The 71,934-nt window shown below is 49.2% G+C and overlaps 4 protein-coding genes across 4 annotated transcripts in view; all 4 read left to right on the forward strand.

Annotated features, from left to right (window-relative positions):
* Window positions 1-14,065: 14,065 nt before the first annotated feature.
* Window positions 14,066-18,282, forward strand: LOC144671654 (trypsin-like). Its single transcript, XM_078533660.1, has 3 exons — window positions 14,066-14,305; window positions 16,835-16,971; window positions 18,068-18,282. The coding sequence occupies exons 1-3, from the start codon at window positions 14,155-14,157 to the stop codon at window positions 18,215-18,217; spliced, it is 438 nt and encodes a 145-aa protein (XP_078389786.1). The 5' UTR covers window positions 14,066-14,154; the 3' UTR covers window positions 18,218-18,282.
* Window positions 18,283-33,323: 15,041 nt separating this feature from the next.
* LOC144671562 (trypsin-like) lies at window positions 33,324-39,216 on the forward strand. Its single transcript, XM_078533515.1, has 4 exons — window positions 33,324-33,514; window positions 35,306-35,565; window positions 37,880-38,016; window positions 39,002-39,216. The coding sequence occupies exons 1-4, from the start codon at window positions 33,324-33,326 to the stop codon at window positions 39,149-39,151; spliced, it is 738 nt and encodes a 245-aa protein (XP_078389641.1). The 3' UTR covers window positions 39,152-39,216.
* A 1,933-nt stretch (window positions 39,217-41,149) lies between these two features.
* LOC144671563 (anionic trypsin-2-like) lies at window positions 41,150-50,807 on the forward strand. Its single transcript, XM_078533516.1, has 5 exons — window positions 41,150-41,189; window positions 45,314-45,470; window positions 47,266-47,525; window positions 49,625-49,761; window positions 50,593-50,807. Exons 1-5 carry the CDS (start codon window positions 41,150-41,152, stop codon window positions 50,740-50,742), a joined length of 744 nt encoding a protein of 247 aa, XP_078389642.1. The 3' UTR covers window positions 50,743-50,807.
* An 18,451-nt stretch (window positions 50,808-69,258) lies between these two features.
* LOC144671655 (trypsin-like) overlaps window positions 69,259-71,934 on the forward strand; it is a 3,704-nt gene continuing 1,028 nt past the window's right edge. Inside the window, exons 1-2 of the mRNA XM_078533661.1 lie at window positions 69,259-69,498; window positions 71,616-71,752. Coding sequence (XP_078389787.1) covers window positions 69,348-69,498; window positions 71,616-71,752 — 288 coding nt within the window. The 5' untranslated portion in view covers window positions 69,259-69,347. The remainder of the gene's footprint in view (window positions 69,499-71,615; window positions 71,753-71,934) is intronic.

Here is a 71,934-nt window from a genome sequence, read left to right on the forward strand (position 1 = left end):
TGATTGTCCAGTAATAATGATTGATTGTCCAGTAATGGAGATTGATTGTCCAGTAATGGTGATTGATTGTCCAGTAATGGTGATTGGTTGTCCAGTAATGGAGATTGATTGTCCAGTAATGGTGATTGATTGTCCAGTAATGGAGATTGATTGTCCAGTAATGGTGATTGATTGTCCAGTAATAATGATTGATTGTCCAGTAATGGTGATTGATTGTCCAGTAATGGTGATTGATTGTCCAGTAATGATGATTGATTGTCCAGTAATGGTAATTGATTGTCCAGTAATGATGATTGATTGTCCAGTAGTGGTGATTGATTGTCCAGAAATGATGATTGATTGTCCAGTAATGGAGATTGATTGTCCAGTAATGGTGATTGATTGTCCAGTAATGGTGATTGATTGTCCAGTAATGGAGATTGATTGTCCAGTAATGGTGATTGATTGTCCAGTAATAATGATTGATTGTCCAGTAATGGTGATTGATTGTCCATTAATGGTGATTGATTGTCCAGTAATGATGATTGATTGTCCAGTAATGGTGATTGATTGTCCAGTAATGGTGATTGATTCAGGGTTTGTGCCTGGACAACGTATTAATACAGACCTGAGGTCACCAGCTACAAGCGTCTCTCCTTCCAGAATTCGCTTCTCAAATGAGGTCTTGAAGCTGATAAATGAGTAGCCACGTCCGATTGCTGGGACTGTCACTTTAAGCCACATATACAAAGGACAGGGGCTTCACTGGGATCATTCCCTGCGCTGGGATAAGCTGTAAGATGCAGGCTTTCCTCTTCACCCTGCTCCTGGGAGCGGCAGGTATGATCACAGATATACTGAAATGCGTGTGTGGGGATGCACATGTTTGACCTCCAGGTTTGCTCACTGTCAAACCATTCCTATTTCCACCGCCGCAACATTGCCCAGCTTCACCCCGACCCCGTTTCCTCTCATCTCATCTACTGCTGAAACCCTCATCCAATCCAGCATTGCCCCCAGATGCGACTATTCCGACAAATCCCTGACTGTTCTCCCACGTTCCACCCTCCGTAAACTTGAGGTCATCCGAACCTCTGCTGCCCGTGTCTTAACTCGCACTGAGTCCCACTCACCTATCATCTCTGGTGCTCACTGACCAGCATTGGCTCCTGGTTAGCAACATATTGATTTTAAAATTCCTCCAGCCCCTACAACCCTCCCTATCCCTGTAACCTCCTCCAGCCCCTAGTTGTGCCCCCTAGTTCTAGTCTCTCGCACAAGGGGAAACATCCTCTCAGCATCCACCCTGTCAAGTCCCCTCAGAATCTTATCTGTCGCAATAAGATCACCTCTCATTCTTCTAAACTCCAATGGATACAGGCCCAGCCTCTCCAACCTTTCCTCATAGGATAACCCCCTCATCCCAGGAATCAGTCAAGTCACCCTTCTCTGAATTGCATCTAACACACTTATATCCTTTCTTAAATAAGGAGACCAAACCTGTACACAATACTCCAGATGTGCTATCACCAACACACTGCACAATTGTAGAAAAACAACCCTACTTTTATATCCCATTCCCCTTGCAATAAAGGCCAACATTTCATTTGCCTTCCCAATCACCTGCTGTACCTGCAGACTAACATTCTGTCATTCATACACCAGGACACACAGATCCCTCTGCACTGCAGAGTTCCTTAATCTCTCTCCATTTACACAATATGCTACTTTTCTATTCTTCCTGCCAAAGTGGACAAGTTCACATTTTCCCACATTATACTCCATCTGACAATTTTTTGCCCACTCACTTAACCTGTCTATAACGCTTTTCAGTCTCCTTATGTCCTCTTCACAACTTACTTTCCTACCTATCTTTGTGCCATCGGCAAATTTAGCAACCATACCTTTGGGCTTTTCATCCAAGCTGTTGATATAGAATATATATACACATCAGTAGTAGGTAAATTGTTGGAAGGTGTTCTGAGAGATTGGATATATAATTATTTGGACAGCCTAGGGCTGATGCAGGATAGTCAGCATGGCTTTGTGCGTGTTAGGTAGTGTTTAATGAACCTTGTAGAGTTATTCGAGGAGGTTACCAAGAAAGTAGATGAAGGAAAGGCTGTGGGTGTTTTCTACATGGACGTTAGTAAGATCTTTGACAAGGTCCCACATGGGAGGTTAGTTCAGAAGGTTCAGACACTTGGTATCCATGGGGAGGTTGTAAACTGGATTTGAAATTGGCTGTGTGGGAGAAGACAGAGAGTGGTAGTGGATGATTGCTTCTCAGGTTGGAGGTCTGTGACTAGTGGTGTGCCTCAGGGATCTGTGCTGGGACCATTGTTGTTTGTTGTCTATATTAATGACTTGGCTGATAATGTGGTGAATTGGATCAACCAGTTTGCTGATGACACTAAGATTGGAGGTGTTGTGGACAGCGAGGAAGGCTTTCAAAGCTTGCAGAGAGATCTGGACCAACTGGAAAAATGGGCCAGAAAATGGCAGATGGAATTTAATGCGGAAAAGTGTGAGGTGTTACATTTTGGAAGGTCAAACCAAGGTAGGACATACACAGTAAATGGTAGGGTAATGAGGAGTGCGGAGGAACAAAGGGATCTGGGAGTTCAGATACATAATTCCCTGAAAGTGGCGTCACAGGTAGACAAGGTTGTAAAGAAAGCTTTTGGCATACTGGCCTTCATAAATCAAAATATTGAGTATAGGAGTTGGGATGTTATGGTGAGGTTGTATAGCACATTGGTGAGGCCAACTTTGGAGCATTGTGTGCAGTTCTGGTCACCTAACTACAGGAAGGATATCAGTAACATTGAGAGAGTGCAGAGAAGATTTACTAGGATGTTGCCGGGTCTTAAGGAGTTGAGTTACAGGGAAAGATTAAATAAGTTAGGCCTTTATTCCTTGGAGCGTAGAAGAATGAGGGGAGATTTCATAGAAGTTTACAAAATTGTGAGGGGTATAGACAGAGTAAATGTGAGTTGGTTCTTTCCACTTAGATTAGGAGAGATAAACACGAGAGGACATGGCTTTAGGGTGAAAGGGGAAAGGTTTGGGGGGAACATTAGGGGGAACTTCTTCACTCAGTGAGTGGTGAGAGTGTGGAACGAGCTACCATCTGCCGCGTTAACTGCGGGCTCACTCTTAAGTTTTAAGAATAAATTAGATAGATACGTGGATGGGAGAGGTCTGTAGGGTTATGGACTAGGTGCAGGTCAATGGGACTAGCGGAATAATATTTCAGCAAAGACTAGAAGGGACGAATGGCCTGTTTTCTGCGCTGCAGTGTTCTATGGTTCTATTGTAAGTAGTTGAGGTCCCAGCACTGATGTCAATGTCACTCCGCTAGTTACATCCTGATAACCCAAAAATGAAAAAAATTGATCCCTACCTTTTACTTCCTGTTAGCCATCCAATCGTCTATCCATACCTCCCCCTACACCATCAACTCTTACCTTGTGTAGCAACCTTTGAACTGGAACCTTATCAAATGCCTTTTGGAAATCCAAGTACACCACATCTACAGGTTCCTCCTTTGTCCACATTGCTTATTTCATCCTCAAAGATTTCCAATAAATTTGTCAAACACAATTTCCCTTGCACAAAACCATGTTGACTCTGCCTCACATTTTTCCAAGTGCCCTGCAATAACCCCCTTAATAAGAGATTCTAACATTTCCTTCTGACAGAAGTTAAGCTAACTGGCCTGCAGTTTCCGGCTCTCTGTCTCCTTCCTTTCCTGAATAGAGGAGTCACATTTACTATTTTCCAATCTCATGGGACATTTCCTGAATCTAGGGAAATTTGGAAAATTACAACCAATGCGTCACCTATCTCAGCAGCTACTTCTTTTGGGACCCGAGGATGAAGTCTATCAGAACCTGGGAACTTGTCAGCTTTTAGTTTTAATAATTTTCTCAGTTCCCTTTCTCTGGTGAATAAAACTGTGTAAGTTCCTCCCTCCCTTTCACCACTCGATTTACAAGCATTCCTGGGATGTTATTTGTGTTTTCTACACTGAACAGAGACACAAAATATCTGCTTAAAGCTTCTACCATTTCCGTATTCCCCATTATTTTCTCATTGTTGCTATTATTATTATTATCATGAATAATAAACTCCCTGACCTTATTTGCCCCATTCCAACGTGCTCGTGGCTCAGATAGTAACCCAGAGATTAGTGCCTTTTTGGGTCTGCTTTTTAGTTTAACCCACAGCTGCTCATACTCCCTCAGAAGTCCTACCGATGCCATTGGTACCCACGCGGACCACGACCACTGGGTCCTTCCTCTCCGACTCCAGGTTCCTCTCCAGACCCGAGGAGCTGTCCTTAAGCCAGGAACCGAGCAGGCAACACAACCGTTCACAGAGAACTGTCTTTATTCTCTTCACCAAACAGTCCCCCCACGAACATTACATTCCTATTTACACCCCACCTCCCTCCACTTGAATGGCGTCCTGCAGCATGATGCCTTGGTCAGCGCGCTTGTCCACACTGCAGCCCCCACTTTCATCCAGACCAGCTGCAAGGGCCTCGAGCCTGTTGGACAAGTGCAAAGGGCTGAGGGCCCCCCCACTTCTACCTCCTCGGCCCCCAAACCTGCCTCACCAGCAGTCACTCCCTCCAGTCCCTGAGCACTGACCCAATCAGAGGACTCCAGCCTAAGGGCTGTGACCGCCTCTGGGGACAACACAATCCAGGTGACCACACCTCTCCACCTCCTGCACCCTAGATGCATCGCAGAGTCCAAAGCCCGGACTCCAGCTCATTAGTCTCTGAGCTGGAGTTCCTCGAGCTGCGGACACTCACGGTAGATGTGTCACACAGGGACCCTCCATCACTTGTGGGCTGCACCTTTTTGCCGCATCACATCCCCGCGAAGCACCTCGGTGGGGGAGAAGTCTTACTTTGTCCAAGGCGCTATCGGAATTCAAGTTTTTGTCACAACTTAACTACACTTCAGCTTTGGGACATTTAACATCTGGCGTTTGGGGTGGACGTGTCCAGTAATGGTGATTGATTTTCCAGTAATGGAGGTTAATTCTCCTGTAATGGTGATTGATTCAGGGTTTGTGCCTGGACAACGTATCAATACAGACCTGAGGTCAACAGCTACAAGCGTCTCTCCTTCCAGAATTCGCTTCTCAAATGAGTTCTTGCAGCTGATTAATGATTAGCCACGTCCGATTGCTGGGACTGTCACTTTAAGCGACATATATAATGGACAGGGGCTTCACTGGGATCATTCCCTGTGCTGGGATAAGCTGTAAGATGCAGGCTTTCCTCTTCACCCTGCTCCTGGGAGCGGCAGGTATGATCACAGTTATACTGAAATGTGTGTGTGGGGGTCCACAAGCGTGGCTGCTTGTCTGGCAATGTCTCCTCTACCTGGCTCCCCATCCCCATTCCTTTCCCAGGCAACAGGTTGAGACTGAACCTGTCAGCTTGTAATCTCGGGGTCACATTTGACCCCCAGATTTGCTAACTGTCAAACCATTCCTATTTCCCCCTCCGCAACATTGCCCAGCTTCACCCCGACCCCGTCTCCTCTCATCTCATCTACTGCTGAAACCCTCATCCAATCCAGCATTGCCCCCAGATGCGACTATTCCGACAAATCCCTGACTGTTCTCCCACGTTCCACCCTCCGAAAACTTAATGTTATCCGAACCTCTGCTGCCCGTGTCTTAACTCGCACTGAGTCCCACTCACCTATCATCTCTGGTGCTCGCTGACCAGCATTGGCTCCTGGTTAGAAACATATTGATTTTAAAATTCCTCCAGCCCCTACAACCCTCCCTATCTCTGTAACCTCCTCCAGCCCCTACAACCATCCCCATTTCTGTGAACACCTCCAGCCCCTACAACCCTCCCTATCTCTGTAACCTCCTCCAGACCCTACACCCCTCCCTATCACTGTAACCTCCTCCAACCCTACGACCATCCCTATCTCTGTAAACTCCTCCAGCCCCTACAACACTCCCTATCTCTGTAACCTCCTCCAGCCCCTACAAACTTCCCTATCTCTATATCCTCCTCCAACCCCTACAACCCTCCCTATCTCTCTAACCTCCTCGAGCCCCTACAACCCTTCCTATCTCTCTAACCTCCTCCAGCACCTACAACCCTCCCTATCTCTGTAACCTCCAGCCCCAACTACACTCTCTATCTCTGGAACTTCCTCCAGCCTCTACAACCCTCCCTATCTCTGTAACCTCCTCCAGCCCGTACAACACTCCCTATCTCTATAACCTCCTCCAGCCCCTACCGCCCTCCCTATCTCTGAAACCTCCTCCAGCCCCTACAACCCTCCCTATCCCTGTAACCTCCTGAAGCACCAACAACCCTCCCTATCACTGTAACCTCCTCCAGCGCCTATAGCCGTCCCTATCTCTGTAACCACCTACAGGACGTACAACCCTCCCTATCTCAGGGAACTATTCTAACCCCTACAAACCGCACTATCTCTTTAACCTCCTCCAATCCCTTAAGACCTCCCTATCTCTGTAACCGCCGCCAACACCTACAAACCTCTGTATCTCTGTAACATCCTCCAGCCCCTACAAACCTCCCTATCTCTGTAACATCCTCCAGCCCCTACAACTCTCCGCATCTCTGTAACCTCCTCCAGCAGTTACAACCCTCCCCATCTCTGTGAACACCTCAAGCCCCTACAACCCTCCCCATTTCTGTGAACACCTCCAGCCCCTACAACCCTCCCTATCGCTGTAACCTCCTCCAGCCCCTACAACCTGCCTTATCTCTGTAACCTCCTCCAGCACCTTCAAACCTCCCTACCTCTGTAACCTCCTCCAGCACCTACATCCCTCCCTATCTCTGTAACCTCCTCCAGCCACTACAATTCTCCTTATCTTTGTAACATCCTCCAGACCCTACAACCCTCCCTATCTCTGTAACCTCCTCCAGCCCCTACAACACTCCCTATCTCTGTATCCTACTCCAACCAATACAACTCAACCTATCTCTATAACCTCCTCCAGCACCTACAACAAACCCCATCTCTGTAACCGCCTGCAGCCCCTACAACACTCCCCATCTCTGTAACTTCCTCCAAACCCCACAACTCACTCTATCTCTGTAACCTCCTCAAGCCCATACAACCCTCCGTATCTCTGCAACATCCTCCAGCACCCACAAATCTCCCTAGCTCTGTAAACTCCTCCAGCCCCTACAACCCTCCCCATCTCTGTAACCTCCTCAAGCAGTTACAACCCTCCCCATCTCTGTGAACACCTCCAGCTCCTACAACACTCATCATCTCTGTGAACAACTCCAGCCCGTAAAACCCTCCCTATCGCTGTAACCTCCTCCAGTCCCTACAACACTCCCTATCTCTTTAACCTTCTCCAGCCCCGACAACACTGCCAAACTCTCTAACCTTCTCCAGCCCCTACTACACTCCCTATCTCTGTAAACTCCTCGACACCCTGCAACACTCATTTTCTATGTTACCTCCTCTGGCCCCTACAACACTCCCTATCTCTGCAACCTACTCCAGCACCTACAAACCTCCCTATCACTTCAACCTCCTCCAGCCCCTACAACACTCCCCATCTCTGTGACCTCCCCCAGCCCCTACGACCTTCCCGATCTCTGTAGACTCCTAGAGGCCTTACAACAATCCCTATCTCTGTAACCTCTTCCAGCCCCGACAACCGTCCGCATCTCTGTAACCTCCTCCAGACCCTACACCCCTCCCTATCTCTGTAACCACCTCCAGACCCTACAACCCTCCATATCTCGATAACCCCCTACAGCCCCTACAACACTGCCTTTCACTGCAACCTACTCCAGCCCAAACAACCCACCGTATCTCTGTAACCTCCTCCATCACCTACAACACTCACTAACACCCAAATTCCACCCGCCCCTAGAACCAAACCTATCTCTAGAACCTCCTCCAGCCCCTACAACACTCCCCATCTGTAAACTCCTCTAGCCCCTACAACCCTCCCTATCTCTGTAACCTCCAGCCGCCACTAAAACACTCCATATCTCTGTAAACTCCTACAGCCGCTACAACCCTCCCTATCTCTGTAACCTCATCCAGCACCTACAAACCTCCCTATCTCTTCAACCTCCTCCAGCCCCTACAACACTCCCCATCTCTGTAACCTCCTCGAAACCCCACAACCCTCCCTATCTCTGTAACCTACCCCAGCCCGTACAACCGTCCGTATCATTGTAACATCCTCCAACACATACAACCCACCTTATCTCTGTAACCTCTTTCCAGCACCTGCAACCCTCCCTATCTCTGTAACATGCTCGAGCCCCTACAACCATCCCCATCTCTGTAACCTCCTCCAGCAGCTCAAGCCTCCCCATCTCTGTGAACACCTCCAGCCACTACAACCCTCCCAATCTCTGTGACCTCCTCTAGTCCTTACAACCCTCCCTATCGCTGTAACCTCCTCCAGACCCTACATCCCTCCATATCTCAGTAACCTCCTCTAGCCCCAACAACCATCCCCATCTCTGTAACCTCCTCCAGCTCCTACAACCCTCCTTATTTCTGTAACCTCCTGCAGCCCCTACAACACTCCCCATCTCTGTAACTACCTCCAAACCCCACAACTCAGTCTATCTCTGTAACTTCCTCCAGCCCATACAACCCTCCGTATCTCTGTAACATCCTCCACTACCTCCAAATCTCCCTATCTCTGTAAACTCCTCCAGCCCCTACAAGCCTCCCCATCTCTGTAACCTCCTCCAGTAGTTACAACCCTCCCCATTTCTGTGAACACCTCTAGCCCCTACAACCCTCCCCATCTCTGTGAACTCCTCCAACCCCAAAAACCCTGCTTATCACTGTAACCTCCTCCAGCACCTACAACACTCCCTATCTCTGTAACCTTCTCCAGCCCCTACAACACTGCCAAACTCTGTAACTTTCTCCAGCCCCTACATCACTCCCTATCTCTGTAAACTCCTCCAACCCCTACAACACTCCCTATCTCTTCAACTTTCTCCAGCACCTACAACCCTCCGCATGTCTGTGACCTCCTCCAGCCCCAAAAACGCTCCCCATCTCTGTAACCTCCTGCAGTCCCTACAACACTCCATATCTCTGTAACCTACTCCAGCCCCTACAACACTCACTAACTTTGTAACCTCATCCGGACCCTACAACCCTCCTCATCTCTGTGACCTCCTACAGCCCCTACAACCCACCCCGTTTCCCCAGTACTGGTGCCAGACCCCATGAATAGAAACCCAATTCTCCCAACACAAATCTTACAGCCACACAGTCATACAAACATACTGACATAAGTACAATCAGAGGACTCTAGCCTAAGGGCTGTGACCGCCTCTGGGGACAACACAATCCAGGTGACCACACCTCTCCACCTCCTGCACCCTAGATGCATCGCAGAGTCCAAAGCCCGGACTCCAGCTCATTAGTCTCTGAGCTGGAGTTCCTCGAGCTGCGGACACTCACGGTAGATGTGTCACACAGGGACCCTCCATCCCTTGTGGGCTGCACCTTTTTGCCTCAACACATCCCCGCGAACCACCTCGGTGGTGGGGGGAGGTTTTAATTTGTCCAAGGCGCTATCGGAATGCAAGTTTTTATCGTAATTTGCGTGCAGGGTGGACGTGTCGAGTAATGGTGATTGATTGTCCAGTAATGGTGATTGATTGACAAGTAATGGAGATTGATTGTCCAGTAATGGTGATTGATTGTCCAATAATGGTGATTGATTGTCCAGTAATAGTGATTGATTGTCCCGTAATGGTGATTGATTCAGGGTTTGTGCCTGGACAACGTATCAATACAGACCTGAGGTCAACAGATGCAAGCGTCTCTCCGTCCAGAATTTGCTTCTCAAACGAGGTCTTGAAGCTGATTCATGATTAGCCACGTCCGATTGCTGGGACTGTCACTTTAAGCCACATATATAAAGGACAGCAGCTTCACTGGGATCATTCCCTGCGCTGGGATAAGCTGTAAGATGCAGGCTTTCCTCTTCACCCTGCTCCTGGGAGCGGCAGGTATGATCACAGTTATACTGAAATGTGTGTGTGGGGGTCCACAAGCGTGGCTGCTTGTCTGGCAATGTCTCCTCTCCCTGGCTACCCATCCCCATTCCTTTCCCTGGCAACAGGCTGAGACTGAACCTGTCAGCTTGTAACCTCGGGGTCACATTTGGCCCCCAGATTTGCTCACTGTCAAACCATTCCTATTTCCACCTCCGCAACATTGCCCAGCTTCACCCCGACCCCGTCTCGTCTCATCTCATCTACTGCTGAAACCCTCATCCAATCCAGCATTGCCCCCAGATGCGGCTATTCCGACAAATCCCTGACTGTTCTCCCACGTTACACCCTCCGGAAACTTGAGGTCATCCGAACCTCTGCTGCCCGCGTCTTAACTCGCACTGAGTCCCACTCACCTATCATCTCTGGTGCTCGCTGACCAGCATTGGCTCCTGGTGAGCAACATATTGATTTTAAAATTCCTCCAGCCCCTACAACCCTCCCTATCTCTGTAACCTCCTCCAGCGCGTACAACCCTCCCTATCTCTGTAACCTCCTCCAGCCGCTACAACAGTCCCTATCTCTGTAACCTCCTCCAGCCTCTACAACCCTCCCTATCTCTGTAACCTCCTCCAGCCCTCTCAACCCTCCCTATCTCTGTAACCTCCTCCAGCACCTACAACCCTCTCTATCTCTGTAACCTCCTCCAGCCCCTACAACCCTCCCTATCCTTGTAACCTCCTCCAGCGCCTACAACCCTCCCTATCCCTGTAACCTCCTCCAGGCCCTAAAAACCTCCCTATCTCACCTCCCTATCTCTGTAACCTCCTCCAGTCCCTACAACCCTCTGAGATCTCTGCTCTCCTCCAATTCCGGCCACTTGACCATCCCCCGATTCCCATTGCTCCACCATTGGCGGCCGTGCCATCAGCTGCCTGGGGCCCTAAACTCTGAAAATCCCTCCCTAAACCTCTCCACCTCTCTATGTCTCTCTTTCTCACTCTCTCCCTCCTCCTTTAAAACGCTCTTAAAATCCAATCATTATGACTAAACCTTTGGCTGCCTGTCCCTGATGTCTCTTTATGTGACTCAGCGAGATACTTTGTTTGATAATCAACCCTGTGAAGCTGTTTCATTATGTTAAAGGCACTATAGAAACGTAAATGTTGTTTTTGCTAAGTGTCTGAGTGTGTGCATACGTGAGCGTGTGTATGTGTGTGAGTGTATGTATTTGTGTGTGTGTGTCTTTATGTGTACATGTACAGGTGTGGGTGTGTGTATTTGTGTGTGTGTATGAGATTGTGTGTATGTGTTTGTGAGAGAATGGATGTGTGTTTGTGTGTGCGTGTACATTTGTGAGTGTGTGTGTGTTTGTGTGCGTGTGTCTGAATGTAAGTATGTACGTGCGTGTGTGAGTGAGTCTCCATGTGTCTATGTGTATGAGTGTGTGTATTTGTGTGTGTGTATATGTGTGTGTGTCCGTGTATGTGCCTGCACGTGTGAGACTGAGTGTGTGTGTTTGTGTGTGAGTGTGATTGTGTCTTTATTTGTGTGTGACTGTGACTCTGTGTGTGTAAGTGTGTGTATTTGTATGTTTGTTACTGTGAGTAAATGTGTGTATTTGTGTGTGTGTGACAGTGTGTAAGTGTATGTATTGTGAGTGGGTGTGTCTCAGAGTGTGTATGTGTGTGTGACTGTGTGTGCGTGTGTGTGTGTTAATTTATGTGTGAGTGTGACTGTGCGTGTTTGTCTGTGTGTAAGTGTGTGTATTTGCACGTGTGTGTGACTGCGTGCATGTGTGTGTGTGTGTAGTTTGTGTTTGTGTCTTTGTGTGTATGTGTGTATTTATGTGTGTGTGTGACTGTGTGTGTGTGTGACTGTGTGTAAGTGTGAGTATTTGTGCGTATGTGATTGCGTGCCTGTGCGTAAGTGTGTGTGTGTGTGTGTGTCACTGTCTGTGTGTGGGTGTGTGTGCGTGACTGTGTGTGTGCGTGACTGTGTGTGTGTGTGACTGTGTGTGTGTGTGACTGTGTGTGTGTGTGTGACTGTGGGTGTGTGGGTGACTGTGGGTGTGTGTGTGACTGTGGGTGTGTGCGTATTTGTGTGCCTGTGCGTATTTGTGTGACTGTGCGTATTTGTGTGTATGTGCATATTTGTGTGACTGTGTGTATTTGTGTGACTGTGTACATGTGTGTGTGTGTAGATATGTGTAAGTATGTGTGTGATTTTGTAAGTGTGTGTATTTGTGTGTGTGTGATTGTGTGTAAGCGTGTGTGTGTGTGTGACTGCGTAAGTGTGTGTGTGTTTGTGTGTGATTGTGTGTAAGTGTGTGTGTGTGTGACTGTGGGTGCGTGGGTGCAATCAGATGATGAACCTCACTCTCTGTATTTTTCTTTACTCAGCTGCTGCTCCTGCGAATGTGAAGATCATTAACGGCCAGAATTGTTATCCTCACTCTATGCCCTGGCAGGTTTTTCTGACCTATAATGGGAATCGCTGGTGTGGGGGCTCCCTGATAAACCACCAGTGGATAGTGTCAGCTGCTCATTGTTACCAACCGTAAGTCCAGAGATTATCTCAGCAACAAGCAAACATAAAAACATACACAAACATACAAACATACACAAACATACAAATGTCCACAAACATACATACAAACATACACAAACAAACATACATAAACATACAGACACTCACAAACCTACATACATACACATACATACATTCACAAACATACACAAGCATCCATACATGCAAACATACCCAAACATACAAATGTCCACAAATATACACACAAACATACTCAAACATGCATACAAGCATGCACAAACATACATACAAAAACACACGAATACACACAAACATACATACAAGCATACACAAACATATGAACACTCACAAACACACACAAACAAACACAAACATACAAACATAGACAAACATACATACAAACATATACAATCATACACAGATCAACACTGAATGATACAGAGACAAAAACATGAACATACAGATGTCCAAGCATACAATCTTACAGCGCACACATATAAACAATGATGGAGTAATAAGGGTTCTCTTGCAGACATTTCTCATACTTTCTGTATCACAATATGTGCACTCACCCTCCAAAAACGCTATATAGAAACTTCATCATCCCCCAAAAACCTCCAGAAAAAGGCTAAACTCCAGATGACTAATGCCCGGGTAGTGAGGGGGCAGTTTGACACTGGCCTCCTCTACATTCTTTTCTTATTCTTGTTGGGAAGAAGGACCCAAAATTAATGATTAAAACAGGGGTCAAAGTGAAAGGAAGGAGCAAGCCAAAGAGGAGCAGCAGATACAAAACACGGGGTTCAGCCTCAGCTGGAGGATTGTGTCCAGCTCTGGGCACCACACTTTAGGAAGGATGTGAAGGCATTAGAGAGAGAGCAGTAAGGATTCATGAGAATGGATCCAGGGATGAGGAACTTCAGTTAATGTGGAGAGAGTGGAGGAGCTGGGACTGTTCTCCTTGGGGAATATGTATGCTTGTATGTATGTTTGTGTATGTTTGTATGTTGGTGTATGTTTGTATGTATGTCTCTCCTTGGAGAAGAGAAGGTGGAGAGGAGATTTGATAGAGGGGTTCAAAATCACGAGGGGTCTGGACTGGGTAGAGAGGGAGAAACCGTTCCCATTGTGGGGAAGGATCGAGAACCAGAGGGGCACAGATTTAAGGGGATTAGTAAAAGAAGCAATGGAGACATGAGGAGAAACTTTTTCACCCTGCGAGTGGCTAGGATCTGGAATGCACTGCCCGAGAGTTTGAGGGAGGCAGTTTCAATCGAGGCTTTCGAAAGGGAATCAGGTTGTTATCCGAAGGTGAAACATTTGCAGGGTTACGGGGAAAGGACAGGGGGGATGGGTTTAGGTGAGTTGCTCTTTCAGAGAGCAGACAGGGACACGACGGGCTGAATGGCCTCCAGCTGCGCGATAACCATTCGGCGGCTTCCGGGAAACAGGAAGTGGGGAAATGACAGTGTTGAGCACTTCTCCTCTGATTGCCCAGGGCCAGCATCCTCGTGGCGCATCTGGGCGAACACAACCTCTCTCACCCCGAGGGGACGGAGCAGCGAATCCAAGTGGCCTCGGCCATCGTGCACCCCAGGTTCGACCACATGAACTTCAACAACGACATCATGCTGCTCAAACTCGCCTGGCCCGCCAAATTCGACCGGTACGTCAGGCCCATCCCTCTGCCCAGCCAGTGTGCCACAGCCGGGACCGGATGCATCACCTCTGGCTGGGGGAATCTCGTGATTAACGGAGGTAAGGAGGGCCGGGGTGGTGAGGGGTTGGTGGAGGGGAGAGCGGGAAGGCGAGTTGGGGTTAGGGGGCTGTTGGTTAGAACCTGAATGAATACTGCGCTGGTTTGAGGGGATGGTGGGTGGGAGGGCAGTGGGGGGTGTTGGAATGTGCGATCAAGCAATAATACTTCACTTTCCAGGCATAACTGAAATGTAGACATCACTGCTCCCTGGAGACCTGTCCCAGCTTTGGAGACAATTGCAGAGATTTACTAGAAATGTGCCGGCTCTTTGAAGGATCTATCTAATGAGTCCCCTCTCTCCCCCTGCTCTTTCCCACATAGCCCTATAATTTCCCTCCCTTCAAGTATTTCTCCAATTCCCCCTTTGGAAAGTTCCTATTGAATCTGCTTCCACCGCCCTTTCAGGCAGCGCCTTCCAGATCACAACAACTCGCTGTGTCAAAAAAAATAATTCTCCTCATCTCCCCCTCTGGTTCTTTTCCCGATTCTCTTCAATCTGTGTCCCTCTGGTTACCGACCCTCCTGCCGCTGGAAACACTTTCTCCTGATTGACTCTATCCAAAGCCCACATGATTTTGAACATCTCAATTCAATCTCCCCCTTAACCTTCTCTGCTCTAAGGAGAACAATCCCAGCTACTCCAGTCTCTCCACATTTGTCCCAAAACCTGTGCTCACAGCCCCACACCCAGAACCAATTAAGCTTGATTTTAGCAACAATACCTTTGTTTTTAAATCCCTCCATGGCTTTTCCCTCCCTATCTTTGTAACCTCCTCCAGCCCCTACAACCATCCTGATCTCTGTAACCTCCTCCATGCCTACAACCCTATCTCTGTAATCGCCTCCAGCCCCTACAACACCATCTCTGTAACCTCCTCAAGCCCCTACAACCATCCTGATCTCTGTAACCTCCTCCAGCACCTACCACACTCCCTATCACCGTAACCTCCTCCAACCCCAACAACCCTCCCTATCTCTGTAATCTCCTCCAGCCCCTACCACCCTCCCTATCTCTGTAACCCCCTCCAGCCACTACATCCCCATTTCAATAACCTCCTCAAGCCCCTACAACCCTACCTATTTCTGTAACCTCCTCCAGCCCCTACCACACTCCCTATATCCGTAGCCTCCTCCAGCCGCTACAACACTCCCAACAACACCTTTGTTTTTGAATCCCTCCATGGCTTTTCCCTCCCTATCTTTGTAACCTCCTCCAGCCCTTACAACCATCCTGATCTTTTGTAACCTCCTCCAGGCCCTACCACACTCCCTATCTCTGTAACCTCCTCCAGCCCCATCAACCCTCCCTATCTCTGTAACCTCCTCCAGCCCCTACCACCCTCCCTATCTCTGTAACCTCCTCCAGCCACTACATCCGCATTTCTGTAACCTCCTCCAGCCCGTACAATCCTCCCTATTTCTGTAACCTCCTCCAGCCCCTACAACCCTCCCTATCTCTGCAGCCTCCTCCTGCCGCTACAACCCACCCTATCTCTGTAACCTCCTCCAGCCCCTACAACCCTCCCTATCTCTGCAACCTCCTCCAGCCCCTACAACTTTCTCTTTCTCTGTAACCTCCTCCAGCCCCTACAACCCTCCCTATCTGTGTAACCTCCTCCAACCCCTACAACCCTCCCTATCCCTGTAACCTCCTCCAGCCCCTACAACCCTCCATTTCTCTGTAACCTCCTCCAACCCCTACAACCCTCCCTTTCTCTGTAACCTCCTCCAACCCCAACAATCCGCCGAGATCTCTGCTCTCCTCCAATTCCGCCTTCTTGAGCATCCCCCGATTCCCATCGCTCCACCATTGGCGGCCGTGCCTTCAGCTGCCTGGGGGCCCTAATCTCTGGAATTCCCTGCCTAAACCTCTCCGCCTCTCTCTCGTTCTCCCCCTTTAAAATACTCCTTAAAACGGACCCCTTCAACTGAGCTTTGGGTCATCTGTCCCTAATATCTCCTTCTGTAGCCCGATGCCAAATTTAGCTTGTTCATGCTCTTATGAAGCAGCTTGGGATGTTTTATAAAGTTAACAGTTCTATATAAATTCAAGTATGCTGTTGTTATTAAGGTGGTGTTAATAGCAGTCTACACATGGGCACAATGAGTTATTCTGCTGCTGATTAAGTTGGCCTGTCCCTTTAACAGGGCAACCTCTCATTGATCGAAATGCTGAGCTCATTCAGAGTTCAATTGCCGATTGGCAAATGCCTGTCAATTTAATCCCTTCTAACTCAAGGGATGTCCCACTGCCAATTGCACATTGTCAGTTCTCTAGACGGCCACCAGTGTTTCATATTGAGCTCTCCTTCTCCTGGCCACGAGGTTCTTCGCCACCCTGACTACAGTAACCCAACATCTCTTTGTGTCTTGGCGAGCAGACCTGGATTCAATGCCCAGTGTATGCTTTAACCAGAGCTCTGTACACAACACTCAGTAAGCAAGACTATTGATTAAGTCGCTTGCACGTGGAGGGAGGAGAGTCACGTTTGGATCGGACTGTGCTGACTCATTTCTTTCCCCATCAGTACAATATCCCGAAGTCCTACAGTGCCTGAATCAGCCCATCCTGCCTGATGCTGATTGCCGCAAAGCTTATCCACCCTACTTCACCGACAACATGTTCTGCTCAGGATACTGGGAGGGAGGTCAGAGCACATGCCAGGTAAGAGTGGCCCGACAGGGTGAGACCGAATGCATCAAACCATGAGCGATAGGAAGTGTCTCAAGCTGAGAGACAGGGGTTACCTCTCCCTGAGGGATGGGGAATGTCTGAATTTGAGGGTGCGTAGAAGCAGAAGGATGCTATTTGGCCCTTTTATCCTTCTGACAGTGCAGCACTCCCTCAGTACTGACCCTCTGACAGTAAAGCACTCCCTCAGTACTGACCCTCCGACAGTGCAGCACTCCCTCAGTACTGACCCTCTGACAGTAAAGCACTCCCTCAGTACTGAACCTCCGACAGTGCAGCGCTCACTCGGTAATGACCCTCTGACAGTGCAGCACTCCCTCAGTGCTGACCCTCTGACAGTGCAGCACTCCCTCAGTACTGACTCTCCGACAGTGCAGCGCTCCCTCAGTACTGACCCTCTGACTGTGCATTGCTCCCTCAGTATTGACCAGCTAACAGTGCAGCACTAACACAATAATGACTCTCCAACCTTGCAGCACTCCCTCAGTACTGACCCTCCAACAGTGCAGCGCTCCCTCAGTACTGACCCTCCGACAGTGCAGCACTCCCTCAGTACTGACCCTCCAACAGTGCAGCACTCCCTCAGCACTGACCCTCCGACAGTGCAGCGCTCCCTCAGCACTGACCCTCCGACAGTGCAGCACTCCCTCAGTACTGACCCTCCGACAGTGCAGCACTCCCTCAGCACTGACCCTCCGACAGTGCAGCGCTCCCTCAGCACTGACCCTCCGACAGTGCAGCACTCCCTCAGCACTGACCCTCCGACAGTGCAGCGCTCCCTCAGTACTGACCCTCTGACAGTGCAGCACTCCCTCAGTACTGACCCTCCGACAGTGCAGCACTCCCTCAGTACTGACCCTTCGACAGTGCAGCGCTCCCTAAGCACTGAGCCTTGTCCTTTGGGGCTCTGGACTGGTACTCAGACCCGTAACCTCCTGATTGTGCGGACAGAGTACCACCCAGCGAGCTCGGGTCCCACACCGGGATCCCGGGGGAGCTACGGATGACCATCCGATTATCACTTTGTCTATCTCACTCCGAATTACACTCCATGTCTTTTTTGCTGCAGGGAGACTCAGGGGGACCTGTGGTCTGTAATGGGGAGCTACAAGGCATTACATCCTGGGGATACGACTGTGCTATGGAGGATCATCCCAGCGTCTTTGTGAAAGTTTGTAACTACAACAACTGGATCCAAAGGGTCATGGCTGAAAACTGAGCGGAGAATCCTAACCCTGAAACTACCTGCAATGAGGGAAAGGAAAATGTTGCAAGTTCCCAATAAAGATTGATTGTCAAGTTGTGTTGCATTTGGATTCTTTTTTTGCTACATCTCTTTTGGAACGTGCAGAATCCCACATACATCCCCTCGCTGTCTCCAGACTGTAACTATTCCAACATTCCTCTCGGCAATCTGCTTTCCTCAGAGGGATGTCAGAAATAGGAGCAGGAGGAGGCCATTCAGCCCCTCGAGCCTCCCTCCCCCATTCTATACGATCATGGCTGATACTCGACCTCGACTCCGCTTTCCCTCCTTATCGCTTAGCGCCCAAAAATCTATCCATCTCCGTCTTGAATGGATTCAGCGATGGAGCATCCACAGCTCTCTGGGGGAGAGAATTCCAAAGATTTCTCCTTCCGTAAACTTAAACACATCCAAAAATCTGCTGTCCCCGTGTCTTAACACACACAAAGTCTCGTGTACCCAGCAGCCCCTGTTGCTCGCTGATCTACATTGGCTCCTGGTCGGGCAACACATCGATTTTATAATCCCCATCCTGCTTTTCAAATCCTTCCATGGCCTCCTCACCTCCTCCCTATCTCTGAACCTTCCTCCAGCCCCTACAACCCTCCCTATCTCTGAAACCTCCTCCAGCACCTACAACCCTCCCTAACTCTGTAATAACCTCCAACCCATAAAACCCTCGTTATATCTGTAACCTCCTCAAGCCCCTACAACTCTCCCAATCTCTGTAACATCCTCCAGACCCCTACAAACAACCCTATCTATATAACAACCCCCAGACTCCAAAAGCCCTCCCTATCTCTGTAACCTACTCCAGCACCTACAACTCTTCCTAACTCTGTAACCTCCTCAAGCACCTACCACCCTCCCTATCTCTGTAACCACCTCGAGCACCTACAGCCCTCCCCATCTCTGTAACCTACTCCAGCCCCTAAAACAATCCCTATCTCTGTAACCTCCTCCAACACCTACAACACTCCCGATCTCTCCAACTTCCTCCCGCCCCTACAATCGTCCCTATCTTGGTAACCTCGTACAGCACCTACAACCCTCCCAATCTCTGTAACCTCCTCCAGCCCCTACAACACTCCCTATCTCCGTAAACACCTCCAGACCCTAAAACCCTCCCTATCTCTGTAACCTCCTCCAGCACCTACAACCATCCCTATCACTCCAACCTCCTCGAGGCCCAACAAAATTCCCCATCTTTGTAAGCTCCTCCATCCCCTACATCCCGCCCCATCTCTGTAACCTCCTCCAGCCCCTACAACCCTCCCTATTTCTGTAACCTCCTCCAGCACCTACAACCCTCCCTATGTCACCAACTTACTCCTGCACCTACAACCCTACCTATCTCTATAACCTCCTCCAACCCTACAACCCTCCCCATCTCTGTGACTTCCTCCAGCCCCTACAATCCTCACTATCTCTGTAACTTCCTGCAGCCCCTACAACACTTCCTATCTCTGTAACCTCCTCCAGCCCCTACAACCCTCCCTATCTCTGTAACCTCCTTGAGCCCCAACAAAACTCCCCACCTCTGTGAACTCCTCCAGACCCTACAACCCTCCCCAGCCCTGTAACCTCCTCCATCCCCTACAACCCTCCCTATCTCTGTAATCTCCTCCAGCCCCTACAATACTCCCCGTTTCCCCAGTACTGGTGCCAGACCCCATGAATAGAAACCCAATTCTCCCACGCAAATCTTACAGCCACACAGACATACAAACACACTGACATAAGTACAATCAGAATAAACTTCTCCAGCCCTTACAACATTCCCTGTCTCTGTAAACTCCTCCAACCTCTACAACACTCCCTATCTCTGTAAACTCCTCCAGCCCCTACAACACTCTCCATCTGTAACCTCCTCAACCCCTACAAAACTCCCTATCTCTGTAACCTCCACCCGACACTAAAACACTCCATATCTCTGTAAACTCCTGCAGCCGCTACAACCCTCCCTATCTCTGTAACCTCATCCAGCACCTACAAACCTCACTATCTCTTCAACCTCCTCCAGCCCCTACAACACTCCCCATCTCTGTAACCTCCTCGAACACCCACAACCATCCCTATCTCTGTTACTTCCTCCAGCACCTGCAACCCTCCCTATCTCTGTAACATCCTCCAGCCCCTACAACCATCCCCATCTCTGTAACCTCCTCCAGCAGCTCAAGCATCCCCATCTCTGTGAACACCTCCAGTCCCTACAACCCTCCCAATCTCTGTGACCTCCTCTAGTCCCTACAACCCTCGCTATCGCTGTAACCTCCTCCAGCCCCTACAACCTGCCTTATCTCTGTCACCTTCTCCAGCCCCTTCAAACCTTCCGATCTCTGTAACCTCCTCCAGCCCCTACATCCCTCCTTATCTCTGTAACCTCCTCTAGCCCCAACATCCTTCCCCATCTCTGTAACCTCCTCCAGCCACTACAATTCTCCTTATCTTTGTAACATCCTCCAGACACCACAACCCTCCCTATCTCTGTAACCTCCTCCAGCACCTACAACAAATCCCATCTCTGTAACCTCCTCCAGCCACGACAATTCTCCCTATCTCTGTAACCACCTCCAGCACCTACAACCCTCCCCATCTCTGTAAACTCCTCCAGCCCCTACAACCCTTCCTATCGCTGTAACCTCCTCCAGTCCCTACAATCCTCCCTATCTCTGTAACATCCTCCAGCCCCTACAATCCTCCCTATCTCTGTAACATCCTCCAGCCCCTACAATCCTCCCCATCTCTGTGAACTCCTCCAGCCCGTACAAGCCTCCCGATCGCTGTAACCTTCTCTAGCCCCTACAACACTCCCTATCTCTGTAAACTCTTCCAGCCCTTACAACACTCACTATCTCTGCAACCTCCTCTGGCCCCTACAACACTCTCTATCTCTGTAACCTCCTCCAGCTCCTACAACCCTCCCCATCTCTGTGAACACCTCCAGCCCCTAAAACTCTCCCCATATCAGTGACCTCCTCCAGCCCCTACAACACTCCCTATCTCTGTAGCCTCCTACAGGCCTTACAACAATCCCTATCTCTGCAACCTCTTCCAGCCCCGACAACCGTCCGCATCTCTGTAACCTCATCCAGACCCTGCACCCCTCCCTATCTCTGTAACCTCCTCCAGCCCTATGAACCTCCCTATCTCTGTAAACTCCTCCAGCCCCTACAACACTCCCCATCTCTGTAACCTCCTACAGCATTAACAATTCTCCTTATCTTTGTAACCGCCTCCAGACCCTACAACCCTCCATATCTCAATAACCCCCTACAGCCTCGACAACACTGCATTTCTCTGCAACCTACTCCAGCCCAAACAACCCGCCGTAACTCTGTAACCTCCTCCAGCACCTACAACACTCACTAACATCCAAATTCCACCCGCCCCTAAAACCCAACCTATCTCTATAACCTCCTCCAGCCCCTACAACACTCTCCATCTGTAAACTCCTCTAGCCCCTATAACACTCCCTATCTCTGTAACCTCCACCCGCCACTAAAACACTCCATATCTCAGTAAACTCCTGCAGCCGCTACAACCCAACCTATCTCTGTAACCTCATCCAGCACCTACAAACCTCCCTATCTCTTCAAACTCCTCCAGCCCCTACAAAACTCCCCATCTCTGTAACCTCCTCGAACCCCCACAACCCACCCTATCTCTGTAACCTCCTCCAGCAGCTCAAGCTTCCCCATCTCTGTGAACAACTCCAGCCCCTACCACATTCCCAATCTCTGTGACCTCCTCTAGTCCATACAACCCTGCCTATCGCTGTAACCTTCTCCAGCCCCTACAACCTGACTTATCTCTGTAACCTCCTCCAGCCCCTTCAAACCTCCCTATCTCTGTAACCTCCTCCAGCCCCTACATCCCTCCCCATCTCTGTAACCTCCTCCAGCCCCTTCAAACCTCGCTATCTCTGTAACCTCCTCTAGCCACAACATCCCTCCCCATCTCTGTAACCTCCTCCAGCCACTACAATTCTCCTTATCTTTGTAACATCCTCCAGACCCCACAACCCTCCCTATCTCTGTAACCTCCTCCAGCCCCTACAACACTCCCTATCTCTGTATCCTACTCCAACCCCAACAACTCAACCTATCTCTATAACCTCCTCCAGCAACTACAACAAGCCCCATCTCTGTAACCTCCGCCAGCCCCTACAACACTCCCTATCTCTGAACCTTCCTCCAGACCCTACAAAACTCCCTATCTCTGAAACCTCCTACAGCCCCTACAACCCTCCCTAACTCTGTAATAACCTCCAACCCATGCAACCCTCGTGATATCTGTAACCTCCTCAAGCCCCTATAACTCTCCCAATCTCTGTAACATCCTCCAGACCCCTACAAACAACCCTATCTATATAACCACACCCAGACTCCAACAGCCCTCCCTATCTCTGTAGCCTACTCCAGCACCTACAACTGACCCTAACTCTGTAACCTCCACAAACACCTACCACCCTCCCTATCTCTGTAACCTCCTCGAGCACCTACAACCTTCCCCATCTCTGTAACCTTCTCCAGCCCCTACAACCCTCCCTAGCTCTGTAACCTCCTCCAGCCCCGACAAACGTCCCCACCTTTGTGAACTCCTCCAGTCCCTACAACCCTCCGCAGCCCTGTAACCTCCTCCAGCCCCTACAACCCTCCCTATCCCTGTATCCTCCTCCAGCCCCTACAACCCTCCCTATCTCTGTAACCTCCTCAAGCCCCAACAACCCTCCCTATCTCTGTAACCTCCACCAGCCCCTACAACCCTCCCTATCCCTGTAACTTCCTCCAGCCCCTACAACTCTCCCTATCTCTGTAACCTCCTCCAGCCCGTACAACCCTCCCTATCTCTGTAACCTCCACCAGCTCCTGCAACCCTCCCTATCCCTGTAACATCCTCCAGCCCCTACAACCCTCCCTATCTCTGTAACCTCCTCCAGCCCCTACAAACCTCCCTATCTCTGTAACCTCCTCCAGCCCCTACAACACTCCCTATCTCTGTAACTTCCACCAGCCCCACACCACTCCCTATCTCTGTAACCTCCTCCAGCCACTACAACCCTGCCTATCTCTGTAACTTCCGCCAGCACCTACAACCCTCCCTATCTCTGTAAATTCCTCCAGCGCCTATAGCCCTCCCTATCTCTGTAACGTCCACCAGCCCCTAGAACCCTCCCTATCACTCTAATCTCCTCCAGCCCCGACAACAACACTCCCTAACGCTGGAACCTTATCCAACCCCTACAACAATCGCTGTCTCTGTAACCTCCTCCAGCCCCTACAACCCTCCCTATCTCGATAACCTCCTGCAGCCCCTACAAGCCTCCCTATCTCTGTTAGCTCCTCCAGCCCCTACAACCCTCCCTATCTCCTTAACCTCCTCCAGCCCCTACAACACTCCCTATCTCTGTAACCTCGTCCAGCTCGTACAACACTCCCTATCTCTGTAACCTCTTCCAGCCCCTACAACACTCCCTATCTATGTTACCTCCTCCAGCCCATACAACCCTCCCAATCTCTGTAACCTCCTCCAGGCCCTACAACCCTCCCTATCTCTGTAACTCCTCCAGCGCCTATAGCCCTCCCTATCTCTGTAACCTCCTCCAGCACGTACAACCCTCCCTATCTCAGTGACCTATTCCAACCCCTTCAAACCGCCCTAGCTCTGTAACCTCCTCCAGCCACTACAACCCTCCCTATCTCTATAACCTCCTCCAGCCCCTACAACACTCCCTATCTCTGTAACCTCCTCAAGCCCCTACAACAACACTCCCTAATGCTGTAACCTTCTCCAGGCTCTACAACACTCCCTATCTCTGAAATATCCTCCAGTCCCTACAACACTCCCTATCTCCATAACCTCCTCCAACCCCTTCAGCTCTCCCTATCTCTGTAACCTCCTCCAGCCACGACAGCCCTCCTTATCTCTGTAACCTCCTCCAGCCACTACAGCCCTCCCTATCTCTGTAACCTCCTCCAGCACCTATAAACCTCCCTATCTCTGTAACCTCCTCCAGCCCCTACAACCCTCCCTATCTCTGTAACCTCCTCCAGCACGTACAACCCTTCCTATCTCAGTGACCTTTTCCAACCCCTACAAACCGCCCTATTTCTGTAACCTCCTCCAGACCCAACAACGTTCCCTAACTCTGTAACCTCCTCCAGTCCCTTAAGCCCTCCCTATCTCTGTAACCTTCCACAACGCCTAAAACCCTCACTATCTCCGTAACCTCCTCCAGCCCCAAAAAACCTCCTTATCTCTGTAACATCCTCTAAACCCTACACCCCTCCCTATCTCTGTAACCTCCTCCAGCCCCTATACCATTCCCGATCTCTGTAAATTCCTCCAGCGCCTACAAGCCTCCCTATCTCTGTAACCTCCTCCAGCCCGTACAACCCTCCCTATCTCTGTAACCTCCTCCAGCCCCCAGAAACCTCCCTATCACTGTAATCTCCTCCAGCCCCTACAACCCTCCCTATCTCTGTAACCTCCACCAGAACCTACAAACCTCCCTATCTCTGTTACTCCTCCAGTGCCTATAGCCCTCCCTATCTCTGTAACCTCCTCCAGCACGTCCAACCCTCCCTATCTCTGTAACCTCCTCCAACCCCTAGAACCCTCATTATCACTGTAATCTCCTCCAGCCCCTACAACACTCCCTAACGCTGTAACCTTGTCCAGCCCCTACAACACTCCCTATCTCTGTAATATCCTCCAGCCCTTACAACACTCCCTATCTCTGTAATCTCCTCCAGCGCCTATAGCCCTCCCTATCTCTTTAACATCCTCCAGCCCCTCAACCCTCCCTATCTCCAAAACCCCCTCCAGCCCCTACAACCCTCGCTATCTCCGTAACCCCCTCCAGCCCCTACAACCCTCCCTATCTCTGTAACCTCCTCCAGCCCTACGTCCCTGCCTATCTCTGTAAACTCCTCCAGCCCCTACAACACTCCCCATCTCTGTAACCTCCTCCAGCACCTACAACACTCACTAACACCCAAATTCCTCCCTCCCCTACAACACAACTTATCTCTATAACCTCCTCCAACCCCTACAACACTCTCCATCTGTAACCTCCTCCAGCACCTACAAACCTCCATATCTCCTCAACCTCGTTCAGCCCCTACAACACTCCCCATCTCTGTAACCTCCTCGATCCCCCACAACCCTCCCTATCTCTGTAACCTTCCCCAGCCCATACAACCATCCGTATCATTGTAAGATTCTGCAACACATACAACACTCCCTATCTCTGTAACCTCCTCCGGCACCTGCAACCCTCCCTATATCTGTAACATCCTCCAGCCCCTACAACCATCCCCATCTCTGTAACCTCCTCCAGCAGCTCAAGCCTCCCCATCTCTGAGACCTCCTCTAGCGCCTACAACCCTCCCTATTGCTGTAAACTCGACCAGCCCCTTCAGCCTTCCCTATCTCTGTAACGTCATCCAGCCCCTACAACCCTCCCTATCTCTGTAACCTCCTACAGCCCCTACAACACTCCATATCTCTGTAACCTACTCCAGCCCCTACAACTCCACCTATCTCTATAACCTCCTCCAGCCCCTACAACCCTCCGTAACTCTGTAACATCCTCCAGCACCTATAAATCTCCCTATCTCTGTAACCTCCTCCAGCCCCTACAGCCCTCCCTATCTCTGTAACATCCTCCAGCCCCTACAACCCTCCCCATCTCTGTAAGCTCCTCCAGCAGTTACAACCCTCCCCATCTCTGAGAACACATCTAGCCCCTATAACCCTCCCTATCTCTGTAACATCCTCCAGCCCCTCAACCCTCCCTATCTCCAAAATCCCCTCCAGCCCCTACAACCCTCGCTATCTCCGTAACCTCCTCCAGCCCCTACAACCCTCCCTATATTTGTAACCTCCTGCAGCCCCTACAGCCCTCCCTATCTCTGTAACCTCCTCCAGCCCTACGTCCCTGCCTATCTCTGTAAACTCCTCCAGCCCCTACAACACTCCCCATCTCTGTAACCTCCTCCAGCACCTACAACACTCACTAACACCCAAATTCCTCCCTCCCCTACAACCCAACTTATCTCTATAACCTCCTCCAACCCCTACAACACTCTCCATCTGTAACCTCCTCTAGCCCCTACAAACCTCCACATCTCTGTAACCTCCTCCCGCCACTAAAACACTCCATATCTCTGTAAACTCCTGCAGCCCTCCCTATGTCTGTAACCTCCTCCAGCACCTACAAACCTCCCTATCTCCTCAACCTCGTTCAGCCCCTACAACACTCCCCATCTCTGTAACCTCCTCGATCCCCCACAACCCTCCCTATCTCTGTAACCTTCCCCAGCCAATACAACCATCCGTATCATTGTAAGATTCTGCAACACATACAACACTCCCTATCTCTGTAACCTCCTCCGGCACCTGCAACCCTCCCTATATCTGTAACATCCTCCAGCCCCTACAACCATCCCCATCTCTGTAACCTCCTCCAGCAGCTCAAGCCTCCCCATCTCTGAGACCTCCTCTAGCGCCTACAACCCTCCCTATTGCTATAAACTCGACCAGCCCCTTCAACCTTCCCTATCTCTGTAACGTCATCCAGCCCCTACAACCCTCCCTATCTCTGTAACCTCCTACAGCCCCTACAACACTCCCTATCTCTGTAACCTACTCCAGCCCCTACAACCCTCCCTATCTCTGTAACATCCTCCAGCACCTACAAATCTCCCTATCTCTGTAACCTCCTCCAGCCCCTACAGCCCTCCCTATCTCTGTAACATCCTCCAGCCTCTACAACCCTCCCCATCTCTGTAAGCTCCTCCAGCAGTTACAACCCTCCCCATCTCTGTGAACACATCTAGCCCCTATAACCCTCTACTTCTCTGTGACCTCCTCCAGCCCCTACTGCCCTCCCTATCTCTGTAACCTCCACCAGTCCCTACAACACTCCCTATCTCTGTAACCTTCTCCAGCCCGTACAACACTGCCAAAATCTGTAACCTTCTCCAGCACCTACAAACCTCCCTATCACTTCAACCTCCTCCAGCCCCTACAACGCTCCCCATCTCTGTGAACACCTCCAGCCCCTACAACCCTCCCCATTTCTGTGACCTCCTCTATCACCTGCAACCCTCCCTATCTCTGTAGCGTTCTCCAGGCCTTACAACAATCCCTATCTGTTTAAACTCTTCCAGCGCCGACAAACCTCCACATCTCTGTAACATCCTCCAGCCCCTCCAACCCTCCCTATCTCTGTAACATCCTCCAGCCCCTACAACACTCCCTAACTCTGTAACCTCCTCCAGCCCCAACAAAGCACACTAACTTTGTAACCTCCTGCAGCCCCTACAACCCTCCCCAAATCTGTGACCTCCTCCAGCCCCTACAACCCTCCCCGTTTCCCCAGTACTGGAGCCAGAGCCCATGAATAGACACTCACGGTATATGTGTCACACAGGGACCCTCCATCTCTTGTGGGCTGCATCTTTTGCCTCATCACATCCCCAAGAAGGACCTCGGTGTTGGGGGACATTTTACTTTGTCCAAGGCGCTATCAGAATTCAGGTTTTTGTCGTAATTGGTGTGCAGGGTTCACGTGTCCAGTAATGGAGATTGATTGTCCAGTAATGGTGATTGATTGTCCAGTAATGGTGATTGATTGTCCAGTAATGGTGATTGATTGTCCAGTAATGGTGATTGATTGTCCAGTAATGGTGATTGATTGTCCAGTAATGGTGATTGATTGTCCAGTAATGGTGACTGATTGTCCAGTAATGGTGATTGATTGTCCAGTAATGGAGATTGATTGTCCAGTAATGGAGATTGATTGTCCAGTAATGGTGATTGATTGTACAGCAATGGTGATTGATTGTCCAGTAATGGTGATTGATTGTCCAGTAATGGTGATTGATTGTCCAGTAATGGTGATTGATTCAGGGTTTGTGCCTGGACAACGTATCAATACAGACCTGAGGTCAACAGCTACAAGCGTCTCTCCTTCCAGAATTCGCTTCTCAAAAGAGGTCTTGCAGCTCATTAATGATTAGCCACGTCCAATTGCTGGGACTGTCACTTTAAGCCACATATATAAAGGACAGGGGCTTCACTGGGATCATTCCCTGCGCTGGGATAAGCTGTAAGATGCAGGCTTTCCTCTTCACCCTGCTCCTGGGAGCAGCAGGTATGATCACAGTTATACTGAAATGTGTGTGTGGGGGTCCACATGTTTGACCCCCAGATTTGCTCACTGTCAAACCATTCCTATTTCCCCCTCCGCAACATTGTCCAGCTTCACCCCGACCCCGTCTCGTCTCATCTCATCTACTGCTGAAACCCTCATCAAATCCAGCATTGCCCCCAGATGCGACTATTCTGACAAATCCCTGACTGTTCTCCCACTTTCCACCCTCCATAAACTTGAGGTCATTCGTACCTCTGCTGCCTGTGTCTTAACTCGCACTGAGTCACACTCACCTATCACCTCTGGTGCTCACAGTCCAGCATTGGCTCCTGGTTAGCAACATATTGATTTTAAAATTCCACCAGCCCCTACAAACCTCCCTATCTCTGTAACCTCCTCCAGCCCCTGCAACCCTCCCTATCTCTGTAACCTCCTCCAGACCCTACAACACTCCCTATCTCTGTAACCTCCTCCAGCCCCTACAACCCTCCCTATCTCTGTAACCTCCTCCAGACCCTACAACCCTCCCTATCTCTGTAACCTCCTCCAGCCCCTACAACCCTCCCTATCTCTGTAACCTCCTCCAGCCCCTACAACCCTCCCTATCTCTGTAACCTCCTCCAGCCCCTACAACCCTCCCTATCTCTGTAACCTCCTCCAGCCCCTACAACCCTCCCTATCTCTGTAACCTCCTCCAGCCCCTACAACCCTCCCTATCTCTGTAACCTCCTCCAGTCCCTACAACACTCCCTATATCTATAAACTTCTCCAGCCCCTACAACACTGCCAAACTCTGTAACCTTCTCCAGCCCCTACAACACTCACTATCGCTGTAACCTCCTCTGCCCCTACAGCACTCCCTATCTCTGCAACCTCCTCCACCACCTACAAACTTCCCTATCTCTTCAACCTCCTCCAGCCCCTAAAACCCTCCCCATCTCTGTTAACACCTCCAGCCCCTAAAACGCTCCCCATCTCTGTAACCTCCTCCAGACCCTACACCCCTCCCTATCTCTGTAACCTCCTCCAGCCCTACGAACCTCCCTATCTCTGTAAACTCCTCCAGCCCCTACAACACTCCCCATCTCTGTAACCTCTTCCAGCATTTACAATTCTCCTTATCTTTGTAACCGCCTCCAGACATTACAACCCTCCATATCTCGATGACCCCCTACAGTCCCTACAGCACTGCCTTTCACTGCAACCTACTCCAGCCCAAACAACCCACCGTATCTCTGTAACCTCCTCCAGCACCTACAACACTCACAAACAGCCAAATTCCCCCCGCCCCTGCAACCCAACCTATCTCAATAACCTCCTCCAGCCCCTACAACCCTCCCCATCTGTAACCTCCTCTAGCCCCTGCAACCCTCCCTATCTCTGTAACCTCATCCAGCGCCTACAAACCTCCCTATCTCTGTAACCTCATCCAGCGCCTACAAACCTCCCTATCTCTTCAACCTCCTGCAGCCCCTACAACACTCCCCATCTCCGCAAATTCCTCCAAACCCCACAACTCACTCTATGTCTGTAACCTCCTGCAGCCCATACAAACCTCCGTATCTCTGTAACCTCCTCCAGCACCTACAACACTCCCTATCTCTGTAACCTCCTCCAGCCCCTACAACCCTCCCTATGTCTATAACATCCTCCATCCCCCACAACACTCCCCATCTCTGTAACCTCCTCCAGCAGTTACAAACCTCCCCATCTCTGTGAACACCTCTAGCCCCTACAACCCTCCACATCTCTGTGAACTCCTCCAGCCCCTACAACCCTGCCTAGCACTGTAACCTCCTCCAGCCCCTACAACACTCCCTATCTCTGTAACCTTCTCCAGCCCCTACAACCCTCCCTATCACTGTAACCTCCTCCAGCCCCTACAACACTCCCTGTCTCTGTAACCTTCTCCAGCCCCTACAACACTGCCTATCTCTGTAACCTTCTCCAGCCCCTACAACACTGCCAAATTCTGCAACCTTCTCCAGCCCCTACAACACTCCCTATCTCTGTAAACTCCTCCAGCCCCTACAACACTCACTATCTCTGTAACCTCCTCTGGCCCCTTCAACACTCCCTATCTCTGTAACCTCCTCCAGCCCCTACAACCCTCCCCATCTCTGTGAACACCTCCAGCCCCTAAAACGCTCCCCATCTTTGTGACCTCCTGAAGCCCCTACAACCCCCCCTATCTCTGTAGCCTGCTCCAGGCCTTACAACAATCCCTACCTCTGTAACCTCCTCCAGCCCCTACAACACTCCATATCTCTGTAACCTCTTCCAGCCCCTACAACACTCACTAACTTTGTAACCTCGTCCAGCCCTTACAACCACCCCCATCTCTGTGACCTCCTACAGCCCCTACAACCCTCCCCGTTTCGCCAGTACTGGTGCCAGACCCCATGAATAGAAACCCAATTCTCCCACACAAATCTTACAGCCACACAGTCATACAAACATACTGACATAAGTACAATCAGAGGACTCCAGCCTAAGGGCTGTGAGCGCCTCTGGGGACAACACAATCCAGGTGCCCACACCTCTCCACCTCCTGCACCCTAGATGCATCGCAGAGTCCAAAGCCCGGACTCCAGCTCATTAGTCTCTGAGCTGGAGTTCCTCGAGCTGCGGACACTCACGGTAGATGTGTCACACAGGGACCCTCCATCCCTTGTGGGCAGCAACTTTTTGCCTCATCACATCCCCGCGAAGCACCTCAGTGGTGGGGGGACGTTTTACTTTGTCCAAGACGCTATCGGAATGCAAGTTTCTGTCGTAATTGGCGTGTAGGGTGGACGTGTCCAGTAATGGTGATTGATTGTCCAGTAATGGTGATTGATTGTCCAGTAATGGTGATTGATTGTCCAGTAATGGTGATTGATTCAGGGTTTGTGCCTGGACAACGTATCAATACAGACCTGAGGTCAACAGCTAAGGCGTCTCTCCTCTAGAATTCGCTTCTCAAATGATGTCTTGAAGCTGATTCATGATTAGCCACGTCCGATTGCTGGGACTGTCACTTTAAGCCACATATATAAAGGACAGGAGCTTCACTGGGATCATTCCCTGCGCTGGGATAAGCTGTAAGATGCAAGCTTTCCTCTTCACCCTGCTCCTGGGAGCAGCAGGTATGATCACAGATATACTGAAATGTGTGTGTGGGGGTCCACAAGCGTGGCTGTTTGTCTGGCAATGTCTGCTCTCCCTGGCTACCCATCCCCATTCCTTTCCCTGGCAACAGGCTGAGACTGAACCTGTCAGCTTGTAACCTCGGGGTCACATTTGAGCCCCAGATTTGCTCACTGTCAAACCATTCCTATTTCCCCCTCCGCAACATTGCCCAGCTTCACCCCGACCCCGTCTCCTCTCATCTCATCTACTGCTGAAACCCTCATCCAATCCAGCATTGCCCCCAGATGCGACTATTCTGACAAATCCCTGACTGTTCTCCCACGTTCCACCCTCCGTAAACTTGAGGTCATCCGAACCTCTGCTGCCCGTGCCTTAACTCGCACTGAGTCCCACTCAACTATCATCTCTGGTGCTCGCTGACCAGCATTGGCTCCTGGTTAGCAACATATTGATTTTAAAATTCCACCAGCCCCTACAACCCTCCCTATCTCTGTAACCTCCTCCAGCCCCTACAACCCTCCCTATCTCTGTAACCACCTCCAGCGCATACAATCCTCCCTATCTCTGTAACCACCTCCAGCCCCTACAACCCTCCCTATCTCTGTAACCTCCTCCAGCCCCTACAACCCTCCCTATCTCTGTAACCACCTCCAGCGCATACAATCCTCCCTATCTCTGTAACCACCTCCAGCGCCTACAACCCTCACTATCCCTGTAACCTCCTCCAGCCCCTACAACGCTCCCTATCTCTGTAACCTCCTCCAGCCCCTACAACCCTCCCTATCTCTGTAACCTCCTCCAGCACCTAGAACACTCCCTATCTCTGTAACGTCCTCCAGCCCCTACAATTGTCCCTACCTCTGTAACCTCCTCCTGCCTCTACAACTCTCCCTACCTCTGTAACCTCCTCCAGCGCCTACAACCCTCCCTATCCCTCTCACCTTCTCCAGCCCCTACAAACCTCCCTATTTCTGTAACCTCCTCCAGTCCCTACAACCCTCTGAGATCTCTGCTCTCCTCCAATTCCGGCCTCTTGACCATCCCCCGATTCCCATCGCTGCACCATTGGCAGCCGTGCCATCAGCTGCCTGGGGCCCTGAGCCCTGAAAATCCCTCCCTAAACCTCTCCACCTCTCTCTGTCTCTCTTTCTCACTCTCTCCTTCCCCCTTTAAAACGCTCCTAAAATCCAATCGTTTTGACTAAACCTTTGGCTGCCTGTCCCTGATGTCTCTTTATGTGACTCAGCGAGATACTTTGTTTGATAATCAACCCTGTGAAGCTGTTTCATTATGTTAAAGGCACTATAGAAACGTAAGATTTTGTTGTTGCTAAGTGTCTGAGTGTGTGCAAATGCAAGCGTGTGTATGTGTTTGAGTGAAAGTTTTTGTGTGTGTGTGTCTGAGTGTGTATGTGTACATGTACAGGTGTGGGAGTGTGTATTTGTGTGTGTGTGTGATTGTGTGGCTGAGTGTAAGTGTGTTTTTGTGTGTGGGTGTGTGTGACTGTGGGTGTGTGTGACTGTGTGTATTTGTGTGCGTGTGTATTTCTGTGCGCGTGTATTTGTGTGCATATGTATTTGGGTGCGTGTGTGTGTAAGTAAGTGTGTGTGTTTGTGTGTGTGTGAATGTGTGTAAGCGTGTATGTGTGTGTGACTGCGGAAGTGTGTGTGTGATTTTGTGTAAGCGTGTATGAGTGTGTGACTGCGTAAGTGTGTGTGTGGTTGTGTGTGATTGTGTGTAAGTGTGTGTGTGTGACTGTGGGTGCGTGTGTCAAATCAGACGATGACCCTCACTCTCTGTATTTTTCTTTACTCAGCTGCTGCTCCTGCGAATGTGAAGATCATTAACGGCCAGAATTGTTATCCTCACTCTATGCCCTGGCAGGTTTTTCTGACCTATAATGGGAATCGCTGGTGTGGGGGCTCCCTGATAAACCACCACTGGATAGTGTCAGCTGCTCATTGTTACCAACCGTAAGTCCAGAGATGATCACAGCAACAAGCAAACATAAAAACATACACAAACATACAAACATACACAAACATACAAACATACACAAACATACACAAACATACATACAAACATACACAAACATACAAATGTCCACAAACATACATACAAACATACACAAACATACATAAACATACAAACACTCACAAACATACATACAAACATACACAAACATGCATAAACATACCAACACTCACAAACATACATACATTCATACACAGACATACATAAACATACAATGACCCACAAACATACACAAGCATGCTTACATGCAAACATACACAAACATACACACACTCAAACATACATACAAGCGTACACAAACATACAAACATACATACAAACATACACAAACATACATACAAACATACACAAATATACACAAACATACATACAAAAACACACGAATACACACAAACATACATACAAGCATACACAAACATACGAACACTCACAAACACACAAACACACACAAACATACAAACATAGACAAACATACATACAAACATATACAATCATACACAGATCAACACTGAATGATACAGAGACAAAAACATGAACATACAGATGTCCAAGCATACAATCTTACAGCGCACACATATAAACAATGATGGAGTAATAAGGGTTCTCTTGCAGACATTTCTCATACTTTCTGTATCACAATATGTGCACTCACCCTCCAAAAACGCTATATAGAAACTTCATCATCCCCCAAAAACCTCCAGAAAAAGGCTAAACTCCAGATGACTAATGCCCGGGTAGTGAGGGGGCAGTTTGACACTGGCCTCCTCTACATTCTTTTCTTATTCTTGTTGGCAAGAAGGACCCAAAATTAATGATTAAAACAGGGGTCAAACTGAAAGGAAGGAGCAAGCCAAAGAGGAGCAGCAGATACAAAACACGGGCTTCAGCCTCAGCTGGAGGATTGTGTCCAGCTCTGGGCACCACACTTTAGGAAGGATGTGAAGGCATTAGAGAGAGAGCAGTAAGGATTCATGAGAATGGATCCAGGGATGAGGAACAACAGTTAATGTGGAGAGAGTGGAGGAGCTGGGACTGTTCTCCTTGGGGAATATGTATGTTTGTGTATGTTTGTATGTTTGTGTATGTTTGTATGTTTGTGTATGTTTGTGTATGTTTGTGTATGTTTGTATGTTTGTGTATGTTTGTATGTTTGTGTATGTTTGTATGTTTGTGTATGTTTGTATGTTTGTGTATGTTTGTATGTTGGTGTATGTTTGTATGTTGGTGTATGTTTGTATGTTTGTGTATGTTTGTATGTATGTCTCTCCTTGAAGAAGAGAAGGTCGAGAGGAGGTTTGATAGAGGGGTTCAAAATCACGAGGGGTCTGGACTGGGTAGAGAGGGAGAAACCGTTCCCATTGGGGGGAAGGATCGAGAACCAGAGGGGCACAGATTTAAGGGGATTAGTAAAAGAAGCAACGGAGACATGAGGAGAAACTTTTTCACCCTGCGAGTGGCTAGGATCTGGAATGCACTGCCCGAGAGTTTGAGGGAGGCAGGTTCAATCGAGGCTTTCGAAAGGGAATCAGGTTGTTATCCGAAGGGGAAACATTTGCAGGGTTACGGGTAAAGGACAGGGGGAATGGGTTTAGGTGAGTTGCTCTTTCAGAGAGCAGACAGGGACACGACAGGCTGAATGGCCTCAAGCTGCGCGATAACCATTCGGCGGCTTCCGGGAAACAGGAAGTGGGGAAATGACAGTGTTGAGCACTTCTCCTCTGATTGCCCAGGGCCAGCATCCTCGTGGCGCATCTGGGCGAACACAACCTCTCTCACCCCGAGGGGACGGAGCAGCGAATCCAAGTGGCCTCGGCCATCGTGCACCCCAGGTTCGACCACATGAACTTCAACAACGACATCATGCTGCTCAAACTCGCCTGGCCCGCCAAATTCGACCGGTACGTCAGACCCATCCCTCTGCCCAGCCAGTGTGCCACAGCCGGGACTGGATGCATCACCTCTGGCTGGGGGAATCTCGTGATTAACGGAGGTAAGGAGGGCCGGGGTGGTGAGGGGTTGGTGGAGGGGGGAGCAGGAAGGCGAGTTGGGGTTGGGGGCTGTTGGTTAGAACCTGAATGAATACTGCGCTGGTTTGAGGGGATGGTGGGTGGGAGGGCAGTGGGGGGTGTTGGAATGTGCGATCAAGCAATAATACTTCACTTTCCAGGCATAACTGAAATGTAGACATCACTGCTCCCTGGAGACCTGTCCCAGCTTTGGAGACAATTGCAGAGATTTACTAGAAATGTGCCGGCTCTTTGAAGGATCTATCTAATGAGTCCCCACTCTCCCCCTGCTCTTTCCCACATAGCCCTATAATTTCCCTCCCTTCAAGTATTTCTCCAATTCCCCCTTTTGGAAGTTCCTATTGAATCTGCTTCCACCGCCCTTTCAGGCAGCGCCTTCCAGATCACAACAACTCGCTGTGTCCAAAAAAATAATTCTCCTCATCTCCCCCTCTGGTTCTTTTCCCGATTCTCTTCAATCTGTGTCCCTCTGGTTACCGACCCTCCTGCCGCTGGAAACACTTTCTCCTTATTGACTCTATCCAAACCCCTCATGGTTTTGAACATCTCGATTCAATCTCCCCCTTAACCTTCTCTGCTCTAAGGAGAACAATCCCAGCTTCTCCAGTCTCTCCACATTAGTCCCAAAACCTGTGCTCACAGCCCCACACCCAGACCCAATTAAGCTTGATTTTAGCAATAACACCTTTGTTTTAAAATCCCTCCATGCCTTTTCCCTCCCTATCTTTGTAACCTCCTCCAGCCCCTACAACCATCCTGATCTCTGTAACCTCCTCAAACCCTACAACCCTATCTCTGTAACCTCCTCCAGCCCCTACAACCACATCTCTGTAACCTCCTCAAGCCCCTACAACCCCATCCCTGTAACCTCCTCAAGCCCCTACAACCATCCTGATTTCTGTAAACTCCTCAAGCCCTACAACCCTATCGCTGTAACCTCCTCCAGCCCCAACAAGCCCATCTCTATAACCACCTCCAGCCCCTACAACCCTGCCGATCTCTGTAACCTCCTCCAACCCCTACCACAATCCCTATCTCTGTAACCTACTCCAGCCCCTCCAAATAATCCTATCTCTGTAACCTCCTCCAGCTCCTACAACCCTCCCTATCTCTGTAAACTCCTCGAGCCCCAACAACCCTGCTTTTCTCTGTAACCTCCTCCAGCCCCAACAACCCTCCTGATCTCTGTAACCTCCTCAAGCCCTACAACCACATCTCTGTAACCTCCTCAAGCCACTACAAACATCATGATCTCTGTAACCTCCTCGAGCCCTACAACCCTATCTCTGTTACCTCCTCCAGTCCCTACAACCCCATCTCTATAACCTCCTCCAGCCCCTACAACCCTCCATATCTCTGTAACGTCCTCCAACCCCTACCACACTCCCTATCTCTGTAACCTACTCCAGCCCCTACAACCCTGCCAATCTCTGTAAACTCCTCCCACCCCTACAACCCTCCCTTTCTCTGTAACCTACTCGAAACCCTACAATCCTCCGAGATCTCTGCGCTCCTCCAATTCCAGCCTCATGAGCATCCCCCGATTCCCATCGCTCCACCCTTGGCGGCCGTGCCTTCAGCTGCCTGGGGCCCTACGCTCTGGAATTCCCTCCCTAAACCTCTCCACCTCTCTCTCTTTCTCCCCCTTTAAAATACTCCTTAAAACGTCCCCTTTAACTGAGCTTTGGGTCATCTGTCCCTAATATCTCCTTATGTAGCCCGATGCCAAATTTAGCTTGTTCATGCTCTTATGAAGCAGCTTGGGATGTTTTATAAAGTTAACAGTTCTATATAAATTCAAGTATGCTGTTGTTATTAAGGTGGTGTTAATAGCAGTCTACGCGTGGGCACAATGAGTTATTCTGCTGCTGATTAAGTTGGCCTGTCCCTTTAACAGGGCAACCTCTCATTGATCGAAATGCTGAGCTCATTCACAGTTCAATTGCCGATTGGCAAATGCCTGTCAATTTAATCCCTTCTACCTCAAGGGATGTTCCTCTGCCAATTGAACATTGTCAGTTCTCTAGACGGCCACCAGTGTTTCATATTGAGCTCTCCTTCTCCTGGCCACGAGGTTCTTCACCACCCTGACTACAGGAACCCAACATCTCTTTGTGTCTTGGCGAGCAGACCTGGATTCAATGCCCAGTGTATGCTTTAACCAGAGCTCTGTACACAACACTCAGTAAGCAAGACTATTGATTAAGTCGCTTGCACGTGGGAGGAGGAGACTCACGTTTGGATCGGACTGTGCTGACTCATTTCTTTCCCCATCAGTACAATATCCCGAAGTCCTACAGTGCCTGAATCAGCCCATCCTGCCTGATGCTGATTGCCGCAAAGCTTATCCACCCTACTTCACGGACAACATGTTCTGCTCAGGATACCTGGAGGGAGGACAGAGCACATGCCAGGTAAGAGTGGCCCGACAGGGTGAGACCGAATGAATCAAACCATGAGCGATAGGAAGTGTCTCAAGCTGAGAGACAGAGGTTACCTCTCCCTGAGGGATGGGGAATGACTGAATTTGATGGTGCGTAGGAGCAGGCAATTTGGCCCCTTTATCCCTCTGACAGTGCAGCGCTCCCTCAGTATGACCATCTGACAGTGCAGCACTCCCTCGGTACTGACCATCCGACAGTGCAGCGCTCCCTCAGTATGACCCTACGACAGTGCACCGCTCCCTCAGTACATACCCTCTGACAGTGCAGCACTCCCTAAGTATTACCCTCCGACAGAGCAGCGTTCCCTCAGTATGATCCTACGACAGTGCAGCACTCCCTAAGTATGACCCTCTGACAGTGCAGCACTCCGTCGGTATGATCCTACGACAGTGCATCTCTACCACATTACTGATCCTTTGGCACTGCAGCGCACCCTCAGTACAGACGCTCCGACAGTGCAGTGCTCCCTCAGTACTGACCCTCCGACAGTGCAGCACTCCCTTAGTAAGGAACCTCTGACAATGCAGCACTCCCTCAGTACTGACCCTCTGACAGTGCAGCACTCCCTCAGCACTGACCCTCCGACAGTGCTGCGCTCCCTCAGCACTGACCCTCCGACAGTGCAGCGCTCCCTCAGCACTGACCCTCCGACAGTGCAGCACTCCCTCAGTACTGACCCTCCGACAGTGCAGCACTCCCTCAGTACTGACCCTCCGACAGTGCAGCGCTCCCTCAGCACTGACCCTCCGACAGTGCAACGCTCCCTCAGCACTGAGCCTTGTCCTTTGGGTCTCTGGACTGGTACTCAGACCCGTAACCTCCTGATTGTGCGGACAGAGTACCACCCAGCGAGCTCGGGTCCCACACCGGGATCCCGGGGGAGCTACGGATGACCATCCGATTATCACTTTGTCTATCTCACTCCGAATTACACTCCATGTCTTTTTTGCTGCAGGGAGACTCAGGGGGACCTGTGGTCTGTAATGGGGAGCTACAAGGCATTACTTCCTGGGGATACGACTGTGCTATGGAGGATCATCCCAGCGTCTTTGTGAAAGTTTGTAACTACAACAACTGGATCCAAAGGGTCATGGCTGAAAACTGAGCGGAGAATCCTAACCCTGAAACTACCTGCAATGAGGGAAAGGAAAATGTTGCAAGTTCCCAATAAAGATTGATTGTCAAGTTGTGTTGCATTTGGATTCTTTTTTTGCTACATCTCTTTTGGAACGTGCAGAATCCCACATCCATCCCCTCACTGTCTCCAGACTGTAACTATTCCAACATTCCTCTCGGCAATCTGCTTTCCTCACAGGGATGTCAGAAATAGGAGCAGGAGGAGGCCATTCAGCCCCTCGAGTCTCCTTCCCCCATTCTATACGATCATGGCTGATACTCGACCTCGACTCCGCTTTCCCTCCTTATCGCTTAGCGCCCAAACATCTATCCATCTCCGTCTTGAATGGATTCAGCGATGGAGCATCCACAGCTCTCAGGGGGAGAGAATTCCAAAGATTTCTCCTTCCGTAAACTTAAACACATCCAAAAATCTGCTGTCCCCGTGTCTTAACACACACAAAGTCTCGTGTACCCAGCAGCCCCTGTTGCTCGCTGATCTACATTGGCTCCTGGTCGGGCAACACATCGATTTTATAATCCCCATCCTGGTTTTCAAATCCTTCCATGGCCTCCTCACCTCCTCCGTATCTCTGAAACCTCCTCCAACCCCTACAACCCTCCCTATCTCTGAAACCACCTCCAGCCTCTACAACACTCCCTACCTCTGAAACGTTCTCCTGCCCCTACAGCCCTTCCTAACTCTGTAATAACCGACAACCCATACAACCCTCCCAATGTCTGTAACATCCTCCAGACCCCTACAAACAACCCTATATCTATAACCTCCCCCAGACTCCAAAAACCCTCCCCATCTCTGTAACCTCCTCCAGCCCCGACAGCTCTCCCCATCTCTGTAACCTCGTACAGCACCTACAAAACTCCCTATCGCTGTAACCTCCTCCAGCGCACACAACCCTCACTATGTCTGTAACCGCCTCCAGCACCTACAACCATCCCCATCTCTGTAACATCCTCCAGCCCCTACAACACTCCCTATCTCTGTACGCTCCTCCAGCCCCCATAACACTCCCTGTCTCTGTTACCTCCTCCAGCCCCTACAACACTCCCTATCTCTGTAACCTCCTCCAGCCCCTACAACCCTCCCTATCTCTGTAACCTCCTCCAGCAGCTACAACACTCCCTATCTCTATGACATCCTCCAGCCCCTACAACCCTCCCCGTTTCCCCAGTACTGGTGCCAGACAACATGAATAGAAACCCAATTCTCCCACACAAATCTGACAGCCACACAGTCATACAAACATACTGACATAAGTACAATCAGAGGACTCCAGCCTAAGGGCTGTGACCACCTCTGGGGACAACGCAATCCAGGTGACCACACCTCTCCACCTCCTGCACCCTAGATGCATCGCAGAGTCCAAAGCCCGGACTCCAGCTCATTAGTCTCTGAGCTGGAGTTCCTCGAGCTGCGGACACTCACGGTAGATGTGTCACACAGGGACCCTCCATCCCTTGTGGGCTGCACCTTTTTGCCTCATCACATCCCCGCCAAGCACCTCGGTGGCGTGGGGGGGGGACGTTTTACTTTGTCCAAGGCGCTATCAGAATGCAAGTTACTGTCGTAATTGGCGTGTGGGGTGGCCGTGTCCAGTAATGGAGATTGATTGTCCAGTAATGGTGATTGATTGTCCAGTAATGGTGATTGATTGTCCAGTAATGGTGATTGATTGTCCAGTAATGGAAATTGATTGTCCAGTAATGGTGATTGATTGTCCAGTAATGGAGATTGATTGTCCAGTAATGGAGATTGATTCAGGGTTTGTGCCTGGACAACGTATCAATACAGACCTGAGGTCAACAGCTACAAGCGTCTCTCCTTCCAGAATTCGCTTCTCAAATGAGGTCTTGAAGCTGATTAATGATTAGCCACGTCCGATTGCTGGGACTGTCACTTTAAGCCACATATATAAAGAACAGGAGCTTCACTGGGATCATTCCCTGCGCTGGGATAAGCTGTAAGATGCAGGCTTTCCTCTTCACCCTGCTCCTGGGAGCAGCAGGTATGATCACAGTTATACTGAAATGTGTGTGTGGGGGTCCACAAGCGTGGCTGTTTGTCTGGCAATGTCTCCTCTCCCTGGCTACCCATCCCCATTCCTTTCCCTGGCAACAGGCTGAGACTGACAGGCAGGGCTGTCCTCTCTCGCCTGTCCTTTTCGTGTGCTGCATAGAACCCTTTGCCGAGTCCATCAGGAAGGATCCGGGCATAAGAGGAGTGACGATCCCAGGCAGCGGAGGCACTCAGGTAAAAGCCTCCCTGTACATGGACGACGTCGCCGTCTTCTGCTCGGATCCTCTGTCGGTGCGCAGACTGATGCACGTCTGCGACCAGTTCGAACTGGCCTCGGGAGCCAAGGTAAATCGTGGGAAGAGCGAGGCCATGTTCTTTGGGAACTGGGCTGACCGATCCTTTGTCCCCTTCACTGTCAGGGCTGACGGCCTGAAGGTGCTGGGGATATGGTTCGGAGGGACTGGCGTTAGAAACTGGAAGGAGCGAGTGGCTATGGTGAAAAGGAAACTGGGCATGTGGGAGCGACGCTCCCTCTCCATTGCGGGTAAGAACCTGGTCATCAGGTGTGAGGTACTCTCGCTGTTGCTGTACGTGGCGCAGGTCTGGCCCATTCCACACTCCTGCGCGATGGCGATCACTCGAGCCATCTTCCGCTTTATCTGGAGGTCGAAAATGGATCGTGTCTGCAGGGACGCGATGTACAAGCCTCTAGATAAAGGGGGAAAAAACGTGCCCAACATCGCCCTCATACTGATGGCCACCTTTGTGTGTGGCTGCATCAAGCGGTGCGTAGACCCTCAGTACGCAAACACCAAGTGTCACTACGTGCTGAGGTTCTACCTGTCCCCGGTGTTGCGAAGGATGGGTCTGGCCACGCTGCCGCGGAACGCTCCAAGTAGTTGGACCGTGCCGTACCACCTGTCCCTGGTGGAAAAATTTATGCAGAAAAACACCTTTGACCACAAGTCCATCAGGCAGTGGTCAGCACGTAACGTCCTAGAGGCCCTGAGGGATAAGGAGAGGGTGGACCCTGTGGGATGGTTCCCCGAGCAGACTGTCAAAGTCATTTGGCAGAATGCCTCATCGCCAGAACTTTCCAACAAGCACCAAGACGTAGCTTGGCTGGTGGTGAGAAAGGCCCTCCCCGTCAGATCCTTCCTACACGCCAGGAGTCTCACCCCCTCTGCACGATGCCCTCGAGGTGGCTGTGGTGGGGAAGAGACCGTTGTTCACCTCCTTGTGGATTGTGCCTTTGCAAAGAAAGTCTGGAGAGAGATGCAGTGGTTGCTGTCGAGGTTCATCCTGAGCAGTTCTGTGACACAGGACTCTGTGCTCTACGGGCTGTTCCCAGGGACACACACCGAGACAAACATCGACTGCAGCTGGAGGATCATCAACTCGGTGAAAGACGCGCTTTGGTCTGCCCGAAACTTGTTGGTCTTCCAGCACAAAGAGTTGTCCCCGACCGATTGTTGCGGACTGGCACAATCCAAAGTCCAGGACTACGTGCTGAGGGACACACTAAAGCTTGGGGCAGCTGCCGCAAAGGCGCAATGGGGAAGGGTCGCTGTCTAAGACCTTTCTACCACAGCGCACCGAGAGACTGGGAACTGTTTAGAGCCCCTCGGGCTGTACAGATCAAAATGAAAGGCTGTAAATGATTGTAATATTGTTTGTACTGATGCACCTGGTGATACATTTTGTAAAAGTTTAACCTGGATTGTACCCTTGTAATGTTGTTTTTGAAATGGTTTTGAATGTGATTGAAGATTTTTTATGAATAAAGTATATTTTTACAAAAAAAAAACAGGCTGAGACTGAACCTGTCAGCTTGTAACCTCGGGGTCACATTTGACCCCCAGATTTGCTCACTGTCAAACCATTCCTATTTCCACCTCCGCAACATTGCCCAGCTTCACCCCGACCCCGTCTCCTCTCATCTCATCTACTGCTGAAACCCTCATCCAATCCAGCATTGCCCCCAGATGCGGCTATACCGACAAATCCCTGACTGTTCTCCCACGTTCCACCCTCCGTAAACTTGAGGTCATCCGAACCTCTGCTGCCCGTTTCTTAACTCGTACTGAGTCCCACTCACCTATCATCTCTGGTGCTCGCTGACCAGCATTGGCTCCTGGTTAGCATCATATTGACTTTTAAATTCCTCCAGCCCCTACAACCCTCCCTATCTCTGTAACCTCCTCCAGCCCCTACAACCCTCCCTATCTCTGTAACCTCCACCAGCCCCCTCAACCCTCCCTTTCTCTGTAACCTCCTCCAGCCCCTACAACACTCCCTATCTCTGTAACCTCCTCCAGCACCTACAACCCTCCCTATCTCTGTAACCTCCTCCAGCCGCTACAACCCTCCCTTTCATTGTAACCTCCTTCAGCGCCTACAACCCTCCCTATCCCTGTAACCTCCTCCAGCCCCTACAACACTCCCTATCTCTGTAACCTCCTCCAGCACCTACAACCCTCCCTATCTCTGTAACCTCCTCCAGCCGCTACAACCCTCCCTTTCATTGTAACCTCCTTCAGCGCCTACAACCCTCCCTATCCCTGTAACCTCCTCCAGGCCCTAAAAACCTCCCTATCTCACCTCCCTATCTCTGTAACCTCCTCCAGTCCCTACGACCCTCTGAGATCTCTGCTCTCCTCCAATTCCGGCCTCTTGACCATCCCCCGAATCCCATCGCTCCACCATTGGCGGCCGTGCCTTCAGCTTTCTGGGGCCCTAAGCTCTGAAAATCCCTCCCTAAACCTCTCCACCTCTCTCTCTCTCTCTTTCTCACTCTCTCCCTCCTCCTTTAAAACGCTCTTAAAATCCAATCATTATGACTAAACATTTGGCTGCCTGTCCCTGATGTCTCTTTATGTGACTCAGCGAGATACTTTGTTTGATAATCAACCCTGTGAAGCTGTTTCATTATGTTAAAGGCACTATAGAAACGTAAGATGTTGTTGTTGCTAAGTGTCTGTGTGTGTGCATATGCGAGCGTGTGTATGTGTGTGAGTGTATGTATTTATGTGTGTGTGTCTGTGTATGTGTACATGTACAGGTGTGGATGTGTGTATTTGTGTGTGTGTATGAGATTGTGTGTATGTGTTTGTGAGAGAATGGATGTGTGTTTGTGTGTGCGTGTACATTTGTGAGTGTGTGTGTGTTTGTGTGCGTGTGTCTGAATGTAAGTATGTATGTGTGTGTATGAGTGAGTGTCCATGTGTCTATGTGTATGAGTGTGTGTATATGTGTGTGTGTCCGTGTATGTGCCTGCACGTGTGAGACTGGGTGTGTGCGTTTGTGTGTGAGTGTGATTGTGTCATTATTTGTGTGTGACTGTCACTCTGTGTGTGTAAGTGTGTGTATTTGTGTGTTTGTGACTGTGTGTAACTGTGTGTATTTGTGTGTGTGTGACAGTGTGTAAGTGTATGTATTGTGAGTGGGTGTGTCTCAGAGTGTGTATGTGAGTGTGACTGTGTGTGTGCGTGTGTGTGTGTTAACTTATGTGTGAGTGTGACTGTGTGTGTTTGTCTGTGTGTAAGTGTGTGTATTTGCACGTGTGTGTGACTGCGTGCATGTGTGTATGTAGTTGTGTGTGTTTGTGTCTTTGTGTGAATGTGTCTGTGTGACTGTGTGTGTGCGACTGTGTGTGAGTGTGAGTATTTGTGTGTACGTGATTGCGTGCCTGTGCGTGTGTGTGTGACTGTGTGTATGTGTGTGACTGTGTGTATGTGTGTGACTGTCTGTGTGACTGTGTGTGTGTGTGACTGTGTGTGTGTGTGACTGTGGGTGTGTGCGTATTTGTGTGTCTGTGCGTATTTGTGTGTCTGTGCGTATTTGTGTGACTGTGCGTATTTGTGTGAGTGTGTGTATTTGTGTGACTGCGTGCATGTGTGTGACTGTGTGTATGTGTGTGTGTGTAAGTATGTGTGTGATTTTGTAAGTGTGTGTATTTGTGTTTGTGTGATTGTGTGTAAGCGTGTATGTGTGTGTGACTGCGTAAGTGTGTGTGTGTTTGTGTGTGATTGTGTGTAAGTGTGTGTGTGTGACTGTGGGTGCGTGTGTGCAATCAGATGATGACCCTCACTCTCTGTATTTTTCTTTACTCAGCTGCTGCTCCTGCGAATGTGAAGATCATTAACGGCCAGAATTGTTATCCTCACTCTATGCCCAGGCAGGTTTTTCTTACCTATAATGGGAATCGCTGGTGTGGGGGCTCCCTGATAAACGACCGGTGGATAGTGTCAGCTGCTCATTGTTACCAACCGTAAGTCCAGAGATGATCACAGCAACAAGCAAACATAAAAACATACACAAACATACAAACATACACAAACATGCAAATGTCCACAAACATAAATACAAACATACACAAACAAACATACATAAACATACAGACACTCACAAACATACACACAAACATACATAAACATACAAACACTCACAAACATACATACATACATACACAGACATACAATCACAAACATACACAAGCATCCATACATGCAAACAAAGACAAACATACAAACATACATACATAAACACACAGACACTCACAAACATACATACAAACATACATAAACATACAAACACTCACAAACTTACATACATACACAGACATACACCCACAAACATACACAAGCATGCATACATGCATAGACAAACATACAAACATACTCAAACATACATACAAGCGTACACAAACATACAAACATACATACAAGCATGCACAAACATGCAAACATGCACAAACGTACGAACACTCACAAACATGCACAAATATAGAAAAATAGACAAACATACATAAAAACATACACAAATGTACACAAACATACAAACACACACAAATATAGACAAACATACATACAAGCATACACAAACATACGAACACTCACAAACACACACAAACACACACAAACATACAAACATAGACAAACATACATACAAACATATACATTCATACACAGATCAACACTGAATGATACAGAGACAAAAACATGAACATACAGATGTCCAAGCATACAATCTTACAGCGCACACATATAAACAATGATGGAGAAATAAGGGTTCTCTTGCAGACATTTCTCATACTTTCTGTATCACAATATGTGCACTCACCCTCCAAAAACGCTATATAGAAACTTCATCATCCCCCAAAAACCTCCAGAAAAAGGCTAAACTCCAGATGACTAATGCCCGGGTAGTGTGGGGGCAGTTTGACACTGGCCTCCTCTACATTCTTTTCTTATTCTTGTTGGCAAGAAGGACCCAAAATTAATGATTAAAACAGGGGTCAAAGTGAAAGGAAGGAGCAAGCCAAAGAGGAGCAGCAGATACAAAACACGGGCTTCAGCCTCAGCTGGAGGATTGTGTCCAGCTCTGGGCACCACACTTTAGGAAGGATGTGAAGGCATTAGAGAGAGAGCAGTAAGGATTCATGAGAATGGATCCAGGGATGAGGAACATCAGTTAATGTGGAGAGAGTGGAGGAGCTGGGACTGTTCTCCTTGGGGAATATGTATGTTTGTATGTATGTTTGTGTATGTTTGTATGTTTGTGTATGTTTGTATGTTTGTGTATGTTTGTATGTATGTCTCTCCTTGGAGAAGAGAAGGTCGAGAGGAGGTTTGACAGAGGGGTTCAAAATCACGAGGGTTCTGGACTGGGTAGAGAGGGAGAAACCGTTCCCATTGGGGGGAAGGATCGAGAACCAGAGGGGCACAGATTTAAGGGGATTAGTAAAAGAAGCAACGGAGACATGAGGAGAAACTTTTTCACCCTGCGAGTGGCTAGGATCTGGAATGCACTGCCCGAGAGTTTGAGGGAGGCAGGTTCAATCGAGGCTTTCGAAAGGGAATCAGGTTGTTATCCGAAGGGGAAACATTTGCAGGGTTACGGGGAAAGGACAGGGGGGATGGGTTTAGGTGAGTTGCTCTTTCAGAGAGCAGACAGGGACACGACGGGCTGAATGGCCTCCAGCTGCGCGATAACCATTCGGCGGCTTCCGGGAAACAGGAAGTGGGGAAATGACAGTGTTGAGCACTTCTCCTCTGATTGCCCAGGGCCAGCATCCTCGTGGCGCATCTGGGCGAACACAACCTCTCTCACCCCGAGGGGACGGAGCAGCGAATCCAAGTGGCCTCGGCCATCGTGCACCCCAGGTTCGACCACATGAACTTCAACAACGACATCATGCTGCTCAAACTCGCCTGGCCCGCCAAATTCGACCGGTACGTCAGGCCCATCCCTCTGCCCAGCCAGTGTGCAACAGCCGGGACTGGATGCATCACCTCTGGCTGGGGGACACTCGTGATTAACGGAGGTAAGGAGGGCCGGGGTGGTGAGGGGTTGGTGGAGGGGGGAGTGGGAAGGCGAGTTGGGGTTAGGGGGCTGTTGGTTAGAACCTGAATGAATACTGCGCTGGTTTGAGGGGATGGTGGGTGGGAGGGCAGTGGGGGGTGTTGGAATGTGCGATCAAGCAATAATACTTCACTTTCCAGGCATAACTGAAATGTAGTCATCACTGCTCCCTGGAGACCTGTCCCAGCTTTGGAGACAATTGCAGAGATTTACTAGAAATGTGCCGGCTCTTTGAAGGATCTATCTAATGAGTCCCCACTCTCCCCCTGCTCTTTCCCACATAGCCCTATAATTTCCCTCCCTTCAAGTATTTCTCCAATTCCCCCTTTTGGAAGTTCCTATTGAATCTGCTTCCACCGCCCTTTCAGGCAGCGCCTTCCAGATCACAACAACTCGCTGTGTCCAAAAAAATAATTCTCCTCATCTCCCCCTCTGGTTCTTTTCCCGATTCTCTTCAATCTGTGTCCCTCTGGTTACCGACCCTCCTGCCGCTGGAAACAATTTCTCCTTATTGACTCTATCCAAACCCCTCATGATTTTGAACATCTCGATTCAATCTCCCCCTTAACCTTCTCTGCTCTAAGGAGAACAATCCCAGCTTCTCCAGTCTCTCCACATTAGTCCCAAAACCTGTGCTCGCAGCCCCACACCCATTCCAAACTAAGCTTGATTTTAGCAATAACACCTTTGTTTTTAAATCCCTCCATGGCTTTTCCCTCCCTACCTTTGTAACCTCCTCCAGCCCCGACAAACATCCTGATCTCTGTAACCTCCTCAAGCCCTACAACCCTATCTCTGTAACTTCCTCCAGCCCCTACAACCACATCTCTGTAACCTCCTGAAGCCCCTACAACCATCGTGATCTCTGCAACCTCCTCGAGCCCTAAAACCCTATCTCTGTAACCTCCTCCGGCCCCTACAACCCCATCTCTATAACGTCCTCCAGCCCCTACAACCATTGCTATCTCTGTAACCTCCGCCAGCCCCTACCACACTCCCTATCTCTGTAACCTCCTCCAGCCCCTACAACCACCCTATCACTGTAACCTCCTCCAGCTACTACAACCCTCCCTATCTCTGTAAACTCCTCCCGCCCCTACAACCCTCACTTTCTCTGTAACCTCCTCCAAACCCTACAATCCTCCAAGATCTCTGCGCTCCTCCAATTCAGGCCTCTTGAGCATCCCCGATTCCCATCGCTCCACCATTGGCGGCCGTGCCTTCAGCTGCCTGGTGCCCTAAGCTCTGGAATTCCCTCTCTAAACCTCTCCACCTCTCTTTCTTTCTCTTCCTTTAAAATACTCCTTAAAACGGACCCCTTTAACTGAGCTTTGGGTCATCTGTCCCTAATATCTCCTTATGTAGCCCGATGCCAAATTTAGCTTGTTCATGCTCTTATGAAGCAGCTTGGGATGTTTTATAAAGTTAACAGTTCTATATAAATTCAAGTATGCTGTTGTTATTAAGGTGGTGTTAATAGCAGTCTACACATGGGCACAATGAGTTATTCTGCTGCTGATTAAGTTGGCCTGTCCCTTTAACGGGGCAACCTCTCATTGATCGAAATGCTGAGCTCATTCAGAGTTCAATTGCCGATTGGCAAATGCCTGTCAATTCAATCCCTTCTACCGCAAGGGATGTCAGCTGTGGCTCAGTTCATAGCACCCTCGCCGTTGAATCAGAGGGTTGTGGGTTCATGTCCCACTCCCGGAAAACCAAGAACTGTGATTGTACTCGAAAGAGTTGCAATCTGTGACTGTTGGTAACTGGAAAGAGTTTCCACTGCCAATTGCACATTGTCAGTTCTCTAGACGGCCACCAGTGTTTCATATTGAGCTCTCCTTCTCCTGGCCACGAGGTTCTTCGCCACCCTGACTACAGTAACCCAACATCTCTTTGTGTCTTGGCGAGCAGACCTGGATTCAATGCCCAGTGTATGCTTTAACCAGAGCTCTGTACACAACACTCAGTAAGCAAGACTATTGATTAAGTCGCTTGCACGTGGGAGGAGGAGACTCACGTTTGGATCGGACTGTGCTGACTCATTTCTTTCCCCTTCAGTACAATATCCCGAAGTCCTACAGTGCCTGAATCAGCCCATCCTGCCTGATGCTGATTGCCGCAAAGCTTATCCACCCTACTTCAAGGACAACATGTTCTGCTCAGGATACCTGGAGGGAGGACAGAGCACATGCCAGGTAAGAGTGGCCCGACAGGGTGAGACCGAATGCATCAAACCATGAGCAATAGGAAGTGTCTCAAGCTGAGAGACAGGGGTTACCTCTCCCTGAGGGATGGGGAATGTCTGAATTTGAGGGAGCGTAGGAGCAGGAGGAGGATATTTGGCCACTTTATCCCTCTGACAGTGCAGTACTCCCTCAGTATGACCCTCTGACAGTGCAGCGCTCCCTCAGTACTGACCCTCCAACAGTGCAGTGCTCCCTCAGTACTGACCCACCGACAGTTTACAGCTTCCTCAGTACTGACCCACCGACAGTGTACAGCTCCCTCAGTACTGACCCTCTGACAGAGCAGCACTCGCTCAATACTGACCCTCCGACAGTGCAGCGCTCCCTCAATACTGACCATCCGACAGTGCAGTTCTCCCTCAGTACTGACCCCCCGACAGTGCAGCGCTCCCTCAGTACTGACCCTCTGACAGTGCAGCACTCCCTCAGTACTGACCCTCTGACAGTGCAGCACTCTCTCAGTACTGACCCTCCGACAGTGCAGCACTACCTCTGTGCTGACCCTCCAACAGTGCAGCGCTCCCTCAGTACTGACCCTCTGATAGTGCAGCACTCCCTCAGTACTGACCCTACGACAGTGCAACGCTCCCTCAGCACTGAGCCTTGTCCTTTGGTTCTCTGGACAGAAACTCAGACCCGCAACCTCCTGATTGTGCGGACAGAGTACCACCCAGCGAGCTCGGGTCCCACACCGGGATCCCGGGGGAGCTAAGGATGACCATCCGATTATCACTTTGTCTACCTCACTCCGAATTACACTCCATGTCTTTTTTGCTGCAGGGAGACTCAGGGGGACCTGTGGTCTGTAATGGGGAGCTACAAGGCATTACTTCCTGGGGATACGACTGTGCTATGGAGGATCATCCCAGCGTCTTTGTGAAAGTTTGTAACTACAACAACTGGATCCAAAGGGTCATGGCTGAAAACTGAGCGGAGAATCCTAACCCTGAAACTACCTGCAATGAGGGAAAGGAAAATGTTGCAAGTTCCCAATAAAGATTGATTGTCAAGTTGTGTTGCATTTGGATTCTTATTTTGTGACATCTCTTTTGGAACGTGCAGAATCCCACATCCATCCCCTCGCTGCCTCCAGACTGTAACTATTCCAACATTCCTCTCGGCAATCTGCCTTCCTCAGAGGGATGTCAGAAATAGGAGCAGGAGGAGGCCATTCAGCCCCTCGAGCCTCCTTCCCCCATTCTATACGATCATGGCTGATACTCGACCTCGACTCCGCTTTCCCTCCTTATCACTTAGCGCCCAAAAATCTATCCATCTCCGTCTTGAATGGATTCAGTGATGGAGCATCCACAGCTCTCTGGGGGAGAGAATTCCAAAGATTTCTCCTTCCGTAAACTTAAACATGTCCAAAAATCTGCTGTCCCCATGTCTTAACACACACACAGTCTCGTGTACCCAGCAGCCCCTGTTGCTCGCTGATCTACATTGGCTCCTGGTCGGGCAACACATCGATTTTATAATCCCCATCCTGCTTTTCAAATCCTTCCATGGCTTCCTCACCTCCTCCCTATCTCTGTAACCTTCCTCCAGCCCCAACAACACTCCCTATCTCTGAAACCTCCTCCAGCCTCTACAACACTCCCTATCTCTGAAACCTCCTCCAGCCCCTATAACTCTCCCTATCTCTGTAACCTTCCTCCAGACCCTACAACACTCCCTATCTCTGTAACCTCCTCCAGCCCCTACAAAACACCCTATCTCTGAAACCACCTCCAGCCTCTACAACACTCCCTATCTCTGAAACCTCCTCCAGCACCTACAGCCCACCCTATCTCTGTAATAACCTCCAACCCATACAACCCTCGTGATATCTGTAACCTCCTCAAGCCCCTACAACTCTCCCAATCTCTGTAACATCCTACAGACCTCTACAAACAACCCTATCTATATAACCACCCCCAGACTCCAAAAGCCCTCCCTATCTCTGTAACCTACTCCAGCACCTACAACTCTCCCTAACTCTGTAACCTCCTCAAGCACCTATCACCCTCCCGATCTCTGTAACCTCCTTGAGCACCTACAACCCACCCCATCTCTGTAACCTACTCCAGCCCCTAAAACACTCCCTATCTCTGTAACCTCCTCCAACACCTACAACACTCCCTATCTCTCTAACTTCCTCCCGCCCCTACAATCATCCCTATCTCTATAACCTCCTCCAGCCCCAACAACACTTCCTATCTCGGTATCTCGTACATCACCTAAAAACCTCCCAATCTCTGTAACCTCCTCCAGCCCTTACAACACTCCCTATCTCTGTAAACTCCTCCAGACCCTAAAATCCTCCCTATCTCTGTAACCTCCTCCAGCCCACAGAACCCTCCCCATCTCTGTAACCTCCTCCAGCACCTACAACCGTCCCTATCTCACCAACTTACTCCAGCACCTACAACCCACCTATCTCTATAACCTCCTCCATCCCCTACAACCCTCCCCAACTCTGTGACCTCCTCCAGCCCCTACAACCCTCACTATCTCTGTAACTTCCTGCAACCCCTACAACACTCCCTATTTCTGTAACCTACTCCAGCCCCTACAATGCTCCCTATCTCTGTAACCTCCTCCAGCCCCTACAAACCTCCCCACCTCTGTGAACTCCTCCAGTCCCTACAACCCTCCCCAGCCCTGTAACCTCATCCAGCCCCTACAACCCTATCTCTGTAACCTTCTCCAGCACCAAAAACCCTCCCTATCTCTGTATCCTCCTCCAGGCCCTACAACCATCCCTATCTCTGTAACGTACTCCAGCCCCTACAACCCTCCCCGTTTCCCCAGTATTGCTGCCAGACCCCATGAATAGAAACCCAATTCTCCCACACAAATCTTACAGCCACCCAGTCATACAAACATACTGACATAAGTACATACAATTTAGGAGCAGGAGTAGGCCATTCGGCCCCTCGCGCCTGCTCCATCATTTGATAAGATCATGGCTGACCTGTTTGTGGTTCAGCTCCACTTTCCTCTATAGCCCCTGTACCCTTTGACCCCCTCGTCAATCACAAATCTCTCTAACTCAGTCTTGAATATATTCAGTGACCCTGTCTCCACTGCTCTCTGAGGAAGAGAATTCCACAGACTGACCACCCTCTGAGAGAAAGAATTCTCCTCACCTCCATCTTGAATGAGAGACCCCTTTTTTTAAATTGTGCCCCCTAGTTCTAGTCTCTCCCACAAGGGGAAACATCCTCTCAGCATCCAGCCTGTCAAGTCCCCTCAGAATCTTATCTGTCGCAATAAGATCACCTCTCATTCTTCTCAACTCCAATGGATACAGGCCCAGCCTGTCCAACCTTTCCTCATAGGATAACCCCCTCATCCCAGGAATCAGTCAAGTCACCCTTCTCAGAATTGTTTCTAACACACTTCTATCCTTTCTTAAATAAGGAGACCAAACCTGTACACAGTACTCTAGATGTGCTCTCAATAAACACCCTGCACAACTGTAGAAAAACATCCCTACTTTTATATCCCATTCCCATTGCAATAAAGGCCAACATTTCATTTGTCTTCCCAAATAACCTGCTGTACCTGCAGACTAACATTCTGTCATTCATACACCAGGACAGCCAGATCCCTCTGCACTGCAGAGTTCTGTAATCTCTCTCCATTTACACAATATGCTACTTTTCTATTCTTCCTGCCAAAGTAGACAAGTTCACATTTTCCCACATTATACTCCATCTGACAATTTTTTGCCCACTCACCTAACCTGTCTATAACGCTTTACAGACTCCTTATGTCCTCTTCACAACTTACTTTCCTACCTATCTTTGTGCCATCGGCTAATTTAGCAACCATACCTTTGGTCTCTTCATCCAAGCTATTGATATAGATTGTAAGTAGTTGAGGTCCCAGCACTGATGTAAATGTCACTCCGCTAGTTACATCCTGATAACCCAAAAATGAAATAAATTGATTCCTACCTTTTACTTCCTGTTAGACATCCAATCCTCTATCCATGCCTCCCCCTACACCATCAACTCTTACCTTGTGTAGCAACCTTTGAACTGGCACCTTATCAAATGCCTTTTGGAAATCCAAGTACACCACATCTACAGGTTCCCCCTTTGTCCACATTGCTTTTACATCCTCAAAGAACTCCAATAAATTTGTCAAACACAATTTCCCTTTCACAAAACCATGTTGACTCTGCCTCACATTTTTCCAAGTGCCCTGCAATAACCCCCTTAATAATAGAATCTAACATTTCCTTCTGACAGATGTTAAGCTAACTGGCCTGCAGTTTCCGGCTCTCTGTCTTCTTCCTTTCCTGAAAAGAGGAGTCACATTTACTATTTTCCAATCTCATGGGACCTTTCCTGAATCTAGGGAATTTTGGAAAATTACAACTAATGCGTCACCTATCTCAGCAGCTACTTCTTTTGGGACCCGAGGATGAAGTCTATCAGAACCTGGGAACTTGTCAGCTTTTAGTATTAATCATTTTCTCAGTTCCCTTTCTCTGGTGACTAAAACTGTGTAAGTTCCTCCCTCCCTTTCACCAATCGATTTACAAGCATTCCTGGGATGTTAATTGTGTTTTCTACACTGAAGAGAGACACAAAATATCTTTTTAAAGCTTATACCATTTCCGTATTCCCCATTATTTTCTCATTGTTTCTATTATTATTATTATCATGAATAATAAACTCCCTGACCTTATTTGCCCCATGCCAATTTGATCGCGGCTCAGATAGTATCCCAGAGACTAGTGCCTTTTTGGTTCTGCTTTTAAGTTTAACCCACAGCTGCTCATACTCCTTCAAACGTCCTGCCGATGCCATTGGTACCCACGCGGACCACGACCACTGGGTCCTTCCTCGCCCACTCCAGGTTCCTCTCCAGACCCGAGGAGCTGTCCTTAAGCCTGGAACCGAGCAGGCAACACAACCGTTCGCAGAGAACTGTCTTTATTCTCCGCACCAAACAGTCCCCCCACGATCATTACATTCCTATTTACACCCCACCTCCCTCCACTTGAATGGCGTCCTGCAGCATGATGCCTTGGTCAGCTCGCTTGTCCACACTGCAGCCCCCACTTTCATCCAGACCAGCTGCAAGGGCCTCAAGCCTGTTGGACAAGTGCAAAGGGCTGAGGGCCCCCCAACTTCTACCTCCTCGTCCCCCAAGCCTGCATCACCCGCAGTCACGCCCTCCAGTCCCTGAGCACTGACCCAATCAGAGGACTCCAGCCTAAGGGCTGTGACCGCCTCTGGGGACAACACAATCCAGGTGACCACACCTCTCCACCTCCTGCACCCTAGATGCATCGCAGAGTCCAAAGCCCGGACTCCAGCTCATTAGTCTCTGAGCTGGAGTTCCTCGAGCTGCGGACACTCACGGTAGATGTGTCACACAGGGACCATCCATCCCTTGAGGGATGCACCTTTTTGCCTCATCACATCCCAGCAAAGGATCTCGGTGCGGGGGGACGTTTTACTTTGTCCAAGGCGCTATCAGAATTCAAGTTTCTGTCGTAATTGGCGTATAGGGTGGACGTGTCCAGTAATGATTATTGAGTGTCCTGTAATGGTGATTTATTGTCCAGTAATGATGATTGATTGTCCAGTAATGTAGATAGATTGACCAGTAATGGTGATTGATTGTCCAGTAATGGAGATGGATTGTCCAGTAATGGAGATTGATTGTCCAGTAATGGAGATTGATTGTCCAGTAATGGAGATTGATTGTCCAGTAATGGAGATTGATTGTCCAGTAATGGAGATTGATTGTCCAGTAATGGTGATTGATTGTCCAGTAATGGTGATTGATTGTCCAGTAATAATGATTGATTGTCCAGTAATGGAGATTGATTGTCCAGTAATGGAGATTGATTGTCCAGTAATGGTGATTGATTGTCCAGTAATGGAGATTGATTGTCCAGTAATGGTGATTGATTGTCCAGTAATGGAGATTGATTGTCCAGTAATGGTGATTGATTGTCCAGAAATAATGATTGATTGTCCAGTAATGGTGATTGATTGTCCAGTAATGGTGATTGATTGTCCAGTAATGATGATTGATTGTCCAGTAATGGTGATTGATTGTCCAGTAATGATGATTGATTGTCCAGTAATGGTGATTGATTGTCCAGAAATGATGATTGATTGTCCAGTAATGGAGATTGATTGTCCAGAAATGGTGATTGATTGTCCAGTAATGGAGATTGATTGTGCAGTAATGGTGATTGATTGTCCAGTAATAATGATTGATTGTCCAGTAATGGTGATTGATTGTCCATTAATGGTGATTGATTGTCCAGTAATGATGATTGATTGTCCAGTAATGGTGATTGATTGTCCAGTAATGGTGATTGATTCAGGGTTTGTGCCTGGACAACGTATTAATACAGACCTGAGGTCACCAGCTACAAGCGTCTCTCCTTCCAGAATTCGCTTCTCAAATGAGGTCATGAAGCTGATTAATGATTAGCCACGTCCGATTGCTGGGACTGTCACTTTAAGCCACATATATAAAGGACAGGGGCTTCACTGGGATCATTCCCTGCGCTGGGATAAGCTGTAAGATGCAGGCTTTCCTCTTCACACTGCTCCTGGGAGCGGCAGGTATGATCACAGATATACTGAAATGCGTGTGTGGGGATGCACATGTTTGACCTCCAGGTTTGCTCACTGTCAAACCATTCCTATTTCCACCGCCGCAACATTGCCCAGCTTCACCCCGACCCCGTCTCCTCTCATCTCATCTACTGCTGAAACCCTCATCCAATCCAGCATTGCCCCCAGATGCGACTATTCCGACAAATCCCTGACTGTTCTCCCACGTTCCGCCCTCCGTAAACTTGAGGTCACCCGAACCTCTGCTGCCCGTGTCTTAACTCGCACTGAGTCCCACTCACCTATCATCTCTGGTGCTCACTGACCAGCATTGGCTCCTGGTTAGCAACATATTGATTTTAAAATTCCTCCAGCCCCTACAACCCTCCCTATCCCTGTAACCTCCTCCAGCCCCTAGTTGTGCCCCCTAGTTCTAGTCTCTCGCACAAGGGGAAACATCCTCTCAGCATCCACCCTGTCAAGTCCCCTCAGAATCTTATCTGTCGCAATAAGATCACCTCTCATTCTTCTAAACTCCAATGGATACAGGCCCAGCCTGTCCAACCTTTCCTCATAGGATAACCCCCTCATCCCAGGAATCAGTCAAGTCACCCTTCTCTGAATTGCATCTAACACACTTATATCCTTTCTTAAATAAGGAGACCAAACCTGTACACAATACTCCAGATGTGCTATCACCAACACACTGCACAATTGTAGAAAAACATCCCTACTTTTATATCCCATTCCCCTTCCAATAAAGGCCAACATTTCATTTGCCTTCCCAATCACCTGCTGTACCTGCAGACTAACATTCTGTCATTCATACACCAGGACACCCAGATCCCTCTGCACTGCAGAGTTCCGTCATCTCTCTCCATTTACACAATATGCTACTTTTCTATTCTTCCTGCCAAAGTAGACAAGTTCACATTTTCCCATATTATACTCCATCTGGCAATATTTTGCCCACGCACTTAACCTGTCTATAACGCTTTTCAGTCTCCTTATGTCCTCTTCACAACTTACTTTCCTACCTATCTTTGTGCCATCGGCAAATTTAGCAACCATACCTTTGGTCTTTTCATCCAAGCTGTTGATATAGAATATATATACACATCAGTAGTAGGTAAATTGTTGGAAGGTGTTCTGAGAGATTGGATATATAATTATTTGGACAGCCGAGGGCTGATGCAGGATAGTCAGCATGGCTTTGTGCGTGTTAGGTAGTGTTTAATGAACCTTGTAGAGTTATTCGAGGAGGTTACCAAGAAAGTAGATGAAGGAAAGGCTGTGGGTGTTGTCTACATGGACGTTAGTAAGATCTTTGACAAGGTCCCACATGGGAGGTTAGTTCAGAAGGTTCAGACACTTGGTATCCATGGGGAGGTTGTAAACTGGATTTGAAATTGGCTGTGTGGGAGAAGACAGAGAGTGGTAGTGGATGATTGCTTCTCAGGTTGGAGGTCTGTGACTAGTGGTGTGCCTCAGGGATCTGTGCTGGGACCATTGTTGTTTGTTGTCTATATTAATGACTTGGCTGATAATGTGGTGAATTGGATCAACCAGTTTGCTGATGACACTAAGATTGGAGGCGTTGTGGACAGCGAGGAAGGCTTTCAAAGCTTGCAGAGAGATCTGGACCAACTGGAAAAATGGGCCAGAAAATGGCAGATGGAATTTAATGCGGAAAAGTGTGAGGTGTTACATTTTGGAAGGTCAAACCAAGGTAGGACATACACAGTAAATGGTAGGGTAATGAGGAGTGCGGAGGAACAAAGGGATCTGGGAGTTCAGATACATAATTCCCTGAAAGTGGCGTCACAGGTAGACAAGGTTGTAAAGAAAGCTTTTGGCATACTGGCCTTCATAAATCAAAATATTGAGTATAGGAGTTGGGATGTTATGGTGAGGTTGTATAGCACATTGGTGAGGCCAACTTTGGAGCATTGTGTGCAGTTCTGGTCACCTAACTACAGGAAGGATATCAGTAACATTGAGAGAGTGCAGAGAAGATTTACTAGGATGTTGCCGGGTCTTAAGGAGTTGAGTTACAGGGAAAGATTAAATAAGTTAGGCCTTTATTCCTTGGAGCGTAGAAGAATGAGGGGAGATTTCATAGAAGTTTACAAAATTGTGAGGGGTATAGACAGAGTAAATGTGAGTTGGTTCTTTCCACTTAGATTAGGAGAGATAAACACGAGAGGACATGGCTTTAGGGTGAAAGGGGAAAGGTTTGGGGGGAACATTAGGGGGAACTTCTTCACTCAGTGAGTGGTGAGAGTGTGGAACGAGCTACCATCTGCCGCGTTAACTGCGGGCTCACTCTTAAGTTTTAAGAATAAATTAGATAGATACGTGGATGGGAGAGGTCTGTAGGGTTATGGACTAGGTGCAGGTCAATGGGACTAGCGGAATAATATTTCAGCAAAGACTAGAAGGGACGAATGGCCTGTTTTCTGCGCTGCAGTGTTCTATGGTTCTATTGTAAGTAGTTGAGGTCCCAGCACTGATGTCAATGTCACTCCGCTAGTTACATCCTGATAACCCAAAAATGAAAAAAATTGATCCCTACCTTTTACTTCCTGTTAGCCATCCAATCCTCTATCCATACCTCCCCCTACACCATCAACTCTTACCTTGTGTAGCAACCTTTGAACTGGAACCTTATCAAATGCCTTTTGGAAATCCAAGTACACCACATCTACAGGTTCCTCCTTTGTCCACATTGCTTATTTCATCCTCAAAGATTTCCAATAAATTTGTCAAACACAATTTCCCTTGCACAAAACCATGTTGACTCTGCCTCACATTTTTACAAGTGCCCTGCAATAACCCCCTTAATAAGAGATTCTAAAATTTCCTTCTGACAGAAGTTAAGCTAACTGGCCTGCAGTTTCCGGCTCTCTGTCTCCTTCCTTTCCTGAATAGAGGAGTCACATTTACTATTTTCCAATCTCATGGGACCTTTCCTGAATCTAGGGAAATTTGGAAAATTACAACCAATGCGTCACCTATCTCAGCAGCTACTTCTTTTGGGACCCGAGGATGAAGTCTATCAGAACCTGGGAACTTGTCAGCTTTTAGTTTTAATCATTTTCTCAGTTCCCTTTCTCTGGTGAATAAAACTGTGTAAGTTCCTCCCTCCCTTTCACCACTCGATTTACAAGCATTCCTGGGATGTTATTTGTGTTTTCTACACTGAACAGAGACACAAAATATCTGCTTAAAGCTTCTACCATTTCCGTATTCCCCATTATTTTCTCATTGTTGCTATTATTATTATTATCATGAATAATAAACTCCCTGACCTTATTTGCCCCATTCCAACGTGCTCGTGGCTCAGATAGTAATCCAGAGATTAGTGCCTTTTTGGGTCTGCTTTTAAGTTTAACCCACAGCTGCTCATACTCCCTCAGAAGTCCTGCCAATGCCATTGGTACCCACGCGGACCACGACCACTGGGTCCTTCCTCTCCGACTCCAGGTTCCTCTCCAGACCCGAGGAGCTGTCCTTAAGCCTGGAACTGAGCAGGCAACACAACCGTTCACAGAGAACTGTCTTTATTCTCTTCACCAAACAGTCCCCCCACGAACATTACATTCCTATTTACACCCCACCTCCCTCCACTTGAATGGCGTCCTGCAGCATGATGCCTTGGTCAGTTCGCTTGTCCACACTGCAGCCCCCACTTTCATCCAGACCAGCTGCAAGGGCCTCGAGCCTGTTGGACAAGTGCAAAGGGCTGAGGGCCCCCCACATCTACCTCCTCGGCCCCCAAACCTGCCTCACCCGCAGTCACTCCCTCCAGTCCCTGAGCACTGACCCAATCAGAGGACTCCAGCCTAAGGGCTTTGACCGCCTCTGGGGACAACACAATCCAGGTGACCACACCTCTCCACCTCCTGCACCCTAGATGCATCGCAGAGTCCAAAGCCCGGACTCCAGCTCATTAGTCTCTGAGCTGGAGTTCCTCGAGCTGCGGACACTGACGGTAGATGTGTCACACAGGGACCCTCCATCCCTTGTGGGCTGCACCTTTTTGCCTCATCACATCCCCGCCAAGCACCTCGGTGGAGGGGACGTTTTACTTTGTCCAGGGCGCTATCGGAATTCAAGTTTTTGTCACAACTTTCCTACACTTCAGCTGTGGGACATTTAACATCTGGCGTTTGGGGTGGACGTGTCCAGTAATGGTGATTGATTTTCCAGTAATGGAGGTTAATTCTCCTGTAATGGTGATTGATTCAGGGTTTGTGCCTGGACAACGTATCAATACAGACCTGAGGTCAACAGCTACAAGCGTCTCTCCTTCCAGAATTCGCTTCTCAAATGAGTTCTTGCAGCTGATTAATGATTAGCCACGTCCGATTGCTGGGACTGTCACTTTAAGCGACATATATAATGGACAGGGGCTTCACTGGGATCATTCCCTGCGCTGGGATAAGCTGTAAGATGCAGGCTTTCCTCTTCACCCTGCTCCTGGGAGCGGCAGATATGATCACAGATATACTGAAATGTGTGTGTGGGGGTCCACAAGCGTGGCTGCTTGTCTGGCAATGTCTCATCTCCCTGGCTACCCATCCCCATTCCTTTCCCAGGCAACAGTCTGAGACTGAACCTGTCAGCTTGTAACCTCGGGGTCACATTTGACCCCCAGATTTGCTAACTGTCAAACCATTCCTATTTCCACCTCCGCAACATTGCCCAGCTTCACCCCGATCCCGTCTCGTCTCATCTCATCTACTGCTGAAACCCTCATCCAATCCAGCATTGACCCCAGATGCGACTATTCCGACAAATCCCTGACTGTTCTCCCACGTTCTACCCTCCGAAAACTTAATGTTATCCGAACCTCTGCTGCCCGTGTCTTAACTCGCACTGAGTCCCACTCACCTATCATCTCTGGTGCTCGCTGACCAGCGTTGGCTCCTGGTTAGAATCATATTGATTTTAAAATTCCTCCAGCCACTACAACCCTCCCTATCTCTGTAACCTCCTCCAGCCCCTACAACCATCCCCATTTCTGTGAACACCTCCAGCCCCTACAACCCTCCCTATCTCTGTAACCTCCTCCAGACCCTACACCCCTCCCTATCTCTGTAACCTCCTCCAGCCCCTACAAACTTCCCTATCTCTATATCCTCCTCCAGCCCCTACAACCCTCCCTATCTCTCTAACCTCCTCGAGCCCCTACAACCCTCCCTTATCTCTGTAACCTCCTCCAGCACCTACAACTCTCCCTATCTCTGTAACCTCCAGCCCCAACTACCCTCTCTATCTCTGGAACTTCCTCCAGCCTCTACAACCCTCCCTATCTCTGTAACCTCCTCCTGCCCGTACAACACTCCCTATCTCTATAACCTCCTCCAGCCCCTACCACCCTCCCTATCTCTGAAACCTCCTCCAGCCCCTACAACCCTCCCTATCCCTGTAACCTCCTGAAGCACCAACAACCCTCCCTATCACTGTAACCTCCTCCAGCGCCTATAGCTGTCCCTATCTCTGTAACCACCTACAGGAAGTACAACCCTGCCTATCTCAGGGAACTATTCTTACCCCTACAAACCGCACTATCTCTTTAACCTCCTCCAATCCCTTAAGACCTCCCTATCTCTGTAACCGCCGGCAACACCTACAAACCTCTGTATCTCTGTAACATCCTCCAGCCCCTACAAACCTCCCTATCTCTGTAACATCCTCCAGCCCCAACAACTCTCCGCATCTCTGTAACCTCCTCCAGCAGTTGCAAACCTCCCCATCTCTGTGAACACCTCAAGCCCCTACAACCCTCCCCATTTCTGTGAACACCTCCAGCCCCTACAACCCTCCCTATCGCTGTAACCTCCTCCAGCCCCTACAACCTGCCTTATCTCTGTAACCTCCTCCAGCACCTTCAAACCTCCCTATCTCTGTAACCTCCTCCAGCACCTACATCCCTCCGTATCTCTGTAACCTCCTCTAGCCCCAACATCCCTCCGCATCTCTGTAACTTCCTCCAGCCACTACAAATCTCCTTATCTTTGTAACATCCTCCAGACCCTACAACCCTCCCTATCTCTGTAACCTCCTCCAACCAATACAACTCAACCTATCTCTATAACGTCCTCCAGCACCTACAACAAACCCCATCTCTGTAACCGCCTGCAGCCCCTACAACACTCCCCATCTCTGTAACTTCCTCCAAACCCCACAACTCACTCTATCTCTGTAACCTCCTCAAGCCCATACAACCCTCCGTATCTCTGCAACATCCTCCACCACCTACAAATCTCCCTAGCTCTGTAAACTCCTCCAGCACCTACAACCCTCCCAATCTCTGTGACCTCCCCCAGCCCCTACGACCTTCCCGATCTCTGTAGACTCCTAGAGGCCTTACAACAATCCCTATCTCTGTAACCTCTTCCAGCCCCGACAACCGTCCGCATCTCTGTAACCTCCTCCAGACCCTACACCCCTCCCTATCTCTGTAACCACCTCCAGACCCTACAACCCTCCATATCTCGATAACCCCCTACAGCCCCTACAACACTGCCTTTCACTGCAACCTACTCCAGCCCAAACAACCCACCGTATCTCTGTAACCTCCTCCATCACCTACAACACTCACTAACACCCAAATTCCACCCGCCCCTAGAACCAAACCTATCTCTAGAACCTCCTCCAGCCCCTACAACACTCCCCATCTGTAAACTCCACTAGCCCCTACAACCCTCCCTATCTCTGTAACCTCCAGCCGCCACTAAAACACTCCATATCTCTGTAAACTCCTGCAGCCGCTACAACCCTCCCTATCTCTGTAACCTCATCCAGCACCTACAAACCTCCCTATCTCTTCAACCTTCACCAGCCCCTACAACACTCCCCATCTCTGTAACCTCCTCGAAACCCCACAACCCTCCCTATCTCTGTAACCTACCCCAGCCCGTACAACCGTCCGTATCATTGGAACATCCTCCAGCACATACAACCCACCCTATCTCTGTAACCTCTTTCCAGCACCTGCAACCCTCCCTATCTCTGTAACATGCTCGAGCCCCTACAACCATCCCCATCTCTGTAACCTCCTCCAGCAGCTCAAGCCTCCCCATCTCTGTGAACACCTCCAGCCTCTACAACCCTCCCAATCTCTGTGACCTCCTCTAGTCCTTACAACCCTCCCTATCGCTGTAACCTCCTCCAGACCCTACATCCCTCCATATCTCAGTAACCTCCTCTAGCCCCAACTACCATCCCCATCTTTGTAACCTCCTCCAGCTACTATAATTCTCTCTATCTCTGAAACCTCCTCCAGCCCCTACAATCTTCGCTATCTCTGTAAACTCCTCCAGCTCCTACAACCCTCCTTATTTCTGTAACCTCCTGCAGCCCCTACAACACTCCCCATCTCTGTAACTACCTCCAAACCCCACAACTCCTTCTATCTCTGTAACTTCCTCCAGCCCATACAACCCTCCGTATCTCTGTAATATCCTCCACTACCTCCAAATCTCCCTATCTCTGTAAACTCCTCCAGCCCCTACAAGCCTCCCCATCTCTGTAACCTCCTCCAGTAGTTACAACCCTCCCCATTTCTGTGAACACCTCTAGCCCCTACAACCCTCCCCATCTCTGTGAACTCCTCCAGCCCCAAAAACCCTGCTTATCACTGTAACCTCCTCCAGCACCTACAACACTCCCTATCTCTGTAACCATCTCCAGCCCCTACAACACTGCCAAACTCTGTAACCTTCTCCAGCCCCTACATCACTCCCTATCTCTGTAAACTCCTCCAACCCCTACAAAACTCCCTATCTCTTCAACTTTCTCCAGCACCTACAACCCTCCGCATGTCTGTGACCTCCTCCAGCCGCAAAAACGCTCCCCATCTCTGTAACCTCCTGCAGTCCCTACAACACTCCATATCTCTGTAACCTACTCCAGCCCCTACAACACTCACTAACTTTGTAACCTCATCCGGCCCCTACAACCCTCCTCATCTCTGTGACCTCCTACAGCCCCTACAACCCACCCCGTTTCCCCAGTACTGGTGCCAGACCCCATGAATAGAAACCCAATTCTCCCAACACAAATCTTACAGCCACACGGTCATACAAACATACTGACATAAGTACAATCAGAGGACTCCAGCCTAAGGGCTGTGACCGCCTCTGGGGACAACACAATCCAGGTGACCACACCTCTCCACCTCCTGCACCCTAGATGCATCGCAGAGTCCAAAGCCCGGACTCCAGCTCATTAGTCTCTGAGCTGGAGTTCCTCGAGCTGCGGACACTCACGGTAGATGTGTCACACAGGGACCCTCCATCCCTTGTGGGCTGCACCTTTTTGCCTCAACACATCCCCGCGAACCACCTCGGTGGTGGGGGGAGGTTTTAATTTGTCCAAGGCGCTATCGGAATGCAAGTTTTTATCGTAATTTGCGTGCAGGGTGGACGTGTCGAGTAATGGTGATTGATTGTCCAGTAATGGTGATTGATTGTCCAGTAATGGTGATTGATTGTCCAGTAATGGTGATTGATTCAGGGTTTGTGCCTGGACAACGTATCAATACAGACCTGAGGTCAACAGATGCAAGCGTCTCTCCGTCCAGAATTTGCTTCTCAAACGAGGTCTTGAAGCTGATTCATGATTAGCCACGTCCGATTGCTGGGACTGTCACTTTAAGCCACATATATAAAGGACAGCAGCTTCACTGGGATCATTACCAGCGCCGGGATAAGCTGTAAGATGCAGGCTTTCCTCTTCACCCTGCTCCTGGGAGTGGCAGGTATGATCACAGATATACTGAAATGTGTGTGTGGGGGTCCACAAGCGTGGCTGCTTGTCTGGCAATGTCTCCTCTCCCTGGCTACCCATCCCCATTCCTTTCCCAGGCAACAGGCTGAGACTGAACCTGTCAGCTTGTAACCTCGGGGTCACATTTGACCCCCAGATTTGCTCACTGTCAAACCATTCCTATTTCCACCTCCGCAACATTGCCCAGCTTCACCCCGACCCCGTCTCCTCTCATCTCATCTACTGCTGAAACCCTCATCCAATCCAGCATTGACCCCAGATGCGGCTATTCCGACAAATCCCTGACTGTTCTCCCACGTTACACCCTCCGGAAACTTGAGGTCATCCGAACCTCTGCTGCCCGTGTCTTAACTCGCACTGAGTCCCACTCACCTATCATCTCTGGTGCTCGCTGACCAGCATTGGCTCCTGGTGAGCAACATATTGATTTTAAAATTCCTCCAGCCCCTACAACCCTCCCTATCTCTGTAACCTCCTCCAGCGCGTACAACCCTCCCTATCTCTGGAACCTCCTCCAGCCGCTACAACAGTCCCTATCTCTGTAACCTCCTCCAGCCTCTACAACCCTCCCTATCTCTGTAACCTCCTCCAGCCCTCTCAACCCTCCCTATCTCTGTAACCTCCTCCAGCACCTACAACCCTCTCTATCTCTGTAACCTCCTCCAGCCCCTACAACCCTCCCTATCCTTGTAACCTCCTCCAGCGCCTACAACCCTCCCTATCCCTGTAACCTCCTCCAGGCCCTAAAAACCTCCCTATCTCACCTCCCTATCTCTGTAACCTCCTCCAGTCCCTACAACCCTCTGAGATCTCTGCTCTCCTCCAATTCCGGCCTCTTGACCATCCCCCGATTCCCATTGCTCCACCATTGGCGGCCGTGCCATCAGCTGCCTGGGGCCCTAAACTCTGAAAATCCCTCCCTAAACCTCTCCACCTCTCTATGTCTCTCTTTCTCACTCTCTCCCTCCTCCTTTAAAACGCTCTTAAAATCCAATCATTATGACTAAACCTTTGGCTGCCTGTCCCTGATGTCTCTTTATGTGACTCAGCGAGATACTTTGTTTGATAATCAACCCTGTGAAGCTGTTTCATTATGTTAAAGGCACTATAGAAACGTAAATGTTGTTTTTGCTAAGTGTCTGAGTGTGTGCATACGTGAGCGTGTGTATGTGTGTGAGTGTATGTATTTGTGTGTGTGTATGTCATTATGTGTACATGTACAGGTGTGGGTGTGTGTATTTGTGTGTGTGTATGAGATTGTGTGTATGTGTTTGTGAGAGAATGGATGTGTGTTTGTGTGTGCGTGTACATTTGTGAGTGTGTGTGTGTTTGTGTGCGTGTGTCTGAATGTAAGTATGTACGTGCGTGTGTGAGTGAGTCTCCGTGTGTCTATGTGTATGAGTGTGTGTATTTGTGTGTGTGTATATGTGTGTGTGTCCGTGTATGTGCCTGCACGTGTGAGACTGGGTGTGTGTGTTTGTGTGTGAGTGTGATTGTGTCTTTATTTGTGTGTGACTGTGACTCTGTGTGTGTAAGTGTGTGTATTTGTATGTTTGTTACTGTGAGTAAATGTGTGTATTTGTGTGTGTGTGACAGTGTGTAAGTGTATGTATTGTGAGTGGGTGTGTCTCAGAGTGTGTATGTGTGTGTGACTGTGTGTGCGTGTGTGTGTGTTAATTTATGTGTGAGTGTGACTGTGTGTGTTTGTCTGTGTGTAAGTGTGTGTATTTGCACGTGTGTGTGACTGCGTGCATGTGTGTGTGTGTGTAGTTTGTGTTTGTGTCTTTGTGTGTATGTGTGTATTTATGTGTGTGTGTGACTGTGTGTGTGTGTGACTGTGTGTAAGTGTGAGTATTTGTGCGTATGTGATTGCGTGCCTGTGCGTAAGTGTGTGTGTGTGTGTGTGTCACTGTCTGTGTGTGGGTGGGTGTGCGTGACTGAGTGTGTGCGTGACTGTGTGTGTGTGTGACTGTGTGTGTGTGTGACTGTGTGTGTGTGTGTGACTGTGGGTGTGTGGGTGACTGTGGGTGTGTGTGTGACTGTGGGTGTGTGCGTATTTGTGTGCCTGTGCTTATTTGTGTGACTGTGCGTATTTGTGTGTATGTGCATAATTGTGTGACTGTGTGTATTTGTGTGACTGTGTACATGTGTGTATGTGTAGATATGTGTAAGTATGTGTGTGATTTTGTAAGTGTGTTTATTTGTGTGTGTGTGATTGTGTGTAAGCGTGTGTGTGTGTGTGACTGCGTAAGTGTGTGTGTGTTTGTGTGTGATTGTGTGTAAGTGTGTGTGTGTGTGACTGTGGGTGCGTGGGTGCAATCAGATGATGAACCTCACTCTCTGTATTTTTCTTTACTCAGCTGCTGCTCCTGCGAATGTGAAGATCATTAACGGCCAGAATTGTTATCCTCACTCTATGCCCTGGCAGGTTTTTCTGACCTATAATGGGAATCGCTGGTGTGGGGGCTCCCTGATAAACCACCAGTGGATAGTGTCAGCTGCTCATTGTTACCAACCGTAAGTCCAGAGATTATCTCAGCAACAAGCAAACATAAAAACATACACAAACATACAAACATACACAAACATACAAATGTCCACAAACATACATACAAACATACACAAACAAACATACATAAACATACAGACACTCACAAACATACATACAAACATACATAAACATACAAACACTCACAAACCTACATACATACACATACATACAGTCACAAACATACACAAGCATCCATACATGCAAACATACCCAAACATACAAATGTCCACAAATATACATACAAACATACTCAAACATGCATACAAGCATGCACAAACATACATACAAAAACACACGAATACACACAAACATACATACAAGCATACACAAACATATGAACACTCACAAACACACACAAACAAACACAAACATAGAAACATAGACAAACATACATACAAACATATACAATCATACACAGATCAACACTGAATGATACAGAGACAAAAACATGAACATACAGATGTCCAAGCATACAATCTTACAGCGCACACATATAAACAATGATGGAGTAATAAGGGTTCTCTTGCAGACATTTCTCATACTTTCTGTATCACAATATGTGCACTCACCCTCCAAAAACGCTATATAGAAACTTCATCATCCCCCAAAAACCTCCAGAAAAAGGCAAAACTCCAGATGACTAATGCCCGGGTAGTGAGGGGGCAGTTTGACACTGGCCTCCTCTACATTCTTTTCTTATTCTTGTTGGCAAGAAGGACCCAAAATTAATGATTAAAACAGGGGTCAAAGTGAAAGGAAGGAGCAAGCCAAAGAGGAGCAGCAGATACAAAACACGGGCTTCAGCCTCAGCTGGAGGATTGTGTCCAGCTCTGGGCACCACACTTTAGGAAGGATGTGAAGGCATTAGAGAGAGAGCAGTAAGGATTCATGAGAATGGATCCAGGGATGAGGAACTTCAGTTAATGTGGAGAGAGTGGAGGAGCTGGGACTGTTCTCCTTGGGGAATATGTATGCTTGTATGTATGTTTGTGTATGTTTGTATGTTGGTGTATGTTTGTATGTATGTCTCTCCTTGGAGAAGAGAAGGTGGAGAGGAGATTTGATAGAGGGGTTCAAAATCACGAGGGGTCTGGACTGGGTAGAGAGGGAGAAACCGTTCCCATTGTGGGGAAGGATCGAGAACCAGAGGGGCACAGATTTAAGGGGATTAGTAAAAGAAGCAACGGAGACATGAGGAGAAACTTTTTCACCCTGCGAGTGGCTAGGATCTGGAATGCACTGCCCGAGAGTTTGAGGGAGGCAGGTTCAATCGAGGCTTTCGAAAGGGAATCAGGTTGTTATCCGAAGGTGAAACATTTGCAGGGTTACGGGGAAAGGACAGGGGGGATGGGTTTAGGTGAGTTGCTCTTTCAGAGGGCCAACAGGGACACGACAGGCTGAATGGCCTCCAGCTGCGCGATAACCATTCGGCGGCTTCCGGGAAACAGGAAGTGGGGAAATGACAGTGTTGAGCACTTCTCCTCTGATTGCCCAGGGCCAGCATCCTCGTGGCGCATCTGGGCGAACACAACCTCTCTCACCCCGAGGGGACGGAGCAGCGAATCCAAGTGGCCTCGGCCATCGTGCACCCCAGGTTCGACCACATGAACTTCAACAACGACATCATGCTGCTCAAACTCGCCTGGCCCGCCAAATTCGACCGGTACGTCAGGCCCATCCCTCTGCCCAGCCAGTGTGCCACAGCCGGGACTGGATGCATCACCTCTGGCTGGGGGACACTCGTGATTAACGGAGGTAAGGAGGGCCGGGGTGGTGAGGGGTTGGTGGAGGGGGTAGCGGGAAGGCGAGTTGGGGTTGGGGGGCTGTTGGTTAGAACCTGAATGAATACTGCGCTGGTTTGAGGGGATGGTGGGTGGGAGGGCAGTGGGGGGTGTTGGAATGTGCGATCAAGCAATAATACTTCACTTTCCAGGCATAACTGAAATGTAGTCAACACTGCTCCCTGGAGACCTGTCCCAGCTTTGGAGACAATTGCAGAGATTTACTAGAAATGTGCCGGCTCTTTGAAGGATCTATCTAATGAGTCCCCACTCTCCCCCCTGCTCTTTCCCACATAGCCCTATAATTTCCCTCCCTTCAAGTATTTCTCCAATTCCCCCTTTTGAAAGTTCCTATTGAATCTGCTTCCACCGCCCTTTCAGGCAGCGCCTTCCAGATCACAACAACTCGCTGTGTGAAAAAAATAATTCTCCTCATCTCCCCCTCTGGTTCTTTTTCCGATTCTCTTCAATCTGAGTCCCTCTGGTTACCGACCCTCCTGCCGCTGGAAACAGTTTCTCCTTATTGACTCTATCCAAACCCCTCATGGTTTTGAACATCTCGATTCAATCTCCCCCTTAACCTTCTCTGCTCTAAGGTGAACAATCCCAGCTTCTCCAGTCTCTCCACATTCGTCCCAAAACCTGTGCTCACAGCCCCACACCCAGACCCAATTAAGCTTGATTTTAGCAATAACACCTTTGTTTTTGAATCCCTCCATGGCTTTTCCCTCCCTATCTTTGTAATCTCCTCCAGCCCCTACAACCAACCTGAACTCTGTAACCTCCTCCAGCCCCGACAACCCTATCTCTGTAACCTCCTCAAGCCCCTACAACCATTGTGATCTCTGTAACCTCCTCGAGCCCCACAACCATATCTCTGTAACCTCCTCCTGCCCCTACAACCCCATCTCTATAACCTCCTCCAGCCCCTACAACCCTCCCTATCTCTGTAACCTCCTCCAGCCCCTACCACACTCCCTATCTCTGTAAACTCCTCCAGCCCCTACAAACCACCCTATCTCAGTAACCTCCTCCAGCTCCTACAACCATCCCTATCTCTGTAAACTCCTCCCACGCCTACAAGCCTCCCTATCTCTTTAAACAACTCCAGCCCCTACAACCCTGCCTATCTCTGTAACCTCCTCCAGCCCCAACAACCCTCCCTATCTCAGTAACCTCCTCCAGCCCTTACCACCCTCCCTATCTCTCTAACCTCCTCCAGCCCCTACATCCCACCCTTTCTCTGTCACCTCCACCAGCTCCTACAACCCTCCCTTTCTCTGTAATTTCCTCCAACCCCAACAATCCTCCGAGATCTTTGCTCTCCTCCAATTCCGGCCTCTTGACCATCCCCCGATTCCCATCGCTCCACCATTGGCAGCCGTGCCTTCAGCTGCCTGGGTCCCTAAGCTCTGGAATTCCCTCCCTAAACCTCTCCACCTCTCTCTCTTTCTCCCCCTTTAAAATACTCCTTAAAACGGACCCCTTTAACTGAGCTTTGGGTCATCTGTCCCTAATATCTCCTTATGTAGCCCGATGCCAAATTTAGCTTGTTCATGCTCTTATGAAGCAGCTTGGGATGTTTTATATAGTTAACAGTTCTATATAAATTCAAGTATGCTGTTGTTATTAAGGTGGTGTTAATAGCCGTCTACGCATGGGCACAATGAGTTATTCTGCTGCTGATTAAGTTGGCCTGTCCCTTTAACAGGGCAACCTCTCATTGATCTAAATGCTGAGCTCATTCAGAGTTCAATTGCCGATTGGCAAATGCCTGTCAATTTAATCCCTTCTACCTCAAGGGATGTCCCACTGCCAATTGCACATTGTCAGTTCTCTAGACGGCCACCAGTGTTTCATATTGAGCTCTCCTTCTCCTGGCCACGAGGTTCTTCGCCACCCTGACTACAGTAACCCAACATCTCTTTGTGTCTTGGCGAGCAGACCTGGATTCAATGCCCAGTGTATGCTTTAACCAGAGCTCTGTACACAACACTCAGTAAGCAAGACTATTGATTAAGTCGCTTGCACGTGGGAGGAGGAGACTCACGTTTGGATCGGACTGTGCTGACTCATTTCTTTCCCCTTCAGTACAATATCCCGAAGTCCTACAGTGCCTGAATCAGCCCATCCTGCCTGATGCTGATTGCCGCAAAGCTTATCCACCCTACTTCACCGACAACATGTTCTGCTCAGGATACCTGGAGGGAGGACAGAGCACATGCCAGGTAAGAGTGGCCCGACAGGGTGAGACCGAATGCATCAAACCATGAGCGATAGGAAGTGTCTCAAGCTGAGAGACAGAGGTTACCTCTCCCTGAGGGATGGGGAATGTCTGAATTTGAGGGTGCGTAGGAGCAGTAAGAGGCTATTTGGCCCCTTTATCCCTCTGACAGTGCAGTACTCCCTC

Source organism: Cetorhinus maximus, chromosome 33 (assembly GCF_964194155.1).
Source record: "Cetorhinus maximus chromosome 33, sCetMax3.hap1.1, whole genome shotgun sequence".
NCBI classification, from domain to species: domain Eukaryota; kingdom Metazoa; phylum Chordata; class Chondrichthyes; order Lamniformes; family Cetorhinidae; genus Cetorhinus; species Cetorhinus maximus.

Coding starts and splice junctions, on each gene's coding strand:
- LOC144671654 (XM_078533660.1), top strand. CDS start 14,155: ATGAACTTCAACAACGACATCATGCTGCTCAAACTCGCCTGGCCCGCC. Junction 14,306..16,834: donor GAATCTCGTGATTAACGGAG/GTAAGGAGGGCC, acceptor TTTCCCCATCAG/TACAATATCCCGAAGTCCTA. Junction 16,972..18,067: donor GAGGTCAGAGCACATGCCAG/GTAAGAGTGGCC, acceptor TTTTTGCTGCAG/GGAGACTCAGGGGGACCTGT.
- LOC144671562 (XM_078533515.1), top strand. CDS start 33,324: ATGACCCTCACTCTCTGTATTTTTCTTTACTCAGCTGCTGCTCCTGCG. Junction 33,515..35,305: donor GCTGCTCATTGTTACCAACC/GTAAGTCCAGAG, acceptor CTGATTGCCCAG/GGCCAGCATCCTCGTGGCGC. Junction 38,017..39,001: donor GAGGACAGAGCACATGCCAG/GTAAGAGTGGCC, acceptor TTTTTGCTGCAG/GGAGACTCAGGGGGACCTGT.
- LOC144671563 (XM_078533516.1), top strand. CDS start 41,150: ATGCAGGCTTTCCTCTTCACCCTGCTCCTGGGAGCAGCAG. Junction 41,190..45,313: donor CCTGCTCCTGGGAGCAGCAG/GTATGATCACAG, acceptor TTCTTTACTCAG/CTGCTGCTCCTGCGAATGTG. Junction 49,762..50,592: donor GAGGACAGAGCACATGCCAG/GTAAGAGTGGCC, acceptor TTTTTGCTGCAG/GGAGACTCAGGGGGACCTGT.